General features: G+C 45.0%; 4 long non-coding RNA genes across 4 annotated transcripts; 2 read left to right on the top strand and 2 right to left on the bottom strand.

Annotated features, from left to right (window-relative positions):
- Positions 1-16,295: 16,295 nt before the first annotated feature.
- LOC135900490 (uncharacterized) lies at positions 16,296-20,450 on the top strand. Its single transcript, XR_010563890.2, has 3 exons — positions 16,296-16,646; positions 16,716-16,884; positions 20,279-20,450. It is a non-coding gene; the product is annotated as an uncharacterized lncRNA (long non-coding RNA).
- Positions 20,451-31,979: 11,529 nt separating this feature from the next.
- LOC139053012 (uncharacterized) lies at positions 31,980-37,585 on the bottom strand. Its single transcript, XR_011510165.1, has 2 exons — positions 37,336-37,585; positions 31,980-35,777 (listed from the first exon to the last, which is right to left on the bottom strand). It is a non-coding gene; the product is annotated as an uncharacterized lncRNA (long non-coding RNA).
- Positions 37,586-39,475: 1,890 nt separating this feature from the next.
- LOC139056113 (uncharacterized) lies at positions 39,476-42,191 on the bottom strand. Its single transcript, XR_011512165.1, has 4 exons — positions 42,108-42,191; positions 40,918-40,952; positions 39,922-39,996; positions 39,476-39,857 (listed from the first exon to the last, which is right to left on the bottom strand). It is a non-coding gene; the product is annotated as an uncharacterized lncRNA (long non-coding RNA).
- Positions 42,192-59,383: 17,192 nt separating this feature from the next.
- LOC139056112 (uncharacterized) lies at positions 59,384-60,783 on the top strand. The gene is made up of 3 exons (XR_011512164.1): positions 59,384-59,487; positions 60,325-60,436; positions 60,619-60,783. It is a non-coding gene; the product is annotated as an uncharacterized lncRNA (long non-coding RNA).
- Positions 60,784-63,782: the final 2,999 nt, after the last annotated feature.

Genomic DNA, 63,782 nt, shown 5'->3' with positions numbered 1-63,782 from the left:
TATCCTGTCCCATTTTATTACTTTTGTCGGCATCTGTCATGCAGTAGCTGCCATGAAGCTTCAACAACTTGCCCAATTTTTTATCGTATTTTCTATCGTATCGAGCATTAGAGTTACGGAATGGGTGCCATGGTATATATATATATATAATGTGTGTGTGTGTGTGTGTGTGTGTATGTGTGTGTGTGTGTGTATGTGTGTGTGTGTGTAAAGGTGAAATGGTGGTAAGGTGGGGTGGTAAAAGTAAAATGAAGAGATTTTCACATCATGACTGGTCCTTTTACCACATTTACCTACAAAATTAAACACTCTGTTCTTATTAAGCACCTTGTACATAGGTAATCATATTACTAATAATCTTTCAATGCAAATGCATATCAACTTTCTAAGTAATGCTAATAACTGAACACATGGCTTTTTGTGCTGCAAGTTTTCTTGGGACTCCTGCTTCCCTTAAACTTATACTGTATAATATGCTTGTAAGATCAAAACTGGAGTATGCTTCATCAATCCGGGATATACCTACAAAAAACACAACTCTCATATTTAGTTGAAGCCATACAAAACCAACCTGTACGTTTTATTGTAGCTGCTTATTCCCATGCCACAAGCATATCAACAATTAAAAGTTGCCTTGATTGGCTAGGCAACAAGAAAACTTGCCTGTTTATTTCACAAATTCTCAATTGAAACATGTTTTTATTACCTCCTTGTAGCTCATTGATATATATGTGTGTGTATGTGTGTGCGTGTGTGTGTTCTGAGGCTGCCTTTTACAGGGATAGTAAAGATTGGTTTGGCAAGTTGGCACCTGTACCTTGAGGTTGTAGTTCAGTCTCAATGAGATACAAGGAGGTAATAACATATGTTTCAATAGAGAATTTGTAAAATACATGGGTAGGTTTTTTTGTTGACAAGCCTGGCCAATCAAGGCAAGTTGTAATTGTTGATATGCTTGCGGTATGGGAATAAGCAACTACAATAAAATGTACAGGTTGGTTTTGTATGGCTTCAACTAAATATGAGAGTTGTGTGTTTTGTCGGTGTATCCCGGATTGATGAAGCATACTCCAGTTTTGATCTTGCAAGCATATTATACAGCATAAGTTTAAGGGAAGCAGGAGTCCAAGAAAACTTGCAGCAAAAAAAGCCATGTGTTCAGTTATTAGCATTAGTCAAAAAGTTGATATGCATTTAGACTGAAAGATCACTAGCGAAAAATCTGATAGGGCAACCTAATAAAAATTATATCAGTTTGTTTCTATTGCATCATGAAACGATACAACTGATACACTGATAAAATTACTTTTAGTTCTATTCTGGACGTATCTGTGCTATTCTGCTTGTACAAGTCTACTAGTGTATTCTTTTTATTAGTGTAATAGTGTATTCATATTAGTTTGCCAGATCTATAGTCTATCAGTATCCATGTGTGTTGTATAGGTGTAATGTGCCTCAAGGAGAAGCAAGCTTCCTCATTTGCCCAAAACATGAGTCAGAAATAATGCATTTATATTATCAGAAAAGACAATACATATAAATCAAATATGAAGCCCAGGATTCAGAAAGGAAAGATTGTTGGAACAAATATACACCATACAACAGCTTAAAAAGAATAAAAATGTGATCACATTTAAAAGAGAAAAGATGTTTAGATTGGTTCACAACAAAGTTTAGCCTCTTTAAACAGGAGGTTATTGGCAATCAAGCCACCGAATTGGTTCACACGTACACCACAAAGATTATTAGACTTCACAATCTGGAAAGCTAGTGAATGGAAGTGGTGGGTTCTTCATTATTCATTACCATGCCTTCATGGCTTTTTGCCAGATAAGTAAGTCAGGCATTCCAGTTTGCTTGTGGAGGGTGTCTATATACTTCTACTAGACACCGTCACTTCAGATGACCATAATGAGATCATCTGATCTTCTCTCGGAGTTTGTTGTGAGAGCACAGTCTTTGTTTGGATTGGGTGCAATGATCACATACAATGTACACCAAATCCTGCATCTTCCTAAAAGTGTGGCTAAACTAGGACCTCATTGGTCGCATTCTTCATTTGTATTTGAAGGCGGAAATGAACTTCTTGTGAAATTGGTCAGCAGAGCTAATGATGTTCCTTTACAAATATTGGAATGTTATGTACTTGCTCGAAAGTTACAGGCAGCTAAAGCTAGTTTAAATCTTTCACCAGAAGCAGTGAGTTTTTTTGGTGTACAGGAGAGGAGAGCTGGTCAGAAGACAGCTTTGTTAGGCACTGGAAAGCTGTGCCTGAACTTGGATGAAAGTGAAAAACAGGCTGTAGTCCACAACCGTGGCCGTGACTCAACAATTAAGTGTCACTGAATATTAGTGAATGATCATCAACCAACAAACATTCCACTCTCTCCAGTACACGAACTATTAAGACTAAATACAGTGAATTTGTCAGCTTCTCAGGTGCATTTTCTCTCATTTGTAGAATTCTTACTGGAGCGAATTCTTGTATAATACTGAAATGCAAGAAACTATTTCCTGTTGAAATTCTCCATGCAAAGCACCTTTCAGTCTGCGTCAGAAGAGAGGAGCCACTAGTTTACGTAACACCCAGCGAAGTTATGCGCCTTTATGTGTTTATAGAAATAGACAACAATATTTTTCAATGGACAATATGAAACCTTTATGAAAGAGACTAATTCCCATGCTCAAGACATGGCAATGATGAACAGTATGTCTTCAGCCATGGTACATGAATGTCTGGTAATAACAGGTTATAGCTTTAAAGAAAACAGTTGGTAACAGTGCACCACACTTTATGGAATTCTGTAATAATCAGCTTTTTGATGTTTGAATATATTAACCTAGCCAGAGCCATCGAAATTCTAGAGTGTTTATTTTTTCTTGCGTTAGCTTCTTGTTTTCCTAATGAACCAGCTAGCCCAATTTGCCACTCTTCATTATTGTTCTCTTGTTGATTAAGTGCTTGGGGAATTGCATGGTCTGCATGTTGGCAGTGGTGATGCAGCTGCTGATGAACAGCTGCAGTAGCCAAAAAATGACAATATTTTACAGGACTTATGCACAGTTACGGGTCGGTGTCCTTACATGTAGCGAAGGGCCCTACTAAACCACGTGACTGCCTTGAGTGGATGATCACAGTGAACAAACAGTGCTTCACTAGCAGACGGTGAAGAGGTAAAGCTTCTCAGACTGCATGCAGAGGCATGGAAAGCAGCTGAATGTTAAGTGAGCAGTTATGCTGCTTGATACAACAGCATCATTTTCACACCATGCATCTGTCTGCCTCACTTTATTTACTCCTTTGACTCAATGTAGCTGGTGCAAGTTTATCCATTAACTGTGGCAGCATTACTAAGACACTATCTTTTTTCTGAATGAAACAAGCAAACTCTGAAATTTCATTTGAACAGTGTATTATGGTGAATCAAAGACTCCAAACACTATATATGAAGCCTGTTCTGATAGTCTTCATTGCTTTCGCATGCTGAAGGCTACACAGGTTAAACCACTTTTACACATTTCGACGTGCGGTGGTTGAACTAGCACCCAGTGAAGAATTGTGTCTTCTGATTTTGCAATATGTGCATTGATGTTTAGCTGTTTTTGTTCATGATTATGTGGTTTTAAAAATGGTAAATCCATGTTCTTACTTGAATAAGTTCTCAGATCTGTACTCACTTTTGCTTAAATAATATTGCTGTATTGTCATGTTCTGATATATTGCTGTAGATCTTGTACCAATAGCGATGCTCGTCCTGTTTCCTTGCTTCCTGTCAGTGTGCCATGCCAGTTTGTTCTTTTTGCACAAGCTCACTTGTGTTCTGTCACATATCACGACACTTTTGGGATGAATGCAAAAATGCATAGTCTAGAGAAAATAGTTTCATATGAAGTTGTAATATTATAAAAGCATATGCCAATTAGACCTGGTGTTCTATACAGCATCTGTGAGCACAATTGGGCATAGTGAAGTTGGTACTTCAGTCTGTGTTTTTGCTCTTATGTGTTTGTTTAAATGTGGCTAAAGTTGCTTGCTTATTCTTTAGATAGTGGAGTGTAAAATAAACCCTAGTCATGTTTGTAGTCATGTTGCTTGTGTCTTGTCCTTGTTCCTTTGTGGATGGATGTATTATTGTTGTTATAATTTTCAAATCAAGTATGCACAAACTAACCCAGAAAGTAGCTTTATTGAAATCACGTTGGTAGTGTCTAATTTATGGCATTCACAAACTCAGCCAGACATGTTAGAGCTACAGTTAGTATCCACAGTCTTGAAAGTGCTTTGTTTTGCTTTTGTAAATAAACTTTATTACAACAGTAGGAAGATACCTATGAAGAAAGGAGTCAGACAAGTAGACACAATCTCTGCAGTGCTATTCACTGCGTGCTTGGAAGAAGTATTCAAGCTATTAAACTGGGAAGGTTTAGGAGTAGGGATCGACCGGGAACACCTCAGCAACATTCGGTTTTGCCGATGACATTGTTCTATTCAGGAACACTGTGGACGAGTTACAACAAATGATTGAGGACCTTAACAGGGAGAGTGTAAGAGTGGGGCTGAAGATTAATATGCTGAAGACAAAGATAATCATAAATAACCGGGCAAAGGAACAAGAGTTCAAGATCGCTAGTCAGCCTCTAGAGTCTGTGAAGGTGTACGTCTACCCAGGTCAACTAATCACAGGAAACCCTGACCATGAGAAGGAAATTCACAGAAGAATAAAAATGGGCTGGATCGCATACGGCAGACATTGTGAGCTCCTGACTGGGAGCTTACCATTATCATTGAAAAGGAAAGTATACAATCAGTGCATTTTATGGGTGCTGACATATGGCGCAGAGATTTGGAGACTGACAAAGAAGCTTGAGAACAAGTTAAGGGCTGTGCAAAGAGGGATGGAACGAAGAATGCTAAGTATAACTTTAAGAGACAGAAAGAGAGCAGTTTGGACAAGAGAGCAAACGGGTATAGATGATATTCTAATAGACATTAAGAGAAAAAAATGGCGCTGGGCAGGTCATGTAGTGCGCAGATTAGATAACCGTTGGACCATTAGGGTGACAGAATGGGTACCAAGAGAAGGGAAGTGCAGTAGAGGATGGCAGAAGACTAGGTGGTGCGCCAAAATTAGGAAATTTGTTGGTGCTAGTTGGAATCGGTTGGCGCAGGACAGGGGTAATTAGAGATTGCAGGGAGAGGCTTTCGTTCTGCAATGGACATAAATATAATAATGATGCTGCTGCTGCTGCTGATGATGATGACAGTAATCCTGTTTTGGATATGCATTAAATGTTGCACATCCATCTCGCAAAATTTGTAAATGTAATTTTGTATTAAGAACTGGAGCACGCCTGCTACAAAGATGGACTGATACTTTTCTCATGCAACTTCCCCAATGTAGTTTCATAGGCTAAGTAACGCTGCTGTGCTTTGAAAATGTGTGCGTTAATTTATGTTGAAGCATGTTTAGGATAATATATCTGCATACAAGCTGTAAAAAGTTTTGATAATTGCACTGTTTCCACACTTCATTTTTATTTGATACTCCAATATCCCAACTGTGTTTGTTAATCTGTTCACGTGCCAGGCAATGCATTCAGGGTTGTATATTCAGTTCATTTTAAAAACGTCTCTTCAGGCATGTGGGCACCGGCATGTGTGCTATTTCTAACATGCTTTATCAGTGCCTCAATCAGATTTCTGTATGTCATATGATGATCTCTATCTGGGTTTAAAAGACTGATATGTACATCATGCTATTTGGGCTTGTAGGCAGCACAGTGAGATCTATCTGCTGCCTGCCAGTCTGGTAAAGAGTTCTATGGGTCAGGTAGGAATATATATCACTCTTAGAAGGACCCGTACAACCTATACATATTCCTAAGAGAATATATAGAAATTTCTATCAGTTTTTTTTGCTAGGGTACTGATGTTAGGTTTTTAACTAGTGATGGCACTCCGGAGAGACATTACTGGAGACATTGCCCCACTGGGCACGTGCAGCAGCTAAGCCCAGTGGGGGTGAGATATGGACTTTGCGCCCGCTCGCGAGAGCAAGGATGACGTGGCATTGCGGCGGCGCCCTCTCCCCTCACGCAACACCTGGCGCGCTAGAGCGACGGCAGATGTACCCTTTCACCCGCTCTGCTCCGTAGAGGCACGCTCGCAACGTGGTCACAACCAATGGGATTTGAGGTTCCATTTCGCTGAGACGACAGACGCTGCCTTTTTTACTCAGTAGGCCACTTGTTTAGTCTGTTTGAACAGAAACGGACCTGCCAGAGTTTGGTTGTTTCACGACAAGACACACAGTCGACAGAAAGTTTAGTTTTCTACGTTAAGTTCTTTGCGAGATCTAAAATGAGAAAAATCAAGGGCCTAAACACTCAGCATTGTGGCATGCCAGGAGTGACAAAAGACAGATTTGTGAATTGGAGTTGTTAACATAAAAATTGTGTTTAGTCATGAAGAAAGCATTCAGTGAATTTTAGTAATTGCATGTGGATCAATATTAAGTTAGCTTATTCAGGAGAAGGAGGCAGTGGCACAAAGTAGCAGAATTTAAAACGTTAAAAGCATCCATTCAACGCAAGAACTAAGTTCAATGGAGGAGATCAAGTTAGTAAACATGACAATATAGTTGTGTTTTTCATGTGAGACAAGGTCTTATGGAAACCATGTTGACATTTGTTGTAGAAGTTTTGGGACACAATTTAGGATTATTATGGAGATTGAAATAAATGATGTTAATGGGAGGCTTGGCAATTGAGGCCAGCAATTGTTCCGCCCAAGTGTCTCTCATAACATTACTGCGGTAGATCACCACGTGCATTCTGTTCTAGAAGCTGAAAAGGTAATGCTAATCTGTGTAATGCATCTGTCGAATGCCGACAACAGTATGATGCTGATGTGGTGACAACGATGGCATGATCAACGATGGGATGACAATTCTAGAGTCATCACAATTGAGGCATAACGACTCTGGGATGATGAGTGCATGCATGGCAATGACTGCATATCTACTACACAGCGTGAAGGCGGCAGCATCTGACGGCGTGATATTACAACAAGTTTGAAATGACAATGCAATGATGACGACGGATTGAAGACTGTGAATGGTGAACAATGATGCGTCCACTTGGCAACTAAAGAAAAACATACGAGAACAGCTAAGCATGTTTTGTCTGAGTTGTGATTGCGAAAGCATTAATGCCCAATTGAACGCCGCTGAGCAGTCCGAGTTTTACGCTGCAAGTGATGCACCCTAGAGCTACATTGGGCCCGAGCTAGCAAGCAGCAGCAGCCTGCGGTGCCATCACCACATGCCACCGACGTGCTGCATGACCAGAGACCAGGAAACAGCAGTGGCCACCAAGGCCGGCAGGCACGCGCAGCAGTTAAGCCCAGTGGAGGGGGGAGATAGGGACCGGGCGGCGGCTTGCGAGAGCAAGGATGACGTGGCGTCGCGGCGACGCCCTCTCCCCTCACGCAACACCTGGTGCGCTATAGCGACAGCAGGTGTACCCTTTCACCCGCTCTGTTTTGTCGAGGTGCACTCGTGACGTGGTCGCAGCCAATGGGATTTGAGGTGCTGTTTCGCTGAGACGACAGACGCTGGCCTTTTTGCTCAATGGGCCATTTGACGCTTTCGCATAAATAATCGCTACAGAATAATGACGATGTGGTTATGTTGAGCTCGCGTTCACGCTTCATCTACACGGACCACCCTACCTGTGTACTTTTGGTACTGGGGCCAATTCTGTACCATGCAATACACTCAGCCATGGAGCACCCGCAACGATCACGCGATAGGCAAAAAACGCTGTGCTTTAAACATGCACCCATAGAGTGCCCCAATATTGCAACCAGCCGATCCGTGCATAGTGAAGTGTTCGCATGGCCGCGTTTGCCACGTGGCTGTGCTATGCGAGTGTGTGGCTGATATATCAATTGAGTAATCGAAAGACTGGTTCCGAATGCATTTACTAACCAATTTGAGTCCGCGGCACTTTTATGTGCTGCTTTGAATAACTGCGTGTGGTACCGCGGTTCCCGCAGTCGCCCAATGCATGTGGCGCATACTTTAGCAGCAGCGCTCGGCATGTTTCGACTTAAGCAATTTCATTTCAATTCTGCTCGCCACTCATGGCAGCTGTAGCTGCTTATAGTTATACAGTACTTTGGTTATAAAGTACAGTAAGTCTAGTTAATAAATTTTATTGGGATGTGAGGTTTTATTTTGTTAAATCGAGAACTTTGTCAAATTGAAACCACTTGATTAGATCCCGCAACATGCCATAAAATTGATGCAAGAGACAAAATTGTCGTTTTTGCCTACGTTCGCACTTGCTGTAGCAGTTGAGCATGTACTCTGCCTTAACAGAAGAAACGATTAAACATTCTTAAAAGCTATATGTCAGTGATACTAAAATCACCAGAACTCAATTAGGCCTACTATACCCACATTTTTCTTTTTTAATTATGGCAAATCAGGCAAGATATTATAGTTGATTCTAGGTTTTCAGTGCTCATGAATGTGACAGTGAAAGTATTGAACGTCATGTAGTGTAATGCAACGAAAACAAAGACACAAGAAAAAGCAAAACACAGACATAATTAGGCGCTTGTGTCTGTGTTTCATTTCTTCTTGTGTTCTTGTTTTTGCTGCGCTACACTACATGCTGTTCCATGATGATTAACGAACAAGCCCACATTGCCGCCCCCGTGTAGAGAACAGGAAATTTCGTTATACACTTAAACTTTGATATAACAAAGTAGGTAAAATCGGCAATTCGCTTCGCTATATAGAAATTTCCTTGTATTGAAATTCGATCTGTTATGCAAATGAGTACAGTCGCCGATCGATTTTTGTTGCACGGAAAGGGGCCATGCAATTTTCCGAATTACAATTTGGCAATAAAAAAAAGCAAGTTTGAATGAGAAAACATTTTATTTTGACGAATATAGGTGTCAGCGATGAATGATACGGCGGTTTCATGCCACGTTGATATATCTTCATATCAGTGGCACGAATTAAGTGACGCCATATGCTTTCGCGTGCACTCCGCCCCCAAAGCGTCGCCCGGTCGCACTGCGACGACGCTATCATGAAAAGCGCCGGCAGCTAGGAGCGAATGCTTCGCCTGCTTCTCGTTCCAACGGGTCATCAAAACTCGAGATTGCGCAACCTTCAATACTAAACGTGCGGGAAAACAGCTAGCTTACATGATGCCACGCCGTCTTGGCATGCCCGCTCTTTCCACACGCAGCAGATTACCTCTAGAGCAGGGTGCGCGGCTGCATCGCTCAGCCGCGTTTACAGCTACGCGCAGTCATGGCCGAGACGCGCGCCAACTTACCCCCCTACTCCGCCCCGTCGCGCGCGCTTGATCGCGTTACCGCGAGCTCGCTTTCCTTCCCCACTTTGCCATTGCTCGCGTGGGAAGGCCGCACTTATGAAGCCATCATCTTTCTTATCTCACCCTCGCACCTAAAGCACAAGTGCGCGGGGCGCGATAGGATCTGATCGCACTTGGACTTAATTTATACGGAACATGATGCGGCTCCAAGCTGTTGTTCTTGTCGCGCTGCACGCAGTTTGAGAGGTGCGTTTGCAAGCAGCGGCTTGTAATTCAATCATTTGACTATCTGCGTCCGCGGAAGTTACCATTGATTGTCTTGGCACTCCTCTGCGGCAGAAGCGAAATTTCGTTATATTGAAATTGCACACAAACACACTTCTTTACATTGAGGCTCTAAATGCATGGTGTTCAATGGAGAAGAGGTTATGAAAAGTTAAATACTTCGCTATATCGAGAATTTCGTTATACTGAGGCTTAACTGTATGAAGATTTGAATTTATATACCTTGTTGTGCAGCTCCTTGGGTCATGGTTTCTATGACTATGACTCATATGACTCTGTATCTGTTGCGTAGAAAATCTCTCTCGCCCTGTTTCCCTACCGTTCTCCTTTTGGAGGAGCCCCCTCTTGATGCTATCCTTGTTCCACTCTTGGCCCACATCATTTCATAATCGAGGCATGTAAGGCCACAGTTCCTTATGTGATGCAGCTCTGACATCATGCGTACCATACAGAATTGTGCGTGAGCCTGAGCCCATGCATAACCATTCTTCTGATCAAATGTTAATTTTTAGACTGACATCCTTTCCTCTTGCATGACAGTTATCTCTGCTGTATTGTTGCTGCTCTCTCATGTATGTATACCAATCAATTATCTTAGTCAATTTCTTGAACATTGAGTCCAGTCTTTGCCAACTTAAGTGTGTGTTGAATGTTAATTTTTTAAAACCTGCCTTCACAATCTGCCTCCACCTCAACCATTTTAGCATCCTCAATTCAGTCACTTCTCCATCCTGACTTCTAGGTGACTTTATTAAAATTGTTTAGGTTCCATACAGTATTGCTGGTCATGTATTGTCTTATAAGTTTATTAGACAGTGAAAATCTTCAACTTGACTGGAACCTGTGTAACATAGATATCATAATGCATCTTTTCAGTTTTTCCAAACTATGTCAATTCTGCTGATTCTGTGGGCTGTCCAAATTTTCCATGTTGGTGTTTTCAGTTATCATTGAACCAAGGTATCCGTCTTCTCTATGGTTTACCCTCAAGGCTTCCCTTTCATCTACTCTGAGAAATTGGCATGCGGCTACCAGATGTGGGCAGCTTGCCTCACAACACATGCACATGCTCAGCTACTTTTGCCAACCTTATATGTGTTAGATGTCAATCAGCATGAGCGAAGCAGCGAGAATGGGGAATTATGAAATTAAGGCAGAGGTTCGAGCATTAAGGGAAGTCATACTTATGAGGTGAGTACATGTGAAGAAAAGTATTCAGAAATGTTAGGAATTTGCAGTTTCCTGTTTATTGGTCTATTAAACACTCCCTAGCTATTTCAGTTATTTCATCATGTGTTGCAATTTTTAGTTGCAATATGTTCTTCTTAAGTGCTGCCACACTTAGTACTAGAAGTTTGAGAACTTATATTTCTTATTCACTTGGTTCATTCATACCTACAAGCAGCAGTCTTTTCACTTTACATCAGCTATTGAATGTAATGCCCAGATATGTTCTCAGTCTACTTCAGTGGGAGTCACTAACACAGTGAATGATCATGAAGCATGTGTGTTCTTAAAAAGTGCCTTCATGTGATGCAGCTGTAAGTTAAGGTAGGGGATGCTTTGGAAAGCATTTTATGTGGCTAACATGAGAATTATTTTATGCCAGAAAGCACACAAATATTTGTGTTTATTTCTGGTGTTCTTCTTCCTTAATTACTTTCTTGATTCAGCACATATATATGAAGCAAGAGATCTTGGCTTGTTCTTTCTTTACATTAGCAAATTACATTAATCATATAATAGCACACTTTACATAATTGAGCACATTAAAAGTCATTTGGCGAGCAAAACATGTATTTGTATTTTTGAATATCCCAGCTTAATGTTTTAGTGTGTGCAGTTTGGACGTGATTCTTGAGAAGCACTACATCTGCTTCATGTATATGAGGTATAATTGCTTTTGCTTAAAAATATTCCTAATCTTCTTTGATAGCTGACCTTTTTTTACTAGACAATATAAGCATGGTGCTTAATTCCATGATAAATATGCCTGCTGTTACTGTATGCATCAGTGTTTGACTATTCGTTACCTACTATTCCTATTAGAAAAATGTATTTGCCAACCTCCAATTATTTGCATTGAAGTAGTGAAGAGTTTGACGGCAGCCTGTCTGGTTTGGTCAAAAGAGGCACAGTAAGTAGTTTAAAATTAGATGCTAACCATAAAAATGAAAAATAAGAACTGGTTCAACTGAAGCTTTGTTCACAATCTTTGCGAACAAGGCTTTCAAGTGGGAGCCGAAGCATCTATCTTGTATGGCCGATCTTCATTTGCTTATTATTATTATTATTATTTGAATTCATCTAGCCCTAAAGAGGTGGCAATTTATTTCGAATACTACTCTTTGCATTTTGTTTCCATTGCTGAGTTCTTTTTTTTTAAATAACTTCATGCACCACACAAGTACAACTCAAACATTTTCATTCTTTCAAGGACGTCACACCTAGTGGAAGGTATTCTGCACTAACATAATTATTTTGAGATTTCCAGTAAATACGTAGTCCTCATAAAAAGTATCTAAACAATTTTGGCCTAAGCGGTTATACATTTACCATGTAGGCTTCATAAGCTTCTGACATCACTTGTTCTTGGCAAACTTGTGAGCTGACAAGTTTGAGCATGCAGTCACTTCCCTCCATATTTGTTTCGATGAAGGCTTGCCCTTTGGTGCTTCTCTGGATCCACCCTCGTTTCCTGTGATTACCACTAAGGGCTTCAAGGCACACACCCTCAGGAAGACTATTCATGCACAAACCTGGTTCTTTCACACTTTTACTAAGGCAGACATTGAAAGCAAGGATGGCATAGCAGGCATGTTGGTTACAGAAGTACTTTATTAAATAGCTTTGTAAGTATTCATCTTGTTGACATTTCCATATCCTCTTCTGCTGAATTAGCTCGGGGAGCATGTCTCCTTCTCATGCATACCCCAGCCCAGCAAATCAGAACTTCAGCAGCGGATGAAATGGACATTTCCACTAGGTGGACACGGAATACATCCCCTGTGCTCTGTCCTATCTTTCCACCCTTCTCCATGTATTTTACTCAGTAAACTACTGGCTCAGCATGTTGGCCACCTTAATCAACCTTCCAATATCAGCACTTAAAAGGTATACAATACAAATAAGGCACTGTAAATCCAAGCAGTTAGGCTGGCGATTGCTGCTGGTATGCACCATACAGGCAGACGCAATGGCTTCACTGTAGCTTTCGAAGTTAACTTTACTGAACTTTGAATTTAGAGAAGGCAGAATATAAACACAGACTAGCATCTTTCTTATGTGCTTCACGCCTCTGCTTTTTTGTGTTACTAAAATAAGTATGTTGAACCTAAATGAAGTAAAAGGAAATTGTCGCACTAATTTCATTTCACTGTCTTTTTAAAGGTATAGCAAGATTTTTTAATTGCATTACGAGTTGCTACTTCTTTCGATCTTAATGTTAATTTCTCATACTCCAATTGGACTACAACTGTTCCCTCACCCACAGCTATCAAGGCCTTATGGCAACTTTGGAAGCTCTCTGAACTGAGTAAATGCTATGCATTGCATTATTTCTTAATACATTTTCATGGCTGCCTTTAACCTCTATAGTTCCTCATTAAAGCCAGCATCTCTCTTGTGACCACATTTAAAGAGCTTGTGGTAATGTATGCCTAACAAGAAAGATGGGTACTTTGTAGTGCTAGTATGCTCCAAGTAAATTGTTTTATGCAAAAATTGCTGGCATAATTGTCTGACAAATACTGCATCATGTTTGCTATTTTGCCTTCTGTTTCAATTTCACTGCATCTATACATTTTACGAGTGCATGAGTAGGGTTCAAGGCTGTTCTTTAAAATTTTCATGAGCACTTATCATGATCAGTTCCCCATATAAGTGGTTTTGCTGATGAGAATACAGGAATACGAACAAAATTGACATGGAACCAACATATAGATAACGTCTGCATGACTGCTTATCAAGTTATATTTTCTGAGAAAAAAAAACTGGAACATGCATCACGTAATGTAAAACTTATTGCATACACCGCCTTTCATTAGGATGATACTAGAATATTCAGCCGTTGTTTGGAGTCCCCATCAAGTGACGCTTAAGAGGAAGTTGGAAAGGATACAGAGTCTGGCGGCACATTTTATTTGTTCGACATACCGAAGGAAGGAATCGGTCACGCTTATGTTACAGCGTTGCAACTTCTATCTTCTTGAGGTACGTAGGAAAAAAATATAGGCTGAAGGTGCTTTATCAAATAATGCAGGATCAACTTTAGATTGATAAGCTCAAATATCTACATGCTCCAGGCAAAAGATACCCGCGAACTAACCAAGACTACGTCATAAAGCCAGACCATACCAACAGTGATACATATCGATACTCATTTTTCCTGTATGCGATAGAAATGTGGAACCAATTGCCAAACGCTACTGTTAGCCTAAAAGATGTCACCGACTTTGAAAATGCTGCTGAGGCATATTTATGGGAGTTTTCGATTTAGTTTTGAAGTGCCAAGTGATATGTGCTACTTGATGTTCATTGTACGTATTTTGATAAATGTCAGAAGTGTGCTGAACAGCATTCAAGTGAACATCTTATTCACTGTGAATTGACAAGTGTTAAGCAACTTTACGTACATTGACATTGTCCATATTTGATTTATGTAGTTGTATTGTCCTCTCTGTTATGACCCTCTATGAGGGTTGACAGTGTTAATAAATAAATAAATAGACAACGAGGAATGTGGGTAAGTACACTTTATTTTCAGCACACGTTTTTTTAATGAACGGCTGTTATACTGCTAAAATCTGCACATTTAATAAAAGTACACTACTCTGCTTCATCACTACATGCTAAGTGCAAGTATCCTGTACCAGGAAGTCAAACCAAGACGTGGGATGTTCAGTCTGTGAAAATAAAAACGAGTTTGAAACATTAACGTGCAAAAACTAAAGCACACTCAAGAAAATAAACACAGCACAGGAACACATCCAATGAATCAGAATTACCTTTGAGAGCACACATATAGTTTCTATGGCACAGTGAAGAAACCTTATTCCTCCGGCTTTTTTTTGAGCGCGAGAAAATATGAAAGTGCATGCGTTCTCCCCAAATTGTGTATCTCTCACCTTTTCACACACAACAAAGTCGGAAGAAATCAACAGTTCAGAAAAAAAAATGGCCGTGTAAACATTACCTGGCTTACGAGGTCGACAAACCAACGGTTCAAAGCATCACAGCCACGTCCGAAATAGCGCTGAAGGCCGGCCAGTACACTTAGGCGCCTCGGCGCGCGTAATGTAATAGGAGACGGCAGGTGCACGCGTACACCATTAAGGAACACATATTATATATGTCGGTGAAAGCGGTCACTCTTCAGTTCTGACATGCTTCACCGCGTAACACTAGTCTACTGCGGCGAAGCTGACTTCAGGACGCCGATTTCTTCAACTCATCTAGCGAGGCAGGTCCGTTTATCACGCTTGGCAGCGTTTGACATTTTCTGCATTAATTTCGTTTGTTCTTTTTAATTTTATTATCACAGTGACCTTGTATCACGCAGTTGCAGAGCTAGTGCAGCGTCGTAGCTGCGTTAGGAAAGGTAAGCGTGTATGCATCAGGCACGGGGGCATTGGCTCTTGTTTGGAAACTTCAAGAGACGCTCTTCCGCGCAGCGATACCATTTGTATTATTAAAAGAATGCAGGTGATGATTAAATGAGCCGCAGCAAAGCTATAAAAAAGCAGTAGTAATGCTGTTCTAAAATCCTCTCGCTCGAGCGAGATGGTCTTAGAAAAAAAGCGCGATGTAACGCGATCTGACGGAACAGCTCGTCATGCCAGTCTTACGTCCTCGTTCTTACGCGCACCCTCCCCTGCATCAGACTACTGAATGGTTCTGTGCACGCACTGACGATCCTGATGGACTCTATAGGCAATACCACTCACATGAGCAGCTCCATATAAGATGCCACGGCCCATTCCACATGCCGGTGGCAATTTGACGCGGCTATGAGGCAAAATATGCGCACAAGGTACGTAATGGTAACGCATCAAACAGCTCACAGCCCCAATCCTTTATTACACGCATATAGCGTGGAAAGATGAATTACTCACGCTCTAAGTGGGCACGGAATACGAACCGTTTCGCAGCGCAGCCGGCTCCGAAAGACAGACGCCATGGAAATAACCGGATGTGACATCATGGGTTATAGCGGACGTGACGTCATAGGTGAACGTAGACATTTCGGGCACCTTTCGTCTGCTGTGCCCCGGGCACAGCAGACACTGCCCAAAAAAACAAAGATACGAAACCGAAATTCGCGTCATCCTTTATTGCATGAATGCATACATCGTGATTTATATTCGTCACGCCCTTAGCAAGCGCTTTCTGTAAACTTAATATTAACGCATCACCTTCATAAAGCGTCAGGTATGCGTTTTCAAATGACGAAGCATAAGGTGACTTGTTTTCAGCTCTTTCAATAGTAACTGCGCTGGCCACATTGACCAGTACCGCCCGCCATAGAGTTACTATACTGACTCTAGAGGACAGAAGCGTATCCCCGCAGGCCGGCTGTACCCGGTTTAGAGGCAAACCGGATGTGACGTGAGCCAGAGCCGTACTCCCTGCCCCCAGATAGGTACTTGTAAGCCTAGGGAAAGACGCTGCTAGGTGCTGCTGCTAAATCCCTGTGGTTTCTGCCGGCTCACGTAGGTTCGTTCGCGTGGTCTTGTTACGCCTCGCTGGATCGTGTTCACTCATGCCGTCCTTGCGCGGCGTCATTGTCGGCGAGTCAGGTTAAATTCTTTAATAGGTCGCGCCTGCGCCTAATTGAGTCTATTAAAGACTGTACATTCAGTTTTGCTGGCTACAATTCAGTGTGGCTGGCGTGGGCTGTATCCACGATGCGCTTCGAGCGTGTCGATTTCGCCGTTCTTTATGTTGGCGGAAATGACCGTGAAAGCAACATGGATCTACAAGAAACATGCAACAACATCAAGGTAAGTCTACTGAAATCACAAAATTTGAAACAATAAGCGCTAATAGTTGTGTTTTCTTTTAAATTTTAGGCCTTGATTGTTCAGCGAGACTGCGCCCGTCGTGCTGGTTTTCAAGGTGCTCTCTCGCTGGCTAGAAGATGCTGATGCGGAACAGAAAATGCAAAAACGTCGCTTGCTCAACCGCAAATTGACGGCTACGCTGAAGCGCATGCCGTGTCTGCGGAATTTGAACCCCGAGGTATGGACCCCTTTTTTCCAGCGGCATGCCGTTACATACCGTCAGGAACACGCTTGGCTTATTTCTGACTGGGTAAAAAAATGTTTCACTTTTCCTCGCTGCTGAAGAAATGCGTACCGTTTGTCGTAGTTGTCTCCATTACAGGGTGGCATTACTGCGGTGAACAAAGCAAGTGTTGCCGTACATACTGTGCGCACTTCACCCTTTGTTGGGCGGTCGGAAAATATTGGTCCCACTATTCAGGGCAACTTCGCTACTCTGTAGCGGTGAAGTGTAATTTCTACCATTGAACGTTCCTGTGTAGACATGTTTCTGAATCACGTTAAGCACATTTTTTCGTCAATTTCTTTGTCAAACACGCGATAGAGCGGTTGCGCAGATTGTTTACTTCCCTTTCTACAATGTTTGGTTTATTCTGTCGCCGTCCTTCAAACCACCACAGCGGCAAATGGACTCTTTTGATCGAAATTCCGCGTTTTCATAATAGCTGAATTTTGGTGCGGTTAGGTGTCTAAATTTCTCGTGCCCACAGCTACCAAAACAGGTGATCAAATTATTAGCATCGCGAATAAATCGCATTCCTACATATGCAAGCTGCTACATATTTTTGATTGATTGATTGAATAACTTTAATGAGCGGTTCTTAAAACGAAACCCTCTTTGCCTCTTCCTTGCTTAGTGGGTGGTGGCTGCTGCAGTCCTGCCAATATTGGTCACTGTGTATGGCACTGGATATGTGCTGCTTGGCATGTGTCCAAATGGCAACTTGGATTACCTGTTAAGTGCAGCTCAACATGTACCACTGGGTAGACACGTAGAACAAGAGGCAAGAAATTAAGTATACAACAGGAAATTTAAGAAGCCACATAACCTGACCTTTGATCTTCATTATGCTCACAGATTGAAGGGATGGAACTAAGTGCGTGTCTTTTAAATGCTTGATTTCAGCCAGTTAAATTTGCCAACACGGGGGATTCAAACCACTGGTGTCCATCTGCTGTTGGGCTGGATTCTCAATTTAGTGAGAATACTAACTACTGCGTTCATTGGTGCTGACAGATATCAAGTCAGTTGTAGCTCGGCATTTACTGTATTCCGTTTGTCACCAAAATGCTAGAGAAGCACTCGAGATCCTTCGATGTCAGCATCCTCATAGTCAGTGGGCACCTCATAAGAAAAATAGGTCAATTTTGGATGGTATCCTTGCAAGTGTGAGAAGGCTAGGCCACAGAAACTCTCGTTTCTGATTTGTGCACTATTCAGCCACGTTAAAATGTGAGGAGCCTAGACATCTAAAAGACGAGGAGCAAGCAAATTGAATGTAGCTACCAAGCAAAAAATGTGGAAGCGTAAGCTGTTGATTTTTTACTCTAAAGGCACGTTCATACTGAAGACGGAGCGGCTAAACCGGGCAAAGCTCTTGGCCAGGCGTATAAAAGCAGGCGTTAAACGAGGCAGCAAGCCCGATCGCTCGCGGACCACTTTTTTTCCTGCCCGCCAGAGCTGTCCGCTTTGCTGCAGCCAATTGGAACACCAGACGACGCTGGCGTGTGCACAATAAGGATGGACGACCGGTGCTACGAGACGGCGACAAGTGCACCACAAAAATGTAAGATACCCCGCCTCGGTGGTGCGGGCAGTCAGGCAAGCTGTCCAGTATACAGGGTGTTTCAGCTAACTTGTGCCGAGGCTTTAAAAGAGAAAGACCGAAAAAAACTAGGCCTGCAGTACTCAAATGCAATCAATTCAGTAAACTACCCTTTTGAGCAACTTCAGTACTTACGGCTCATTGAGAGACATCTGCTTTATTTTTTCAAGACAAAAGAAAGTGCACAAAATCGAAAAAAAGTACCATGCAACTATGCACTTTTTAGCAGTGATGAACAATGCAGCATGCAGACAGGATGTAAAAAATATGCAGTTCCGACACACTGTGAAAATTATGTAAGCAGCTTTCTTTGCTGCTTCTGTTCATTGATGACATTTGGCAGTGATGTGTTAAATGTTACCTTGCATGCACCACTTGTGTTTGTAGTACACAGAGCTCACAGGCAGACGTGCGCTCCGATGCTCAAGGTGGTGTTGTGCACCACCCATATCCTGTGAGAGTAGTGGCACTGTCATTCCCTCACATGGTGCATCGCATGGCGGGTGAGGTAGAGAAATCCGTTCATTGAATCCTTAGGAGAAATAGTTGCTGCCACGTCCTGTGCCCGACAGAGCAGTGCCTGCTGGCCACCCAGGCTTCTGTCACGCAGCATGGCCTCCCAGTGTTGCAGTGTAGGGACATTGAAGTTTTGATGCTGGACCACCACTTGCATACTGTCGTTTTGACGGCGTGGTGCTGTATTGCAGTTTTGCATCTGCACATCCTGTGTCAATTGTTGGCATGGACACACTTGCCGAGTTTATTTTTTTAGAAATAGCATAAACATGCCATACCACACCTTGAACTATCATTATATTTTAGTTTGCCCACAACTGTCACCATGTCTAGTTGTAGTGTTTTTCTTCTAAAGAGACTCCATACGAAAGATGCTTTCTGATGGCATCTTTACCTTCTCGTGTGATCATTCAGCGAGCACAAAGTACTGCAGCTTCTGCAATGCTTTTTTCTATTCCTTCCAGGCACACTACTCTCAATGTATCATTAGCGCTGAAATAGAATACCACCTGTTGCTCAAAGCAGCTTCAATATAGATTCTAATCGGAATAGGCAGACTTGTGGCAGTATACAACTTTCTATAGCCATAAAAGGCAAGCTAGCATAGTGGGGCATCTCAATGCTCGTAAAAGCATTCAACTGCATGTATCTCCAAATAACTAAGCTTAAGCAGACACTGTCAAAATCTGTGCTTGTCACGGTGAGTTGGTGCGGGAACTTGAAGGTGTCGCTTTTCCTTCATTTTTGTGTCTCTTATGTTTTTGCTAAGGCTCTTGCCACAGCAAAGTTGCTCTTGTGGTATTTTAGAAGGGTAATTTACTAATCACCTAGGCGATGTCATTTCCTACATTTGGTTGCACCGTGTGCATCAGTGCAATAAAATGGGTCAAACGGCTTAATACGAGATGTTGCCGGGCCTTTTTGGCACGACACTTGTGGATAACATTTTGGTGTGACTTGGGCGAGACCGAAAGAGAGAAATTTACACATACGAGCACAAAGGCCAGGCACTGTTCCCTTGTGGCCTGCACAACCACTAGAATAGCAGCTAGTCTTATCAATTCATACTGAGTATCACAAAGTGGAACATTGCAAGAACTGTAGCTTGGTTGAGACAACGCACTTACAGCTGCAGCTGAAACATGTGGTGTGATCATGTACAAGGTTACAATACTCTTCACCCTTTTTGTATTTAAGACTTTTTAAACTTTGCCCACAATTTGATTACAGCTTTCCAGAGTTCCTTGGAAAATCCTCCCATGCACCTGCCATGTACATTGCCCCCGCCCCCTCCTCGATGTGGCATGCAAGATGGCAGCAGCAGCTGTGGAACAGTTGAAGAGGGGAAGAAAGGTCCACATTATAATAGGTTGTATGTAAATAAAACTGATCGAACACAACTGATTCGGCTTCCACTTTTGTCAAGACAATTGTCAGCAAACAAATGGAGTAATTTCAGTAGGGCGATACTTATAGTGCATAGAAATTCTTGGAAGCCTCGACAGCTTTCTTGCTGTTAACGGGGTGTGTTGGTGAGGTGGTTTAGGCAGGGAATGCCAATTCATGAGGGATGGTCATGGCCACCATGTTCAATGTATGTGCAGCATCAATCAGTTCTCTAGACCGAGTGCACTAATATCATGGCAGGCCAGCACTTCGTCGCATGATATATTTTCAAACCTCGCATGCTTTCTTTGGGGCTCTGAGAAAATTAATGAAGCATGAAACTAAAATCGGCATGTTGCAGTTTTCAATACAACCATCACTGCATTTGTCCATTCTTGAAACAAATTTTATTGTACCAAATGCATACAGAATTGTGGAATATCCGAAGTACATTTTGCTTGTTTTGGTCAAGCAGCTGGCAGAACAAAACCACAAAGTTCCAAAGCAGGAAGGTAACACTTCTATTGAAGTACACAACGAGTGCAAAACTTGCCACCAATTAAAAAAAGAAGGGAGCTGCTACACACCATTTCTTGGTTCTTTGACCATTTATTTTTTCTTTTGTGGCTGATGTTTAAAAATCCTTGCTATAGCAAATGCAAAGACATCAAAAATCAACGCACGACAGATATTGGTACTATGGTGTAAAGTAATGAAGATATAATTTTGCATGCACATTATTTCGTCTGAAATAGAGGGATATAGCACAAACGTTGCTCTTCAATCCCAATAAAATATAAGGAACTCGTGGGCTACGGATGATTGTTGAGGGCCTCGGATTCTGTAATGTGCAGCTATACTTAAGTACACAAGCATTTTTGGAATCTGCCTCTACCTGGGTGCAGCTTTGTGACCTGGAATGAAAAGCCACAGCCATCGAGATCGAGCTGCTGCAGTGGCGACATCACAGTAAAAGGTAATAGCGAAAAATTAAAACAATAATATGGCCATGCAACTTGCAACAAATCAGATAGGTCACCTGAAGCTTCTATTTCCAATTTTTCTAGTGTTGCATAGAAGGGCAAAAATCTTGAAAAGTGATAGTGTACGACTTTCATGCATAAACAATTGTGCATATCTACTTTTTTTTAACCATGCAGATATTTAGCAAAAAGTTTTGAGCACGGAGAGCCCGGCGTTTTTGCAAAGGAGTTTCTAGGTGAGGTGGACACACTATGCTGCTAATAATGCGAGTTTCAGAAAATTAATTTTGAAAAATTCAGTCGCTTCTTTATTAGTAACTTGGCGGCAGCCTTCTAAATGGCATATTTGGAGGCAGTCGCATGTGAACGCACACCCTTTCTTTTTCTAAATCTCGAAAATTGCACTTATTTTGAGATATTCATTATAATCAAAACTTGGTGCATCCTCCTCCACATCAGGCGGCAGTGCCCTGTCAAGAAGTGTGGGACAAAGCTTAAATGATAGCCTGACATGGCACACTGACGCACATGCTTGCCAGGCAAAGTGTGTCGTATCAGCAGCTACAATGACTGGCCAAGATGTTTCCATCTGATGAGATAGCGGGACCTTCTTTTCTGCACTCCCAGCACACTCAGTTCCAATATTACCTCGATTTACCAGTGAAATTCAATGATGAATATCTTGAATTAGGTGCAACTTTCAAGATTTGTAAGAAATGAGAGTGCATTAGAGGAATTCCTCTGCAAGAATGCCACATTTTCCGCGCTCATAACTTGAAAACAAGAAAATCTGTATGGTAATAAAAGACACCCTATACGTATACAGTGTGTATTGGCGCATTTCATGCAACCAATATTCAAGCACCTTCTGTCTACAAAGAATTCATAAAGCAAATTTATGCATTAATACTTGAATCAGTTACGAGCACTGGAAATGCAAACACTGTTACGAACCCTGGTCACATGCCAGGCATTGTGTTGCTGCTCTCTGCGCAGGGCCTATGAATAAAAACCACCTTCAACATCGCACAGTAAGCTACTAATTGCTATGTATAGGAAGACTTACAGTTCTTCAAATGCAATTATGACCTAGACATTCTAAAGCTTTTCTAATAATGTACTTTTAGTGAACAAGTCCCCAAAACTTGGAACAACTCTGAAGCTATAATGCCATTATTATCTGAAAGATGCACTACACATTTTTTTAACGCAGTAAGGAAACATTCATAATCGACAATGCCACCATAGACATGAGAGTCATATAATATTGCACTGCGTGCAGCAAGGATAGCACAATCTCGCACAAAAGATTAGTCTCTCCCGCAGTCTTTGAAGCCCCCTTTATTATGTCTCGCTTATGATGCCGTAACATAGTACGAAACCATGATGACGTAACTTATGATCGTGAGTTACTCTTGAAAGAAAGCTTGTGCACACATGCATATTCCTGCATTGTAACTCTGGAGTGCACTTACAGTAAGGACACTGTGAAAAGAAGAAAAATAAGGCCAACAGCAAGAACCTGGCAGTGCAGTGCTATTTGCACCTTCTCGGCTGTTGTCGGTTTAAGTCACCTTTGCTGCAGCAGAGTCGTGTTATGCGGCGAAGCATATTTATTATCATGCAGTGAAGCATATCTGAAGTTAAAGGAGACACTGTCACGGGGCCCCTGCGGGTGCTTATGGTTACCCGACACTAGCTTAAGTACCTATACTGTGACCTCTTCATGCATTTGGACAACACCAATCGCCATGTGAAAACCTCTGTGTTCACTGCTAATCTCGCCAAGAGCCTAAATTGTTCGAAACTACAAATTTCACCAAGTGGCAAACTTGGCAATGCTTCTGGAACCTCATTCTAAAGTACTTTAATACAACCAGGATGCTTCAATGTCAAACTGGATTAACAACCTGGGATGAAATTGCGCCAGCTTCTAACTTTCTGAATGTTTGCTTCACCTCCTACATCAGTGAGTAGGCAGTGTTCAATTGGCGCTCCCACTTCACCAAGCAGACGACCGCTGACGAAAGCACAGTGAAGGCGAATAATGAGAGCGCAAGCAAACATTCAGAATGCGAGATCTCGCCCTTGGATTTAGAGAAAGGAAGGGTAATTTCATCACCAAGGAACCGAAGTATGCATTCAACAACAAAAGCTTCTGAACGGGCCACTTCCACATCAGCACTGTGGAAAGACTCTGATGAGCTTATCAACCAGCAGAAATTTTCACTCGTGGCAGAAATTTTCACTACCACAATCGCAGGTTCAAAGATATTTGCATGATGACATTTTGGTCCAAAAAGAAGATCCGTTTGAGCGATGGTGTAAGCGTGGTGCCCACTGTTGGCTCGGCTTGCGAAGAGCGACCTGCTGATACCAGACACTTAAGCAGCTCTTTTTGATGTCTGAATCGATGGTGACATGCACTAGGTGTCATTGCTCTTCGAACATGTTGAGCTGTTGTCCTTGCTTCATGAAACATTAAGTAACTACAATTATGACATTGTCAAACAAAAGTGTTGTATTAGAGAATTTTGTTAACCACGAAACATAATATCCCTGTACATTATTTGCTATGCAGTCTATATATAACTATTTTGCACCTCTGGTTGGTGAAAAGAAATGGATTTTTGCAATACCAATAGTATTCATATTCGAAAAATATTCGCTTTGCACTTAGGTTTCATTATTCGAATTAGCTTTGAAATTAAAAAAATTGATATTTCCACACCCATAGTTTTTACTCAAATACCTGGAGCATAAGTCATTTGAGGACGTAACTTCAGGAATAGCAACAGTATGCCACCAAAGAGTCAACACAGTTCAAATTTTTTTTACATTCTTTTGCAATTGTTTCCTAATGTACATTCATTAAAACCATCTTAAGCCTCAATAATTGACTAAACTAAGCTTTGATAACAGCTGCACGCTTGGAATGAACGGTGCATGTTCCAGCCACTCTAGGGTAGCAGTTTAGGGTAAAAAATATCTGTTACTTAGGAATGCCACTTGGTGACCTTGTGCAGAGAAACCCCAGCTGGGCTTTGCCATCTGAAGCTGCTGCGCATAATGGCTAATCACTGGCTTCTTTGGTCTTCTCGATGGCATCTACTTGCTTGAGAAGCTCGACCTCAATGACGTCTGACCACTGGCAGCACATATTTCTGTTTATCACAGATAAAAATTGCCTATGAGCTCTTATTTCGCCCAAAACAAAGACTTTTGCCACATTTAAGAAAGTGGCACTCTCCAAGTCAGTGTGGTCAGCATGTCTGGCATGCACTTTCATCTCCTGCGTCAGAGTGGAGTTACTATCCTAAATTAATGTGCTACAGAGATGACAGAGAGGTTGGCAAAGAAGTTATGTGCCCAGACAGAAAGAATGATAATATTTATGTCTACTGCAATTCAAAGCCATCTATTTGAGCACCTTGCACCACCAGAGAAATCCTAATGGCTTCCTTTTCTTCCATCTCATAATGTGGGCGGTAACACCCCATTAAATGGTCCCTAAGATGGTTTTTGTCAACCCTGAGGAAATCTCTCACAGAAAACTTGTAGACAGTCTTGATAAGTGTTGTCAGATTACCTTTCAATGTGTCCTTTATCATCACTGTGGTGATCGTAATTTCAATTCACGTGCAGCACTCACACAGTGTGCACTCCTTGCGGACATCTGTAACTAGTGGCAGTTTACCAGCATACTTGAAGGGAGGAAAAAAGAGCATGTCCACACCTGCGTTTGTCTGTCTGTCTGCGTTTGTTGACGCCGCATGGATTAATGGTAAAAATGCTTATTCGGTGGTGGTAGTAGATGGCAAAGGGAGCGTTAGAAATGCTGCTTCCATTTATACCAAAGATCCGGGGGTTGCTGAACAGGTGGCTATTGCTCTAGCACTAATTGATTCTAGAAGAGTTTTGGTGTTTAGCGACTCGCGATCTGCGATTACAGCCTTCTCGAGAGGACTTGTTGCGGAACCGGCTAACAGACTGCTGCAGGGTAGGGATGTCACTTCGCATACCGTTGCTTGGTTCCCGGCGCACATGGGGACAGTGGAGGGAGCCCCGCGTAACCTCAACAAGGTGGCGCACAGGGAGGCACGAGGATTAGTGTGCTGTGTACTCCCTGAAGGGGCTGGATCTCCCGCTCCTGAGTACAGGGACCAACTGTTAACCTACAACGAAATCACCAAGCACTATTACTTAGGGCGCAGGGCATTCCCGTTGCCACATCCTAAATTAAATAGGCCGCAGGCGGTTACATTAAGGCTTCTGCAGACACGGACGTACCCTAACCCTGTCATCATGAATAAAATTAATCCGGACTGCGGGGTTTCAGTCTATTGTAGTAAGTGTGGGGGTTTGCTCGATTTACAACACATGCTGTGGCGCTGCTTGGCGTTGGCCGGTGATGGTTCTCGAGGTGAACAGTGGTGGCAGCGAATGCTGCACAGTGAAGTGCTGGCGGACCAACTCAGGGCTGTCCAGAGGGCCCGTGTGATAGCAGAGGGGCTCGGCCTCTCTGTACCGACGTGGGAGTGGCCCGCATCAGTCCCAGACTGATCCCTCAGGAGCTAAATAAAGTTCTTCATACCCATACCAACCACATCACAGCATGTGCATACATCAGATGACATTGTGGAACCTAATTCTATGTCAGCAGGAAATGCATGGCTGCTGTCGCTATTTCGAGTGCAAATATTTGTCCCATGGGTACAGAGAAGTCATTATGGCAACCACATAATCCAGGCAGCTTAGTGCTGGGCAACTGCAATATTTATGAAGCAGCACACTGCATTCAAAGCCAGGCACTGTCACACTTGTCTGGGAAAATCGGTGCTTGTATACACAGGGGCTGGACCATTTCAAACCACAGTCACATTGGAACTCTGTCCACTCTCGTAGGGTGCATTTTCTGTGTAGTGACTGCCACTGCAGGAATAATTTTCTTCGAACTGCACAAACAGAAAATTGTAGCACTGTGCTCTGCAGTGCTTGGTGCAAAGGCAGAACAGCCATGAGCCTTCTCCCATCCACAATTCAGAAATCCGCCAATACATAGATGGCTTACAGTGGCATCTCTACAGGCAGCACACACCACCTATATGCTGCCACTTAGATTGCAACACACTGAGGGTCTCCATGCCTTTATGTAAATGCTCAAATATACTACAGGACAGGATCTTTAGGGAATAAAGGTTGTTTCACGGTCCTCATATCTATGCTATGACAAAGCCAACTCCAACTGCACAGGTAGAAATTGCTGTGGAAAATTAAATTTTACAGTTCCAAGTACCATATTTTCCATACTGTACTATAGTCTGCAGGATCTAATTTGGGCTGAAAAGCCCCTCTCATTAAGCACCATGGCAAATTTTAGTTATAGGTACATTGGAAGTTGTAAGATGCCGTCAAGGGAGCATTTCCTCAAACAAATATTTCTAATTAGTTCATTATTAAAGGAAATGGAAGAAATTGAAATGTTGCATTTTCACGCTGCCAGGAGGCGAGTGCTAAAAGTGACGGCACTCAACCCCTTTGCCTCCAAGTGATCTTCCTTCTTCATCTTCCCCCATGACGGAGCCAAGGGTTCACGTCACACTCACATGACGAGCCGTCTTTTCTTTCCTTTTTTTCTTCTCTTCCTTTTTTGCTGTGGGGCACACATCCAGGGATGGCATTTAACATTGGTTGGCTTACGAAAGTCACGTGCCATGGTTGGTGATATTGCAGGCAGCACGTTTTACATAGAGACATTTGTGCATGTAACCTTGACTCTGGCTGAAGCAGGGCTTCGTTGAGACCATGATGGCTTTTGTTTAAAATTTCAGTTGTTTTCCCACTGTGCATAATTTTGATAATTTGGAGACAGGATTGTTAGTGTGTGATCTATGCACTGCACTTGTCGGTTTGCAACTTCCAATCTTGGTGAGACGCCTTTTCATATAACAAAGTGCAACTGAACTTCCTGAAGGCATTTGCCTCCTATGTTCAAGGGAAGCAGCCCACATCCGCATACCTTATTCACAGATGTCAATTCTTTTTTTGCTGCTGCTCCGTATTAAAGATGGGAACCCAAGACTGTGGAAGTAGCGTGGGCTTGGTGGTCTGGAGCTTACCATTGGTTGTCGGATCGTGCCGCTGACTGCATTTTGCAGTGGCTCATGAGTGCCGAGGGGGCCAGGCAGGAGATACGGCAACAATTCAACGAGTAGCAATGAATGTTTACTTCACATTGTTACGGAGTGGTCAACTCTGCAAGTTTCCCGATGGTGAGCGACAGACATGCTAGTTTGCTCAAAAACTGAAGGCTGAAGTCCATTAGCGAAGACATCCTTTATAGTGTTTGGAATACCCTCGCTCAAGAAAAGGAGAGAGAAAACACTCTGCACGCTGGCAGCTGCCGCTCGATACATGCAAGTGTTCAACGAATTTTCTAACCCCCACTGGCTCAGTAGAAGGAAAGGCACTGACATGCGCACACGCACACAACGCTGGCATCTTCCCTGCCGAGGACGCAGAGAAAGAACGAATGCACACACAAAGCTTAATCGTCCGACTTGCTGAAGGGAGACAACACTGTGGAGACTAAGCAGACATCAGGGTGTTGTGAAAGCCGTGGGTAAGCTGGCGAAAATGCCTGCACAAATGATAAGGTCTTATTGCTATTGGGGCCTCCTAGGCGTTTTCCAACGGTTGCAGGCGGCTCGGCATATCTAAAGGGTCCAGCCTTTCGCTGTTGCTTTGGTGGCGCGACACAAATCGTTGACCACACAGGCCAGTCATAACATCAGTTAGACTAGTTCTTGTGCACGCTCAAGGACACTGAGCTTGAACGACGCCATGAATGCTCTGTCTTTTCAGTGCTATTAGAACTGTTCTTGTATTTTCTGTGTATACGAAGTCGATTATAAATCTCTTGTGCATTTTGCAACGTGGCCTTAAATATCCAAGCACTGAAACGCAGCCACATGATCAGAGTAAGCAGCATTCACTTGCATATCGTGAGTTGCCAGAACAAATTGAAAATATTGTGCTGCGACTATCATTACTGCATCATGAAGCAACCAGAAATGACAGTACCATGCTTCACAATGAGACTTTCATTTCTCCCCTGGTGCGCTTGTACTTCTCTGGTCCCCTTTCCACTGTGTAGAGCTCCCAGAAAAGCTTTTCTCAGGACAGGGGACCATACTGTGCGCTCAACCAGGTGGCACCCATCACCACAACATTGCCCCAATCAGTCTCACCTTGTCATCTCTCGTCCTGTCCAGTGACGTTCTTCACATTTCAAGGATGAAGGTTTAGCACTGTGCTTCCGATGACTTTTTAGAGCTCTGGGACAGTGCTTCCGCTGCCAGGGATAATGCTACAGAACAGCGAGTCCACTGACGCAGGTACGCGATGTTTGAAGAGACAAAGATAAAACCTTGTGCAGGCTGTCCGACATGCATATACATCTTTTTCTGCGCCTCTTTCTAAGCAACAATGCTTTCACTGGTGAACAGGAAGGCAGCCTTTGTTTCTTTTTTTCATTATCGTTTCTCAGTTTTACAAGGCCATAAAAAAAATAAGGAAAACAGAAAAGATTGCGAACCAGCCCTGCAATTTTCTTGTATTGGAAACGAATATGTGCGAACAGAGGATGCCAAATGAAATGAACAGCCAGGTGCAACAACAAGTGACATCATTCAGGTGGTGCAGGCGGTTTGGGAGGCCCATAAAATGCCTTAATAATGGGATTTATTTGAGCGTGAACATGGCGAGAAGGCTGCTTCTGCCTTGCAGTGGTGTAAAGACTGCTGCATGTCTGGAGGTTAAATGCTCATCATTCTATCATACATGGAAGTATTCCGACTATTTAGTGGAGGCATGGGAAAGCCACTCAAGCCTACATTAGCAAAATGTGTGGTACTGATTACAGCGAACGCACTCCCTCCATGTTCATGCAACCGAATGTAAACATACTGAAAGCTGAGGTGTGCCTGACGAGTGTAGCATTGTGATGCTTGCCAACAGCCCATAGGACAGGAAAGGCAAATCCCTGTGCACGCATAGTGAATTCGTCACTACTGTGCATGCTCATTTCGGCAAACTGGCATAACAGATGTATTGCGAGTGCAATATGTGACTGTAAAGCATGTGGCGCGTCTTTGTCACCATAGCTTGAGCTTGGTGAGAATCAAGTGGTTTGATAAATGTACAACAGAGTCAGCAATGGTGGGACAGTTCTTAGAAACTTTACAGCATGCCCGTCTGCCTCTACAATGTAAAAAAAAAATTGGCTTTGATCCAAGAGCCAGATCTTTCTGATCGGGCAACATTCATGCACCAGCTTTGTCAGTTTTTTTATGCTCCCAGTACTTGTGCTGAGGTTGTGAGAAAGGCCTGGAGAGAGTATACAATTAGGGAATCATGTACCTCTTACATTGTGGATGTCCTGGAATTGTGCTAACGCATGAACACCACCACGTCTCAAAATGATCGAATGCGACATATTAAAGGCACAAGCACTGTTACCTTATATGCCCTTGGTATGCAGAACCCCAGCACCTTCACCACTTCTAAAGAACCGCTTTATTCTTGCCGAGCTAGAGCTATGGCGAGGAAGAAGCGACACACTACGTACGGACGAGGAAGATGAAGGAAAGCCACATAGTTCTCACAATATCGCTAACGTGGTAGTTTCCCAAAGGAAGCGGTCACACCACTGCGTATAAAGTGTATGCACAGGGATACTCATGTCTTCCCTGTCCAAGGGATTGGTGGCAAGCACCACAGAGCAGCACTGGTCAGGTGCATTCCAGTTAAATTCTTAAGAATTGAGAAAAGGCCGATTCCACACAAAGCAACGACCTGACACCCTTGCCAACAAATATGTTGAACTGGCATTGAGTTTCAGGTATTTGCGGCCACACATAGGTAAACCAATGGGCAAGGTTCTGACTGGTGTTGTAGAAGTCGCGGGGCGCTTTTTTCGTTGCGACGATAGATCGGATTCATTTACAAGTACTGCTCCAGGAGGGCACATGTAACCGGCAAACAGAGGCCTCAGGAGAGCATTAGATTATAATCAAGGAGGCGGCAGGGTACCCAAAGGGTAGCGGAGGGATCGAAACTGGAAGCAGGTTATGTTGCCCCAACCCACGGACCACCCTGACTCCTGCTTTTTTGTCCGCGAAAGCGGACAGCTGATCTTAAAATGCGTCAGTAAATTCGGGAAGTACGACTTACACACAGCCTACGGGCATCATAGATATACTACTAGCACGCGCAGGCCTCGGCGAGCCCCAACCCATGGACCAGTCCGGGTTCTAGCTCTGGTGTCACCGTTACCGATTTGGTGTCCTGGAGACGCCGCCAATAATATGAAATAGTGACACGTTGTTACTAGTAAAAACACACGATTTAAGCCGCTAACGCTACGTTCAGCACTGCCGCGCCCAACAACTTCTGCAACGCCTGTGAGAACTTCGCCAATCAATGGTTGTTCTTGGCAATACTTCGAACTTGTGAATTTTGTGTACCGTTCATGCTTAACTTTGTAGTGCACTGTGGCTTAATGAAGCACTACGCTTGCGTGTAGCATACGTACACATCTTACCTGATAGACGGTGAACGGGGTCTTGTACATATATCCGCTGAAGAAGAAAAGACTACACCTTCACATGTGTTAAAACACATGCCAAACTAGAAAAAACAGACGTACAATGAACCTCCACACGTTAAAATAGCAAAAGAATCACTTAAAAGGCGAAAACTATTGAAAACTTCGCAAGCGCCACGACAAGCGCAAATCCGCCATTGCTGCTGATATTGATGTTGATCAGGCTGTCCCCTTGCGATCGAGTCGGCAAGCGCGCGTTTCTTTATTCTATGGAAGCGCAATTGGCGCAATGTAGCCAAAATAAGTAAATAAAAAAAACTGCATCAACTCCAAATACACACACGCAAAAGAAAATAGTCGGGATTCTCTATAGCGACGTTTCCAACCCCTTGACTGATATTTCATACAGCTCGTTGCATTAATTAAAATACCTGCAGTGCATTGTTTTCATAACGCGCAAAAAAAAAAATTGTGCGCTTAAGTTTACCCGCACAAACACGCGGCGCAAATTCGTAGAACGCCACCAGTGCAGCCCCCACCCTCCAAGAATATATATAAAAGACTAGTCAATAATAATAGCATATAATTATAACGTGAGCGTCGGTGCAATCAATGGAGAATTCGATTTTATTTGTTATAGAAAATCAAATGCAATGCAGTAAACAATGGATAGAATTCAGCATACGGCTTCCTGGAGTCTAAAAAAAAATCTGCCTTGAAACTTGACATGGTGACGAGGCAAATTGTGGGTATACGATTGAAAATAATTGCTATAATGTGTTCGCGTATGAGTAAGCTTCTCAAAAGGAGTTTCAAGTGTTTCCATGGTACGGCAAGCTTATATCTTGATTCATAAAGTTTTTTTTTATTCATATTGGTCAATTATGTTTAAAAAGAGAATTGCAAATTTCAATGGTTTTGTTTTTTACCGGGGGAACACAGAGTTGAGCCACTGTTTTGAAACAAACTTTTATTTAAAGGCAGTTACAAGTAACGCCGACACCCTCACTCATGACAAAACAACTTTCACTTGCTGTGTCCAGACACTTGGTTCAAGTTGCATGTAATGCTTCATCTCCAAGCTTTGCGTGGTTTCTTAAAGGCATTGTGAAATCTACACGGTGTTTTTATTTTGCACCTCCTCATCTCACAGCACAAGATCTGAAATGCGTGATTAAGAAGAATCAGGCCAGCACATATTCACAGAAACGAACTCTTCACAGTGCAGTTGACAAGTGCAAAAATTACAGCAGAAACTGTCAGTCACATGATATGAGCAAAACATAACTGTTCTTTTTGCGGGAAAGCCTCAGTCCCATGCCGACATTAACCCATATGGTGGTCATCACTGGCAATGTTTGAAAGATTTTCATAAATTAGAGACTGAATGTCTGGAGTGTTTATCATAAGGGAAGTAGAAACTCACACGTCTTCTAAACAGCACTTTGCAGTGCTAAATGTATGCTGGCTATTGATAGTAATAAATAGTATGACTGTTACAACTGTTAAACAAGACAAAAGCTCACAGGAATATGAAGGCTTGAAGTGATAAACAGTGTTTGGAGGGGGAATGTAGCTGTAATGAACCTTTTGACAAAGATTTGTCTTCGTCAGTGCTGCAATTAAGTTCTGCACAGCAATCTTTATGCACGCTTAGCTCACTTTCCCACACCGTCAATGTAGGATGAAGAGGAGAATAAGATAGTGCGTAGAATGAAGTTGAAGTGTAGAAAAGAAATGGGGAGACAGTGAAAGAGAAGGTAGGAGCATTGTTGTAGATTATTCTTCCAAGGTTGCTCTTCCAAAAGAAAAAAAGAAAAATATTAAATGTGTAAGGAAGCATCGCCAATTATTATTCTGTCACCATAAGCACCATAAGGGATGCAATATAAAACTGATCTGATATGTAGAGTGGCCTAAAGCTTTCTGCATAGTCTTTACTATCATTATGACACTGTCTGCTGCAGCCAAATATGCAGAAGTTTTCATTGAGTGCACATGACCAGAGCAACTTATCCAGACTGCACACAACACCACTGCATATACCCTCTATTTTGGTAATCTGAAAAAATAAAAGTTTATTCAAATGGGCAATAAAGAACATCACATGGAACACAACATCTAGATCGAATTATGAGGCATGCCACAGTGCGGGACTCAGTATTATTTTGACCACCTTGGGTTCTGTGATGTGCACTTGAATTCAACTACACGCTTTTTTTTTTTTTTTCATTTCACCACCACTGAAATGCAGCCACCTTTGCTGGGATTGAACCCGCAGGCTTGAGCTCAGCAGTGCAACATCATGACTACTGTGCTACTGAGTGTTTACACAAATTTATAAGTAGCAAAACACATTGGAGGCTTTTGCACACTGAAACACTACACACCGTCCAATGCGCTTCCTATGTACAGACATACTTACCAGCGGCTCATATGACAAGCATGGAGGCGTGCTCTAACACACTACAATCCAACAGCTGCCACATACCAGAGATAACCACTGGGTCTGTACCTATTTTCACAGAACACTTACCAGCAGCTCATACAACAAGCATGGAGGCATCTCTCGTGCTCTAACACACATACCATCCAGCTGTGACATATGGCTGCACACCACAGACAAAAACAGACGGGCTAATCATCAGAGACCACATGTCATGATTTGTTTATATGCGAGCCCTCAACCTGCTTCTATAAGGCATGACAGCACAGCACTACTGCACCACTTCTCTCTTCCTAACTGCACTGGAGGCTTGTTACCAGTAATCGTGCCCTGCTGACGTGGTTATCTCTTCAGTTTCTATGTTGCTGTCCCTAAGCTGTTATGATGGCTGCGACAATCTAGGGTTTTTTGTAGAGTGAAATCTTAACAGGTGCACAACTTTTTTGTTGGCTGGTTCATTTGAATGGTCTGGCATCTTTCTTTTTGGGTCACTTTCACTTTCCACAAGCATGAAAACTGGCTAAAACAAATTGTTTGCCTTCTCAGCCACACCCTCAGAGACTTCACCATCTGATATTGCCTGTCTGACTGAGTCCATTTTTGCTCTTAAGAGTGTTGAGCTTGACACTGCTTTGGCTGCTTCCAGCTTTGTTATACTCCGTACAATGTGCAATGCCCGACTTGCCTCACATGCTTCTTTGGGTGAGCTCTCGTGGGCCTTGTTGCTGCTAGTTGGATTAGCGATGACCACACAGTGACTGTGCTTGCACACACACTGCGCATTCCTTGCACCTCAAAGGACAGCAAGCACCATCTTTCACTTTTGACACTTTGTATGAGAGCCCTTTAATAGACTGAGATGGCACAGTCCATATGCCATCTTCATTTATTTTGGCACAAGCTGCCATTTCACTGCCAGACCTGTGGTTCTTCTAAATTGTTCTCCGCTCCTTACCCTTTGCACCTTTCATCATCTGGCTAGCCCTTTTCATTAAAAAATGATTTGTCAAGTCCATGAGGGCAGAAATTAGTTTGTCACCATGCTTATTCTGTTTTCTCTCCAGCATAGTATGCTTTAACGTCCTGTGCTTGCTCTCAAGGTGCATGTTAGTGTTGACAGCTGCTCTAGTCCTAAAGCGATAGGCCCACTCTTGCGGCCTAACTGCATAGTGGTCTTTGAAGTACTTCAGGAAGCCCCTCAGTTTTTCTTCCTCACTAGAAAGGAATTGCTTAAAATAATCTTCAAATGCCTTTTCCGCGAGGAACTCTAAGAGTAGCCACACACTATGGTAAACATGTGGCCTTAGCTGTCTCTCTACACACTCGAGTGTCTTCTTACGCCAATTGTTATCCACATGCTAGGCACAGAGAAGTTCCTGTTTTGCGGCACCCATGACCCTGGACCCTGCTTTGTAGAATTGCGAGGCACCATCAGATATCAATGTCTTAGCGGCCACTTTTTTGGCCATGGCCGACTCCAGATATTTGAAGAATGCTGTCAAAGTTTGCTCGTTCATCTGGTTGCAGATGAAATAAGCTATAGCTACAACTGATGCTACTTTATCTAGCACCAGAAGAGTGGTCAGCTCAAACAGGTACTCTGTAGTTCCATGTGTGGAGTCAAGACATACAGTCCCTGCAGGGCCCAATTTTTCTAGTAGCTCCTTCTGAGGCTCTGTCATCAGAACAAGAGCAAAGTCTGCTGAAGAAAATGTACCACTTGGGTCCACTGCACCTTGTGCCTTGTACAGGCAGACAAGTGTTTCACCTTTTTCTTTCATCACAAGCACCCACATGTCTACACTGACAGCGTCATTAGTGTGACAACGTTCAGGAGCAGCAAGGTTAAACTGCCGTTTGATGTTATGCAGGGTTGAGCACTCTGCCAAGTGCACTGGCCTCAGCTTGGATGCCACAGATGTTCTTATTCGCTTTAGAATGGTTTTCATGGGCACACCCCTTTCTAGGTTCTCTGCTACGCTGGCCTTTTCCTTGTCACTCATTCCCAAGTGCTGAATTTCTGGTTTATGACCATAATGGTTTCTTTGATACCTGACTTTTATGGTGGTGCTTTCAGGTGTCGGACTCTGAGTGTTGTCCATTGTGATGGTAATAAATGAAAGACAAATCTTACCAGACCTACAGCTCCCCTGACTTTTCTCCCGACGGTCACCACGACCTTCCTTTTTCCTTGCCTCGCCTGATCTATTACAGTAATAGTGGATCCTTGTCTCTCCACTGGCCAGTTTTTTGGGGTCCCTGGGCAAAATGAACCAGCAGTTTTGGCTGCTTTCCATTCATGAAATTCTGTAATAAAAGCACAAAATAGCATTAGATGGTGACAAGTACTTTGGGGAGAGAGATGCAAACAAAAATAATCACTTTGAAGGCTTTGGACACGGGCTAACGTAGCATTTATTTTACTCCCTCACCTTCAACTCGACTGTGTCATGAGGTCACCCTTGATATTGCTCAAATTTCTATTAAAATTGAATTTCAAATATGCAATGCGCCATAACTTCAAAAAATTTATCATATTAGTTTTGTTTTAATAAGAAACAAGTATGAAACTTAAGCATGATCTATGCTCACTCCTTCCTCAATATTGAATCAGACTGTACATTCACAGCAATGCTGTTACGATAAGACAAAGACGAACTGAGAGCACGTGGTGCAAGCTACGCCCCAGAACAGTGTGAATCCCTTCCCTCAGTTTCTTCTTGAAAAGCTCCTTCTTTTCAAGAAGAGCTTGAATTTTTACTGTAGATAGGGGCTTGGCGAGGGAGTGTTCCATGGTCACGCGGTTATGATCTGGCTTGGGCACGCACCTGGTTCGAAGAGGCAGCATTATGTGCGATTTCAATAAACCAGTTGCTAGTCTGCGTTCGTCCTGTCTTCTTCTACGTTGGTGTCTTTTCCCAAGCGCAGTTTAAGTTCACAAAAAGATGTCTTACTAAGTAGCCTCCTAACACACTCTTCTTAAAGAAAAAAGGATTGCGCGTGCGTCAAATTTGGCTCTATTTTATGAAATCTACAACCAGAGTCCTTCAATTGAAGGACTGTGGTACTACTAAAGAATTTTCCCAAAGTACGCCGGGAGATCAAGCCGCTGACAGCCGCAATTGCAAGTGTATTGCGGTCGGCACTGAGGCGAAGACTGTACCACGCACGCAAGTAGCGCAAAGCAACGTGAGAACGCAGAGCAAATCCCTCCTCTCGTTTAAGAAAAAAAAAAAAAGAAGGGGGGGAGGGTGCGGGAGCGTCACATTTCGCTCTATTCTATGAAATGTACTACTAAAGAGTTTGCCAACAATACGCTGGGAAACGATCCCGGCGACATCCGCATGCAAATTCAAGAATGGTCCTGGTTCTGCGTCTCTGCCGCATTTCAACGTGCATTGAGGCGAAGACTAGGCCACGCACGCATGTGGCACAGAGCAACGTCAGAACGCAGAACAGCTTACTCCTGTCGCTTAAAAAAAAAGAAAAAAAGATGTGCAAACGTCAAATTTCACTCCACTTGCTGGGCAGGAAAGCAGACCATGCCAAACGTATGTCATGTAGCGCATCGCTGGGAGCGCGCACACATGACTATACTATATATAGATGGATAAACAAACAAATTATATTTAACGAGGATACAAACTTCAACATACCCCAAGGAAATAAATTAGGCACGTGCGCAAAATATACTCTTCGCGAAACAGATGGAGAAAGAAAAAACAAAGGCCCGCAAGGTATAAACAACTGCTTTTGGAGGCACACTGCGCAACAAGAAATTAAAAAAAGTCCGACATATAATATTGCGTTTAAACGTCATTTGCTTACGATGACTGAGAATAAACTTAATAAAACTGTTCCTCACCCTTATTGTTCCGGAACACAGGTGCACGTAGTCAGCCTCGAAGTTGTGCGCAGCGATCTGGTGCACCGAATACTTCTCCATTGTAGGCAGGGAAGTGCCACATACGTCGCATTTCATCAATTTCTTGACATCCACGGCCATTCTGTGAACGTTCCTGATGTGTTACAGCATGTTCTTCCTCTGTATGAATAGTTTGCTGCAAAATTCGCAGCGACGATCGTCATCACCGATGGCAGCTCGATCACAGACGTGCGCCATTCCGAAGCGGAGAGACGGCGTTTAGAATCACGTGGTTTCTGCTGCATATTCCGGCAGTAATACAGGGAAGAAACCTCCCCAATCACGTGACACACTAGGTATTCAGTAGCCTCATAGGGACAGTTGGAAACCAACTTAGGGAACCAACATCCGGGAACGCAGGGTCACGTTGATGCTGCCTTCTATTGTTCACCGGCCTCAGCCGGCCTGCGGGGAAACGCATGTTAGAGGACAAGCTACCCATAGGGCCCATGCATTAAAATCGGGAACCTCAAGAGCGCCGCCATGTTGCTACGCGCCGAGGTTGCCAGCTCCTGAGACGCTTGCTAGACTTGGTGATAGTAGTCAGTTTTAATCCGGCAACAGTTTTAATCCGGCAATAGTTATCTTGGGGGGGGGGGGAGTAAAAACTAGGTTGAGAAAAAAAAGAGAATATAAAGATAGAAAAAAAAAGAATAATAATAAAATAGGAGGGGGGGAGCAAAAGGCTAGGTGGCGCCAGCCGCCGCCCGTTACAAAGGGTATAGCCGCCATCCATCCATCCATCCATCCATCCGTCTCGCTTGAAGCATAAATTTCTTTCTCTATGCTTGAAGTGTTGTGATGTGTGCGTGCAGCCGTGTGTTTGGGCTTCATAAGTCGGTTCTTTATTCTATGTTGCGGGATGGTGTGGGTGTGGTCCATGTTGGCCGTAGAGCTGGCAGTTATGCAACCGAGGGATGATCCTGTTCAAGCTTCTGGCGGTATGCGGTTTTCAGCGGTCACGCCTGTTGCAGGAGTGTCACTCGACGACGTTACGAGCTCGAAGCTGTGGTCAGATTCCTCGTTGGCGTTCCGTAATTATCTTCGCACGGGCGCGGTATGTTGCAAAAGCCGCTTTCGCGATCTATCGTCGTGACGATAGATCGGGTTTTTTTATTATTATAAGTAATGATCCAGCTGTAGGGCACATGCAACCGACAAACGGAAGTCTCAGGAGAGCACCTGAGATGGTAGTAGAGCTGGCGGCGCAGGAACTCCAGGGCACCCGAGGGACAGTGGGGGGATCAAAGCTCGAAGCAGAACGGTACGTAGGTTGGGGCCGCCAAGGCAGGTGTGTGCCAGGGAGTGTTCGCACGGACAGCTCCCCTGGCACGCGCAGCCGTGCCTCGCAAGGTCGAGATACTTTAAAGGCACCTGTGCCCATGGTCTTTCTTTTGCCTCGGCGCAGTGAGCACGATTAACGAGAATAATGTGGAGGGCATCCGGTGCAGTCGCGAATGCATCATGACAAATGTAGCTCGCGTCGCCTGGCGTCTGTAGTAATATCAGAGTTGGTTGTATGAACTTTATGCATAATACGTTTTGTTACGGTACCTCAACGGAATGGGTCTAGAGGACGGTGTTGGTACATTTTTTCGTACCGCCCTAATCCTATACACCCACTACAAACACACACATACCCGCTTTTTTTTATGTATACATACAATTCCTTGCCATGACGGATCATAGCCTCCTTTGTTTTTGAAAAATAGAGGAGACTATGGACCGATTGACCAGTTCAAGTCGTCAACTTGTCAGTAACTGTCATAGGAATCACTGTAATAAACATAATTCCACGATCGGATTGTTTACTTTCATTTTTTGTTGTAACACTGAGGACTACATAGAACTTTATTTTGTATATGTGAGAGAAGTATGTGGATATCACGAGCTTAAGCCAATATGCAATACACAGACAAAGCAGCTGCTACAACATGAACTGCATTGAGGGCCACACAACACATACGTAATTAAAGGTGCAAAATATAGGGGGAAGCTTCAAAATACGCTCTGTAGCACTGCAGAGTATAACATATATTGTATGTGTACAATAAATGTTCAAAAATACAATGCATCAATGTACCATTTGCCTTCAAGTTTATTATGAAGTTCAAGTTTACTGAAGTTTATTATGAGCATATGTACAACAGGGATCAACTAACACACCCGCAGTCGAGGTGGCTGTTCGAGGTGTGCTGGCTGCCTCAGTGTAAGAAAAAGAAATTGGGGAAATGTCGACACCAGTGCCACTGCTTCTTGCCTCTGACCTGCATGTGCCTCTGCGGCATCTTTGTGCACAAGTGTGCTGGCGTGGTGAGGCGTAGGAGTCATCCGAGAGAAAGAGTATTGTTTACATGGAGGAGTGGCTGTTCACATTGCCTGTCACTTTCCCTCAAATGTTTCCTTGGCGACTAGGGTGACACACCCGCAGTCAAGGTGGCTGTTCGAGGTGTGCTGGCTGCCTAAACGAAATAAAAAGAAATTAGATGAATGTCGATACCAGTGCTATTGCTTATTGCCTCTTACCTGCATTTGCCTCCACGGCCTCTTGGTTTGCGGAGTCTGTATGAGGGAGCTGCTGTGGCTAGGCGTAGGCATTGTCTAAGCAAAAAGAAAAGGCCATTTAAATGGGGAATTATGGAAATAAATGCAGTTATGTCTGCTTCTTGCACTCTTCTTGCCTAAAAGAGCACTTTGACTGCTTCTGCTTTTTACCTGCAGGTGTTGTTGCGAGATCCTTAGTATGGCTGCGTGCAGCATTGTAACACTTGGTGGAGGCATTTGAAGTGGTAGCCAAAAATATAAAGAATCATCCTTGTCTGCACGAATGCTTTCAATTTCTAAATGCAGTGGTAACTATCACTATTGGTGCAAGGCCCCCCCACATCTATGCGGCAAGTGCCATAGCTCGAAACTGAATTGTTCCTTTATGTTTCACAAGGCATCTGATATGTCCACATTAGATGTGATGTGTTTGTTTTTATTTATCCCAGTGTGGAGAGAGCATCATTAAATGGCTGAAGTACTATAGCGCCAAACAGACGACACAAGAAGAGACACGGACGAGCGCTTATGTCCGTGTCTCTTCTTCTTGTGTCGTCTGTTTGGCGCTATAGTACTTCAGTAATATGCACCAACTAGCCCAACAAAAAGTTCTGCTGAAATATCATTAAATGTTTTGTTTATTTTTGCGTGTCTTGTTTTTTGGTTTATTTCTGAATTTATCATGATGCTAAAGTGACTTATGTAATGGCAATCAGCTTTTGTTTTGCAGAAAAACAATGCATTTCCTGACCCATTGTTTGACATCCCCTCACTCGCATAATTTTGCAGAGTATTCTACCTATATTGACTTGCTTGACCTCCACTAAAGGGTCTTGCATTTTTAAATACGACTCTTTCCTTAAAATCATTCGACACTTCTCATAATTTCTGTACCTTGGGCTTCTGATACTCTGCATTCACTATTTTTGCTTGTTTCTGACTAGAAATGTCTTCTTTAATTTAGAGCTTAAATTTTACCTTTGGAACACACGGAAGGGCTTGCCATTGCATATCTGCATAAAAGGGAAACATGTTTCATTAAACATTTGCAAAATCCCATTGAAGATTGATGAATGCAGCTTGCAGTGTGATATGACTGAATGAGCCATAAAAGTAACTCATCTCACTTGGTAAATGAAAGCACATATTAGTGTGATGCACAAGATACGTTACACTAACCTGGTGGGTTATCTTGCTTATAAAGCAAAATAATCGGTGCGCGAGAAAAAAATTATTTTTGCATAACCCTTGTACACACTGACTTAAGGAAAATGAGCTGGAGCTGTCCACATGATGTACTTATTTTACCTGCGAGTATGGTCAACAAAAATGTGTCCCAGCTGCTTAGTGGTATTCCGGATTATGTCAGTATTGCATATGTGCCTGTTGTCGAAAATAATTGAATTTTGAAAGTGCTCGCAGGGATCTGATGTGCATATCTGCAGTTTATGGGTACATGTAAAAGACTCAGCATCAAGTGCAAGTGAACGGTCCCACAGGCCCGGAGTCGATCATGCAAATAGATACGCTGCACAAATTTGTGACCAGAAAAGATATGCCACATGAAATGGCATGCAAGGAAGTGTTGAAAATATTGCACAGTTAATAAAACGCCTAAGCTATTAATATGTGGCTTGATGCACTCGTTATGCAAAACGGAGGTGAGGCGTGCAGACAGGAAACAAGAGTAGAGTATTTACAAGCAAACAACACGCGCGCCGCCCACTTCTCTACTCTTGTGTCCTGTCTGCACGCCTCACCTCTGTTTTGCATAATGAATCCTTACGAACTAGCTCAGCTTTCTGTCGTTCTAAGTCTCGATGCACTCTATTTCGTCCGCATTAGGCACTCGCCTCTTGATTACTTCGTGGCACAGAAATACTCGGTCATCAGGCTGTTTTTCTGCTGTGGCCTTTGTAGAAGCATGATTGTTCAAAGTGCAACAATTAAACAGATTCTTTGAGTTGCTTGTGGCTTCGCCAGTACAATTCCGGTGCGCTGGTCCGCCTGTCCAGCAATTTCCTACTGAAGGGAAACCTGCAAATAAAAACAGCGCTCCGCATGCAGAAAAATGCTCTACTGTGACGCTTCTCGAACGATTGTGATGTACCACAAGAGCTGCCTACTCGCGTGATATTCTCAACAAGGAGATAAATTCGTTTACTTACATGTGAAGGTATATGCCAGACCACTTCGGGGCTTCGGTGGCACATAAGGCACGAGTGTGTCATAGCGTCCGATGTCGACGCGCGATCGCATGTCAAACGAAACTACTACGCATCCAAAAAACAGATTCGAAACCGAAATTCGCGTCATCCTTTATTGCATGAATGCGTACATCGTGATTTACATAAGTCGCGGACTTAGCGATCGCTTTCTGTAAACTTAATATTAACGTACCACCTTCATAAAGCCATCAGGTATGCGTTTTTAGGTGACAAAGCATAAGGTGACCTGTACTTGTTCTCAGCTCTTTCAATAGTAATTGCGCTGGCCACATTGACCAGTAGCAACAGGGCGGCGCCCTAGAGGTACAGTGAACTGTACTAGAGGTTCCCACTTTTCCGGCCCAGCTTTTCCTCTAGAGTTGTTCTACTAACTCTATGCCGCCCGCACGCTCCGTGCGCACGCCTAACGTAGCCACCATAGCGGCGCTCTAGCTCTACTAGCGGCATATATATATATATATATATATATATATATATATTATAGAGAGAGAGAGAGAGAGAGTTATTGTATGAAACCACAAAACTCTATGGCTAGCGGTTCCCATTTTTTCGGGCCAGCTGTTCCTCTAGAGCTGGTTAAATTAAATCTATGGTTCCTGCAGTGAAACAAAACAAACAATTAGTACAATTTCTGGTTAGAAACACTTTATTGAAGTTTTTATGTTATCACACACTCTTTACCAGTCTGCCTGAACAAACCGGTAACAAGAAAATAACGGCAAGTCTGAGCTATAGTTAAATGTCAAAAAATAAAAAAGAAAGGAAATTTAAAGACGAGTGACATTTGAAAGACCGCCTTTACAGGGCCAGTTTGGCTGAGGTCGGGCATGGCCGAGCCCCATAAGCCTCCTGACAAGCCCGTCCACGTCGACGATGGACCCCGGCGCAGGTGGGGTATGCTGATCCTGGGCGCCCAGAACTGGCTGATCTGGGGAGGCTGGGTTGGGGCGGCCCGGGGCTCAACGGCCCTGGTCTCGCCCAGTTGGGGTGCCAGGTCCCGTTCTCTCGCTGGGTCGTGGTCCCACTTTCCAATTCCGGAATGGGGTACTTAGGGCTTGTTTCGGCATGGGGGGCATTTCCATTTCTGGGTACTGCCCAGGCACGTATCTCTGTGCAGAAGGTCGATGACCGGTCTGGGCAGTCGGTGAGGTGCCTCTGGTAGTCCTCGGCGTTCGCGGTTCAGGTCCCTCGGTGCTACTTTGATCCCACTTTCCAGTCCCGGAATGGGGTACTTAGGGCTTGTTTCGGCATGGGGGGCATTTTCATTTCTGGGTACTGCCCAGGCACGTATCTCTGTGCAGAAGGTCGATGACCGGTCTGGGCAGTCGGTGAGGTGCCTCTGGTAGTCCTCGGCGTTCGCGGTTCAGGTCCCTCGGTGTTACTTTGATCCCACTTTCCAGTCCCGGAATGGGGTACTTCGGCCTTGTTTCGGCATGGGGGGCATTTTCATTTCTGGGTACTGCCCAGGCACGTATCGCTGTGCAGAAGGTCGATGACCGGTCTGGGCAGTTGGCGAGGTGCCTCTGGTAGTCCTCGGCGTTCGCGGGCGCCATGTGATCTGCAGTGGTGAAAGGGCATGGCTTAAGTCGGCACCGGGTGTGTTCTCTGCGGCACTTCGTGTTGTGTTGAGCCTTCCGCGCTTTTCATTTTGTAGGAAAGGTTATAGGGACACTTCACCAGGTCATGTAGCACGCCGTTATATGCCATGGCCATATCGGGCGACGCGAGCAGCAGCAGCGTTTTCACGGATTGAGGCGCGCAGGGGTCCTGTTAGGGTGGCTAGAATACCCTAGTCCTGTCCTGGGAACTGCATGTCATGGCCGCTTCCGGCGGACTCGCCAGATACGTTGGCCAATGACGTGCGGCCACTTATGCAAACCAGAGCGGCAAGAGTACAACCGCAGTAACGCACCAAAGCACGTTTCGAACTGATAGTGATACTAAACACTGGCAAAGAAAATAATTACGAGGTCAAATTTTATCCCATCTTTACAAGCTTAGCATTGCACTTGAACGTTCTTTCGATCAATACACCTCGCAAAGTTCATTTGCAACACGCATGCTGCCTGCATGATTCTTGAAAACGCTTCGCTCAATACTTTCCTGTCGAAAATGCGCTATGTCACGGTGATAAGGAGAAAACATAATTTTGTTACGCAAAAACTCAAAAGAAATCAATTTTTTCAGCGCTTCACCATTCATAGACCGGCCACGGCGTCCGCCATTTGCGCGCACCGGCACCCGAGGGTGTTGGGGGCCATGGAGGGGTGCGCCCGGTTCCTTGCAATACCTCCAGATGGCGCTCGCCTCCACCGCATCGCACCAAAACCGAAACTGCCGAAACTGCCATTTTCTACTGTTCCAGCGCGTGATCATGCTATGCGATCCGCTTTTTCTGCATCAGTATTCATGTAGCACTGAATTATACCGCTACTCATGTGTCCTTGTGCACAGCGCGCAAAATCTTTCGCTGCGCGAAACGATAACGGCTCGCGCGCAACGCCGCCAGCGGATAAACCAGCGGAAGTGCGCATAGCAGAAAAAGAAAAAGCGAGGAGAAAGAAAAAAAAAGTGAAGGTGGGGCTCGTGACATATGTGTCACGCGATCCTCGAGGTCCGGCATGGGAGCGAAGGCTAGACGGGGGAGTGGAGAGGGAGTCTTGATATAGTCGACCGCACGCCAAGTTTCGCCCGAGACGCCAGCGCTCGTTTCTCCCCTGGCGGAGCGATTTCATCTCCAACGGGGGTTTCCGTCGCCGCTTCCCTTCGCGGTCGCGCCCGCGTTCAGTTCGCGCTGCGCGGGGAACGTCTCTTGTTTGCGACGGCGCCTCTTCGGATGACCGGGAATTATTATTGTGTTGTTAACTGTCACGACAGCAATGTAAACATGAAAAGGTTGATGCCACCAGTGAAATTCTGCCGATTCACAAGAAAATGGTACGAAAGAAGCAGACGACAGACATGGATTACTGCGGTGCGCCGAGCGAAGTAAACATCTGGCAAACGAAGCGAGCTCGTTCATTGATCACTCCTGAGTGTATGACGGTTTCTATATGTAACCCACGTGAAATTAATAGTTACTCGGTACATAATCCTTTTATTCATATAAAAACTTTAAGTTCAACGAGCGCTTGTCCTGTCTTCTTTCTCGTGTTTCGTTTGTGTGTGCGCTGCCCAAGAATGGAAACCACGTCTGTTGTATGCGCTAGCAGTGGCCGAAGTTCATGCGTGCCGAGAAATTGAATATGTGCATGATGCATTGAACATGACCGGAGTTCATTCCCGCTTCACCACTGCACCGATCGATCGGGTTACTGGACGATACACACCCGCGTCTTGGTCGCGCCGGCATTGCTGAAGCAGGAATGATTAATAATACTTTCAACTTCCGTCTCTTGAGTACTGTTAAAAAATGGCCAAGCTGTCTACATTGCTGCCTCTATTCCATATTGTAGGGGACGTACTAGTTAAAGTTGTGTGCGCATGTCATACTTGTGCTATGCAGCGATATATCTTGTTTATTTCCGCACAGTGTCGATAGAAATCCGTTGTCGCCATCAGAGACAACATGGATTTGTAGCAAACATAATGTGAGAAACTGCAAAAATGACTTTAGCTCGTAGGTGCCGTATGTATGTGCCGCATCGTATGTGCTGACGATTTTTCCGGCGGCACATACGATGTCGTTTCCAATTACCTGCTCAGCGTCCCTTACATGGTCAAGCAGACGCTGCCCTTTCGCCGCATTGCAGCGACAAAAATAATCGTCAAGCGTACCGATCTTCTTAAAGGCAAATATAGCGTGTGCAGTTTGTTTCACACTAAGGGGAAAACTCGGAACGTATTGCGTCGCGATGCGGCAAGCAATGGAGTCGTGCGGCGGCAGCAGCTCGAGCAGGCGCACACGCTTGAGGGGCAGTGTCGTGATCTGCGTCGTCTGCTACGGCGGCGCGCGCTGGCCGCATTTTCGGGAAGCGTGGTACTGTCAGGGGCAGTGCACCTATTTCATCGGTACTGCGGGAACTGAGCTGATATTCTTTACTAAACGTTGTGCGTCGCCACACTCTGATCCTTCATTGGCGATAATGGAGTTCCACAAACTTCTTTTGACAACATGGTTCATTTGTTCTTTCGAAGGGCCGGAGTACTGAGCGTGTGCACGTATATTTCTTCACTGTGTGTGCTACCGTAATGAGCAGCGACAAAACGCACCATGATGTGCGCGCAACGTGCTCAGTCTTTGTTTGACTCGAAAGGAAAACAAAGCACTCAACAAAGGGAGTCGAACACGGTGAAACAAACGGACACGAATAAATGAACGTTTTAGGTTCAGACAATGAGCTGGAAGTGATTTTTCTCGATAATCATTCGCTACACCAGACAGACCCTGCCCGCCGGTGGGGAATTGGACACGTCACGCTCGGAACTTCAGTTAGTATCTCGTCATGTCCCCAGCGGCAGCGATGACAGCGCTCATCCTGCAAGGCAGTGAAGTGTAGGATGACTTGATCAGGGATGTGTTCATTCGCTGCACGTCTCAGTCACTGACGATGGTGGATCGAAGCCTATCCTCGGGCGACTGATAGAGGGGATGTTGCGCCAGCTATACTTTCAACGAGCCCCAGACATTTTAAATGATGTTGGCGCCCGGGGATTGAGGCGGCCGCTCCAAGAGAGTGACTGCGCGCTCTTCTAGCAGTTCTTGCACAGCACGAGCAGTGTGGATCGGCGTCCTATCGCGTTAGAATATATAGTCGCCTTCCAGAAACGGGCCGTCAAGAATGTATGGAATCAGTACGTCGTCTATGACTGCCATGCAGCGATGAACTTACATTCGAGGCGTATCAGTGGGCGTCGCGCAACGCTTAGCAAAGAATACCGGCTCATTTCACGCAGTAACGATGTGATCGGCGCCCTGCACCTGACAGTAGAACGTTTCTCGACAATGCGGCCAGCGCGCGCCGCCGTAGCAGACGACGCCGTTCAAGATCCCGCCCCTCGAGCATCTGCGCGAGCTGCTGCCGCCGCCTGACTCAAGCGCTCGCCGCATCGCGATGCAATGCGCTTCGAGTTTTCCCCTAAATGTGAAACAGACTGTACACCGCCCTTCGAAGGAAATGTCCACGCGCACACACCGCGCGCGGCACGAAACGTGCCCAAACACGCGCAGTGCAGGAGGCAATCAAGGCGGCGCGAACGAGAGATGGGAGACGTGTACCACCGGCTAATAGAATTTTGCTCCGCATGCGGCGCTCTCAACGCCGGCGCAGCAGCGCCGCTCTCGGTGCCGTTCTTGTCTATGCAGTGGAGCCCGCCTGCTGAAATATTTCTATCTGCTATTAATGAGCACACTTGAAAAAATTTTTGTGGCAGAATGCTCCCTAGAGGACACGTAACAACTTCCAGCGTATAACCAAAATTTGCTATGGGGTCTGGTGAGGGGCTCTTTAAAGGCGAAGCTTAAGCGTCCTCCATCTTTTTTTAAATTTTTCGTTCCGATTTTCGTTTCGGTTCGAAAACGGTCCAGTTCCGGTTCAACTCCGCAGTAATATGATAACGGTTCAAGCCTGTTCGAGCGCGTACCAATTCGAGTTATTTTGCATAACCGAATAATATTTATAAGAAAACAGCACAAATTTAGTTTGTACAAGAACACGACACTGCTGCTAAGCTGTACTGAAAGAACGCACCTGTTGTTCTTTAGGCCACACGTAATTACAAAATAATTATGCACATACAATACAAATCCAGGAATGTATGTTAGGCGAAGCTTTATTAAGGGAGAGAGAGGAGAATATATTGAACAAACGCAGAGTCCCAGCCATGCTGGGAAAATGAAAGAGCAGAAACATGGGGAACTCAGGATTAAGGATGAAGTTAATTCATTAACACTTTTTTCACTGAACAGCCTGTGGTTAAGCGGCGCTAACAAAATCATTGTCTGCCGTTGGCAATCATACTATAGGGACAAGCAAAAAGTACATCTGGTCCTCTGTCTCGGGTACTTTGTAAGCATCACAGTCTGGCGAGTCCGCACCAGACAGATTTGCCATGCAAATATTGTTGCGTTAACACAACACTCAGTCTGCCCTCCGACGCAATACAGTCAAATGCCGTTAATACTATCCTGACGGAAGGGACGAAATTGATATAATTAACCGGAGGGCCTAATTAAAGAAAACACAGAAAATGTGCCAAAACGCATTGGTTAATAATTTGCTCCCAAATACCAAATCATGCTCCCAAATCAAATATTCACTTATTATAGGTCAAAAGTAGAAAACTAGCGTAGAAATGACATAAAAGCTCCTAAATAAAGTAAAAATCTAACGCACACCTCATCTCTTAGCAACAAAAACGGCAGCCGCATTCCTAGTCAGTTTCGCCGTACGGTTTTTTATGTCAGCTTCGATGCAATACACTTGTGCTAAGTGGTAAAGCACACAAACATCGCGAAGGCGGTTTTGGTGTCGTGTTTGATGGCACCGCGCAGGCAATCTCCGGATCAATCTTCTTGAAAAATGAGGCACGTGATAGAATTAGGTAACTACTACAATCAGACAATGTAAGCTACTGTTATTGCTTGAAAATTCCTAAGGCAAGCTGAATATAGGCGTTTTCGACGGGATATGACGTGTTTACCCCTTTCAACATGTCCCCTAAGCTCCGCCATGATAGACGCTGCCACTAAAGGGGTCATTGGGGTGACCATAGGGGTCATGTGCGTGTGCGCTGACATGTCAAGTTCGAATGAACCGGCGAAAGTCAGTCTTAGGATTGAAATCACGAAAATGTGGGTGCATGGGTGCTGGCAGAGACCTCCGGCCGGGATCGACTTAACCGGAACCAAATTAACGGACGTCTACTGAACACTGAAAACCTTACTAACAGTGCTGCCGCTTTTAAGATCACGGGAAGATTGTGTGTGTCTACGAATGAAGTAGCATAGTTGAGCAACAAGTGTCTACCGGACGACAACTCTCTGTGGCAGCACTGCCAAAGCTGCGTGCACGCGTTCGCACGTGCGGGCAGTCTGCTCTTGTGTTACTGCGCCAAATGGTGCCGACGGTTTGCTGGCGACGTGGAGTTTCTCACTACGACACCTAGAGGAAATCTGGCACCACCGTCTATGGGAGTTCCCTAAGGGGCGCTGTGCCGTCATGGGAATGACGGTATATGTGTCTGCAAGGTTTGTATTGGCTGGTGTTGTAAGCGGCTTCATCTAAAACGTGGATATGGCTACGCAAATAATGCGTTCCTAAAGTAAAATCTTCACGAAAGGTTTTCATTCACCCATATTCCATCTTCCAATAAAGTTTACTCACCTACAGTGCATAACCAAATGAAGCAAAGCAAGAACAGACGACAAACTGTTCCAAAGCGAGTGTCAGTCTCGTTTCCGGTCCTCCAACTTCTGCGGCCCGCTGATACTTTCTACGTTTCATATAATTCCACATGCAATGACAAGTTCTCACAGTTAAACAAAACATGTCTTTGTGTAATAATAAAGCTAAGACACCATTTTACGTGAGGTTTTAGTAGAAAATTAATCATTGTGGCATACGGAACGGTGTTTGCCAGGCACATCTTCAAAATTTCCTGGCTCTCTGACAACGATGCCAATCCTAAGTCACAATTTACTGGCAATATCCCATGCATACTACAACGCAGCAGCACCAGATTTCTTTCTAGAAAACATAGTGAGGTACCCTATGACTGGCAGTTTACGAGACCAGGAAAACCGTACATGGACACCGGAAAACTAGGAACAGCAAAAACAGAAATACCTCTTCCTCAATAAGTTCTTATTTGTTATGAAATAAACATTGAAAAAAAAATGTAAAATAATAATTGGTACAGCTTGTTGCTACAGCTTGGTACAGCTTTTCCAGTTGCTTACATTCGTAGGCTACATGCAGACGTGCAGTAAAAAAAAAATGCGTGCTTTAGCTCTGTAGCGTTGGCTGCACGGCCACTGAAAGTTGTCGCTGGGTGTAGGCAGTGCCTGGATGGAAAGCTCAAGAAAAGGTGGCCAACCTGAACCAAGAAGTGTCATTCTTTTCTTTCGGTTTCGCTCGGGAGTGAAAACAAATGGCAGTGTTCTGCTTCGAGTTCTATTTCAGCAAAAATAACATTTTTGTTTCTCGTATTCGGTTTAGTTCCGGTTTATACCATGGCCTCAACACGTGCAACGCATTGCCACAAGAAATCACACATGTGCTCCCACCAGCTGGCAATACACTGGCACTGAGAGCCAAACACCCTTGCTGCTCTGCACACCTTGTTTTTCACATCTTTGCAGTAAAACACTCTGCTTATATGACCCACATTTGTTTACCAGAGGTCTAGTGAAAAGTATATGGCTGGGTGTGTGTGACACATTTCAAAAATATTTTTTCGTCAATGTTTTTGCTGCTGATCTTGGCATACACACTGGTGCACACAGCGCATGCAGGCGATCAAATGTGACACAAGACAAACTGTGATTTCATACGAAAGCATCTACAAAGAAAACATGTTTCATCCGACAATGTTATGCAGACATGCACATGGTTGTCTGCAATTTTCGCATTCAGATCTAGCTTTTTGAAAAACTTCTAATATCTTCTAATATAATCTACTTGCATTTGATCATTAATTTATACTGTCATATTTGAAAGATTGTTATCCACTGCTGGATATGAGCTGTTTCCTGCGCCTACTTCGAGTTCCCCAGGACCACATCGAATCGCAGCACAGCTAATTGAGGAATGCAGAAGCAGGAAAGCACATTCCAGAGGAGCGCCCGAGCAAACAAGTTGAAGGCCACAAGACAACTGCAAACAAGTTTGCAGCCCCCAGTTCGTACGCCGCCGGGATTAGAAGGGGCCCTTGGACAATAGAGCCCAATCGTCACCCCCCTTCGCCTTTGAAGAAGGCATTTGCTACCGCTGTGGGGCAGTAGCACCGGGAGCAGGTGGGCCTCGGACAATGGAGCATGAGCAGCCCTCCCCTTCTCCTCCTTTGAAGAAGCGCATTGCAACTCTGCGAGGCAAGACCGCAGGGGGATCAAGTGATCAAGCAAGGGGGCCCAAGCGGCGACTCTCTTCGCCGGGTATGACACCATCGCACGGGCGCCTACCATTGGCTGAAAGTGGCGTCATCTGAGCGGACTCTCCCATTGGTCGAACATGACGCGACTTCCAGTGCTCGAAGGGTTTATAAGAAGCCTTCCAGAGAGACCTGAGCATTCTGGAGCATTCCCTGATTCCCTGATTCACCTCTCTCGAACTTCTTGCCGCGGGCCGCAGCGTCCGAGTTGCTGCCGGCCCGTAATGACTGTACGACTGTTACTTGAGTCTCACCTCCCTGTACATAATGTAAAATAAACCCTCCCAAGTTTGGTTTTCATCCCGAAGTCAGTCCTTCAACCCCAACACCACCCGAACAACCGTTTCTCTTCGTGAACTTTCCTCCACCTCGTGGGCTTTAGCAGAACTGATTTGCCATGATGTCAAATTATGCCTCTTAGCCCGATTACAATAATTTTTCAGGCTTGGCTTAATTAAATAGCGTGCTACCAACCTGCGGTGCTGCAGAGTGACCTCTTCACAGTGTCTCACCTGGGTATACTTCGCATTGCTTTCATAGCAACAAAAATCATTTTCTGGCCACAAACAACTCTGGTCAGCCACTATAAATACACATGTGCAAGAAAAGAGATGCTACATACGAATGCATGCCAAGCTGAAGCACCCACTCTAAACTGAAACAATGCCCTTTTATTCAAAGAGTCACATGGCCTGCGCATGTTTGCACACAGATCGAAGTGACCCGGTTACAATGTACTAGCCCGACAGTTTCCTGTAAAATACCACAAATTGATAAATACAGTGTCTCGTTTGTGACCCTGCAATGTTACTGAGTTAGATACCAAAATATTCTGATTTAAGTGCAAGCTAGAGCTCGGGGCCAACTCCGATTTTCCTGTTGAAATACTTGTAAAGCGCAGAACTGTTTTTATGAGCCAACCAGTGTACTGATTTGAATTAAATTTATTGCATTTGAGAAAGAAGTTTAAGCTCTAGCAACTCTAGGAAGCAAAACTTTGATTTAAGATTCTGAATTGTTTACAAAAATGGCCAAAAATTGGTAAGTAAAAAAAACTACGAAGCGCAAAGTTTACAAATTCGTAGTTCTTCGCAGGAAACAGATATCATAGTTTTGCAAGCTGCATGATTTAGAGCACTTCAAGTGGACAAATTTTATTTGTTAATTTACAGCATATGTGAAATCTTTATAATGCTGGTGAGGGATTTATATATTACTCACAAATTAACGGTATACTTCAGTATGGTATATATAGTGCACTAGCTTTGTTCGGTTTAGATGTATTATGTGCGGTTGGCAAAATGTAACATAATTTTTTATCGATAAGCTAGTTACAGTTGTAAACATGATACTAGAAGTTTTCTGCAATTTCCATAAAATTTTCTAAAATATATATGGCACAAATTGAAAATACGCTTTCTACAGTTTCCAGAGTTTAACTTGTACTTTTAGTTGCGACAAACCTCATCAAAAGTGGAGCAGTGATTGCTGGGAAAAACAATTTCTCCATTCCCAGATATTTAGATGGTATTTACCAACCTAAAGTTTCTTATTCAGCAGAGAAAACGACATGTAGACTCTAGTAGCATGTTTGATACTCCGAAGTGAGTTCTCAGTAGTGGATAGGTTCAGTGAACAAAGTAATCATAAATCTGTTTCTTTAATAATTCCTTTAAAACAGAAATATTTCATTTATATTGTATAAATGTGCTCTTCCAAGGCTAGAAATAGAGACGAAGAAATCATCCTAGTTTTTCTTGATGTGAGACTGTTGGTGTGCATTACAGGATTAACAACTGATAATTTTACCTGCAACAAAATGTAAAAAAAACAATGCATCAATGTCCCATTTGCCTTCAAGTTTATAATCAAGTGCAAGTTTAGTGAAGTTTATTATGAGCATATGTACAACAGGAATCTGCTCACACAACCGCAGTCAAGGTGGCTGTTCGAAATGTGCTGGCTGCCTAAACGTAAGAAAAAGAAAGAAATTAGATGAATGTCAATACCGGTGCTATTGCTTCTTGCCTCTTACCTGCATTTGCCTCCACGGCCTCTTGGCTGGCAGAGTCTGCATGAGGGAGCTGCTGTGGCTAGGCGTAGGCATTGTCTAAGCAAAAAGAAAAGGCCATTCAAATGGGGAATTAAGGAAATAAATGCAGCTCTTACGTCTGCTTCTTGCGCTTTTCTTGCTCAGAAGTTTTCAAAGTGTCCAGAATACACCAGCACTTTGACTGCTTTTGCTTGTAGACGGCTACCCATTCGCGCCCGTTGCTAATAAATCTCTTAGCAAGTGGTGGACGTGCTGGGTTTCGACCACCCTGGAACTTCGGAGTCGCACTCTACCCCCCCATCATGCCCGACGACGCACGCACTCCTCCAGCTCCTCCAACGGCGCCGGTCACCTTGGTTTGTGCCGGTGCCTTCCGTCAGCGAGATCCCCCTATCTTCTCCGGCACAGATGACAAAGACGTTGAAGATTGGATCTCGTCCTATGAGCGAGTGAGTGCCCATAACCAGTGGAACGACGTTACCAAGTTGAGAAACGTCGCATTCTACCTTACGGACGTTGCGAAACTATGGTTTCTAAACCATGAAGTCGACCTCACTTCGTGGTTGGTCTTCAAGACCAACTTTACCCAAGTTTTCGGTCGGCCTGCAGTAAGAAAGCTTCGTGCAGAACAACGTTTGCGCACACGATCCCAAGAGGCCGGAGAAAACTTCACGAGCTACATTGAGGACATTGTCGACCTTTGCAAACGGGTGAATTCGTCGATGTCAGAGGAGGAGAAGATCAAACATATAATTAAGGGTATTCAGGAGGACGCATTTCAAATGTTATTATCGAAGAGTCCTCACACTGTCGCTGAAGTGATAGAATTGTGCCAGAGTTACGACGAGTTGGCAGGCAACGGCTTCACACCCGACGTCCCACCCCGCCCGCCGATTCTCTATCAAGCCTTGGAGTCGACGACAACCATGCTGCTCTCTTCGTAAAAATTCAGGAATTCGTTCGCGCAGAGGTCGCCCGCCAGCTATCTTTGATATCTTCTGTCCAGGAACCACCACCTGCTTTGCACCCTTCGATCCGCGACTTCATTCAAGAACAAGTATCTCAAGCCGTTCCTCCAGCCGTTGAGCAGACACCAGTCACGGCTCCTCTCACTTACGCTGAAGCAGTTTCCCAATCTCGTCCACAAACGCCCCTGCCGCCCTCTATGCATCGATCATCGACATTTTTGCGCCATCTATGCCGCTGCCCGACCGACAGCATTTTCCGAATCCTCAACCGCAACTCGGACCTTACCCCCACCAGTGGCGCACCTTCGATGACCGCCCAATATGTTATGCTTGCGGTGGTGCTGGTCACGTGGCGCGCAATTGTCGTCGTGGCATGCTTCCTCTTCAGAACATCCGGCGAGCGCCACCTTTCCCCGCTCCGTTTTCCTCTTCGCCTTCCAGCCTTCCTACCTCTTCCTTTTCCCCTGACCGTCCAACCGCCTCTACTCGCCGCTCACCATCTCCCCGTCGTCGCTCGCTTTCTCCGATGCGGCGCCGTCCCGTGTCCACCGAGCAGGAAAACTGATGTCCGCAGTTCCCGAGGCACGAACTGCGTCCACGTCGCAATGCCCAAGTCCTCGTCCCTCTCCAGCCAACGTAATTGAAGTCTCTGTCGAAGGAATCGCCGTCCTGGCACTTGTAGATACAGGAGCCGCCGTATCCGTAATTTCCGCCGAACTCTGCCGCACACTACGAAAGGTTTTAACGCCTCTCTCCGACTTCCCCCTTCGAACCGCGAACGCTCAAAATATGACGCCTCTCGCTGCCTGTACTGCTCGCGTCTTCATTCAAGGTCTACTGTATACTGTCGAATTCGTCGTGCTGCCCACGTGTTCCCATGACATCATATTAGGCTGGGACTTCCTTGCAAATAATAACACCGTTATTGACTGTTGTCACGCCGAACTCGAACTTTCTGCACTTCCCGACGTCGAGTCTATCGAAAACGACCCTTCCAGTGTTAAACTGTTTGTTTCCGAAGACAATTCCGTCCCTCCACGCTCTTCCCTGCTTGTGCCTGTGTCGTGCGCCGCTATTTCTGATGCTAAACACGATGCTTCGTAAGGCAACGAAACAAGCACTGGGCATGCCTATTTACTCGTCCACTCAAAAACTGCTAGACATGGGCGTCCACAACACGGTGGAGGAGCTCATCGAAGCCCACCTCTCAAATCAGAGAATCCGGCTCAGTCACACAGAACACGGACGAGCCGTCCTACGCAAAATAGGATGGCAGATCGAGCCAGTACCCATCAAGACGGCCCTTCCGGAAGACTGGAAAACGATCATTCAGACGAAACCCCTTCCCCGGAACATGACGCCGGGCAAGGACGACGAGAGGCGCACCGCGCGAGCTAAAGCACTAGCCCGGAAGCTGGAAGAGAACCCCAGGGTCCTCTACGCGGACGCCTCGCTCCAGAAACACAGTGACCGTGCAGAGGTGGTGGTTACATCAAAAGACAGGCTGATCGTCAGCGCGTCCCTGAAGACAACAGACCCCGCAGTAGCCGAAGAAGCGGCCGTGGCCCTCGCACTCGCACAGCCGAGCGTGAACACCGTAGTCACAGACTCAAAGACTGCCTACAGAAGCTTCCGCAGGGGGGTAATCTCCTCCGCGGCCCGAGCCATTCTAGACAAGCACAAGCCTCCGGGAAGAGCCATAGAGCTCGTGTGGGTCCCGGCTCACTCGCAGGTAGCAGGCAACACCATCGCCGACTACCATGCCCGAGAAATGTCAATCCGGGCCGAGCACGAGCCGGCAGAGCTACCGCACCCGGTTACCAGCTTTCGCGACATTACCCGGATGTACCGAGAGGAAAGGTGCAGACTGCCAGAACCGCACCCCAAACTAACCAGGCAACAACAGACGATCCTGCGTCGAGCGCAGGCGGGATCGCTTGCGCATCCCGTACTGATGAACCGCATGTACCCTGCGGAACACGATATGTTCTGTCCTTTTTGCAGAAGAGAAAAGGGCACCCTGCCGCACGTCTTGGCAGAGTGCACAGAACTCAAGACCCCCCCCTCCTCCCCTTCCCACCAACGCCCCCAATCCCCAACCCCTTGAGCGATGGGAGACCTTGTTATCCAGCCCCGCCCTACCGATTCAGCTCGCACTGACGGACAGGGGCCAGGAGCTGCTGGAAACATATGGGTCCCGTAACTAGGGAACCACCCCGTCTGGTGCCTGCGTGCACCACCGATTTATTTCGGGCCCAGCAAATGTTGCTTCATCATCATCTGATGCCACTGTTCACTTTACGCCGTCTGAGCTGTTCATTCGCCGCCGATGTTCTCCGCTGCCCTTTGCTCTCCTTACTCTTCGTAATGGCGTCACGAAAATGGTCGTCGACAATCCCACAGCCTACCCTTTAGCTTTATTTCATGGTGAATGCCTAGGCCTTGTTCAACCGGTAGACACCTTTTGCATCTTTGACGCTCCTGCCGTTTCTACTTCTGCGGGCCTTGGCGCACTTATTTGTGACTCTGGGGTTGATCAGTCACTCCTCGACGCTTTCCACTGCTCCATCGACGATGGCACGTCATCTTCAGAACGAAGCCAGCTTATTGCTCTCCTGCAGAAGTTCAGCGCTTCTTTCGACAGCCATGCTTCCGGTTTGGGCCGCACATCGACCATTTTTCACCAGATAGATACCGGCAGTCATGCACCTTTACGGCAGCGCCCTTACCGAGTATCCGCCTCTGAGCGCCGTGTCATTGACCACCAGGTTGCTGACATGCTCAAGCGTGGCGTTGTGTAGCCTTCCAACAGTCCCTGGGCATCACTGGTCTTCCTCGTTAAGAAAAAGTATGGCTCTATTCGATTCTGCGTTGACTACCGACGTCTGAACAAGATAACGCGCAAGGACGTTTACCCGTTAGGGCCGATTTACGCTCGAGCCGCCCATCGCCGCAAGCCGCACCGCACGCGTGCGGTCGCGCGAAAGATTGCACGTATCAAACACTTGTGCTTAAATTTCGGTTTACAATGTGTAAGGTATACACTGTACACACAGTGTAAATGGTAATTTCTGCACAAGTGCTGGATACGTGCAATATTTCGCGCGACCGCAAGCGTGCGGTGCGGCTTGCGGCGATGGGCGGCTCGAGCGTAAATCGGCCCTTACCGCGCATCGACGACGCCCTCGACTGTTTGCAGGGAGCTGAGTTCTTTTCTTCGCTGGATTTACGTTCCGGATACTGGCAAGTCCCCTTGGCACCATCTGATCGACCTAAAACAGCATTTGTAACATCTGACGGATTGTACGAATTCATCGTAATGCCTTTCGGCCTGTGCAACGCTCCAGCCACTTTTGAGAGAATGATGGATAATATTTTACGCGGCCTTAAATGGAACACATGTTTATGCTACCTGGATGACGTAGTTGTCTTTTCCGCTGATTTCCGAATCCATCTCAACCGTCTCGAGCAAGTTCTGAAATGCCTTACCGACGCGGGACTTCAACTTGACTTTAAAAAAATGTCGTTTCGGCGCCCGAAAGCTCACTATTATTGGCCATGTTGTATCACGAGACGGCGTCCTTCCGGATCCAGCCAAGCTCCGCGCTGTCACCGACTTTCCGCAACCAAAGAAATTAAAGGAGCTTCAAAGTTTCCTTGGTTTATGCTCATACTTCCGACGTTTCATTCGAAATTTCGCTTCCATAAGTGCACCCCTGACAGCCCTTCTAAGTGCCGACAAAGAACTTTCCGCTTGGTCGCCCGCCTGTGATGACGCTTTCACGAAATTACGCCGCCTGCTAACCTCGCCACCTATCCTCCGCCACTTCGATCCTGCAGCGCCCACAGAGGTCCACACCGATGCCAGCGGCGTCGGTCTTGGCGCCGTACTCGCGCAACGAAAAGCGGGGTTTGATGAATATGTCGTTGCCTACGCGAGCCGAACTCTGACAAAGGCCGAGGCTAATTACTCTGTTACAGAGAAAGAGTGTTTAGCCATTATTTGGGCCCTTGGAAAGTTCCGTCCTTATTTGTATGGTCACCCTTTCGATGTCGTTACTTACCATCACGCCCTTTGTTGGCTGTCTACCCTTAAGGACACATCTGGCCGACTTGCTCGCTGGGCCCTTAAGCTACAGGAGTACGACATCCGCGTTCTCTACCGTTCCGGCCGCTGTTACGTTTCGCCTACGACGCGCGGTAAAGCCAGCGCGGATGCAACGTACGCCGGAGCTTCGTTCAAAGCGGCGGACATTTTGGCCCGTTCGGAGCGGCCGCGACGCATCCCCGCCGAGCGCGTCCCGGCATGTTCAGTGCCACGTGTCTTTGTGTGTGCGTGTGTGTGTGTGTGCCCACGCTTGTCAAAGCGCGGCAGCCGGGGAGAGGAGTTCCCCCAGTGTGAAGCGAGGAGGTCTGACCGGCGCCGGCCCGGCTGATGCGTCACCTCCTTGTCCCAACGTGTCTCTCAATCCGTCCGTCGCCGCTGTCACGTGGTGTCATCTCGTGACCTTCCTTCTTGCCCGCGACGCCAAGAGTATAAGAGCAGCTGCCCCCGGACGCCAGGAGAGAGGCTCCGATTTCTTCTGTTGAGTTACGTGCTCTCCCGTCTCTCTACTTCGGTCGACCTGACCAGGCCCCGTACACTCTCAAGTTCAACTAATGGCCACAGAGGGCGAAAAAATCGACCGCGCGCCGCTGCTAACAAAGCCGACCTAGTAGCATCACCTCGGGATTCGTTCGTTAGTTCCAACATTTCCCGGTAGAGGCGTCGTAATAAGCGCAATTTTATCTTACAAACTTTCTCTTACAATTACCGAAGCATTTTCTTTTACATAAAAACAGGGCAAAATTATTATTGCTAATTAGATATTGTACTCTTTGTTAGTAAGTTTATTGTTTCTTCGCCATTATGAACGCAAATAGCGTTCAGCATCATCGATCTTTCACGTGACCTCTGGCCTGGATTTAAAATTTTTACCGGTATTTCCGAGTGCACGGCGGCACGGATTCATTCGTTCGTACACTCAAGACTGGTTGCTTCTTTGTTTCTAAAACTAGTTTCTTGCGCTTCTATGTAACTTGGGGTGAAGTTACGTGTTTGCAAGCGGACATGTAAGCCCGGCAGTTGGGTTTCGGTCGTGAGCCATTCGGAACAGGTCTGCATCGAAACGGGAGCTGGATTTTGCTGCGGCTGACAACGGCAATAACGGTGAGTCGTTTAACACCGCTGCTTCAATCGTTATATAATATCTGTCTCATTACCTTCCAGGCGGGCACAAGTTAACGAACTAGATCCTGCATTACATATGGGCAGTGAGGATCTCAGTTGCTGTTTCCTAAATAAACCTTTACTTGCGAGGCTGTCGTTTGGTTTACACACACAACCAGGAAAGAAAGAGCGATATCGGAACGCGCGTCTCATTTTTCATGTTATTGTAGCCGTGGTTGTAGGTGACTGAGTAGCCTTATCAATATACAGATTAAACTTTTTTTCGAGTCGGCCGGCAACGTCTTTCGTCCACAAAACCGAATAATCCTTTGGTAAAATGAAGTGAAAGTACAGAAGTTAATGTATTAAACAGTTGCAAGCATGATACCCATATTTCGTACTTGTTGGTTCCAAATGTTCTTGCTGTTCAGATTGGTTTACCGTAGGGCATTTATTTTTGCAGTAGTGAAGCGGTGCATCACGTTCGTGGAGAAAAATAATGCATCAGTTCTAATAGCTTCATGACTTTCATGCATTTGCTTGAGTAACTAGCAGTGTGATCACTTCTAGAGCATAAATGAACCCACAAATGTTCTCATTTGTGATCTTAATAGTACTTGCGCTGTTGACATGCATTGTAGTTAGGCAGACATCAATTTTATGGGCAATAGCAATATTTATTTAACATGCTGCTTAAGCACCCTAGAATAGACAGTGTACATTTGCATGTGTTCTGTAGTCGCAAATCATTACAACATATATGTCACACCTTTTTGCATTTCATATTGCAAAACTTTGCTTTTTCAATTTCTGATTCAGTCAAAATTTCTGTTCCAGACATGCAGTAATGAGGACGGCACCAGTATAAAGCAACACACTCCACGCACTAAACAGAAGCTGCTGCCTGCTACGACAAGGTCATTGTGTGGACATTGGCTACTACTACAAGGTAAACAACATATGGTTCAGAAATAAATATGTTTGATCTATGCTGTATTGGCTTGCCGTTTGCAGCAGATATGAATGTTTGTTCATATATATGGTTCAGTATAATTGGTTCGAACATATAAAACCCACATAAATTTGGCTAATCTGTGCTATATCTCACGTGTCACCGTTTTGCCCCAACAGAGTCTATGCCAAGCACATCTTGGTCATCACAGGAGCTCCTATCTGCACCAACAGGAAGGGGCTGGAGCCGAATTTGCAAGGCTTTTACACCAAGAACAAAGAAGCACATGCACAAGAATATGGATGAGATATCAAGTCTGCAAAGGACTGTGTTAAGACTGCAAAGAGCTTCAGCCACCATTCCACCAGCACGGACATTTGGCTGAGTCATCCAAGTAACTCAAAAAGGACTTTCTAGAAATTCTTCGTCTTCAGATGCACCTGCAACATCTGACCAAGCACGGACGACGCTGGCCAAAAGATTGAGTTTCATCAGTTCGTCCTTAATCAGCTTCCAAGCCATGTTAATTCCGTTTGTGCGAAGTGTAATTTTTCTTCTATAAATGCAAGCTTTCTCATTGCCCATTTTTGTTAGAGGTTATTCATCCTCATCCAAATATAAAGGTCAACCTTTATATTTGGATATTTCGCTGATACTTAATACCAGTCACTGTCTAGCAGCCTAACATATCTGTAGCAGTATCTTCTAGTGTATGTTGTCATGCGCAATTACTCTCCTGAAATAGCTGATGCAGCATCGGCATGCGTCTTGCATTAACCTATGCACATGTGCTATGCACCATTTTACTTTTCTTGGTGTTTTTAGCCTTCAATGCTTGCAGAGCAGAGTGGCTTCTCTCTTGAATGCAAGCTTTCTCATTTTCCATATTCCTAGTCTCGTTGATGATTGCTCCTCTTCCTTGATAGCCTGGGTCTTTGTGCAAGCTACAGTGAAGTGATTGATTGCAGAATCTGGTTTTGCTGCCACACTTGGTTGTGGTAACTGTGTTACAGATGTGGGGGCCTGGTCAGTTGCATTGGTAAGCAGTCCCTCGAGGTAAGCATTTGCTCCTGCAGTCCGCAAAGCGACATAGACTCCCAGTATACACACACCGTAACTGGTGCGCCCCGTTCGTTCTGGCCTGCTGCAGCCATGGGCAAATTGTGCTTGTGGCCTACCTCGGCCATGATTTGCTCAAAACGGAGACCAGCATATGTGCTTACATGGTTCGAAGTGTATGAAGTTGATAGCCGTATGGGTGGAAAGGCCCGCAAGAATGGCTGCCGAAGGTGATGCCCACAAAAGCGACTTGTCCACATTGCGACAAAGTGGGACACAAAGTGTGAGCCACACATAGCGGCCCCCGAAAGAAAATAAATGTGCAGGTTGGAAAGGAGTTAACGCTAAAATGCCGGGTAGTCCATGTCGCTGTGTTGGTTGCGGCAGCAGATGCCTGCGTCACCTGATTGCTTCGCAATGGAAGTTGCTCATCTTCAACGGCAACTGTTGGTTCAAACAGGTGCAAGGCTCTGTCCAATCTGTTTGTACCGCAGGTTGTCGCTCGTTACCAGACCACCACATGTGACAAAGGCAAGCATTATGCCTGTAAGATGGTTCGTAGCCAATGTATAATGTATTGTCAACCTCAAGCGGTGACTGATTGCCGTTTAATTTTGCTGTTATGTCACTTGGTTACGGTCGCAGTTTTATGTTTTTCGAATATTGCTGCCTGGTCGGTTGCACTGGGAAGCAGCCTCTCGAAGTAAGAATTTGATCCTCCAGTCTGCACAGCGACATAGACTCGCAATTTACGCACACCGTGATTCGTGCTCCCCGTTCACCCTTTCCTGCTGCAGCCATGGGCAAATTGTGCCTCTGGCCTTTCTCGGCCGCGATTAGGCATGAATGGAGACCAGCATAAGTGCTTACATGGTCGGACGTGTATGAAGTTGGGTGGAAAGGCCCGCAACAGTGGCCGATGAAGGTGATGCCCACGAAAGCGACTTGTCCATATTGAGACAATGTGGGACACCAAGTGTGAGCCACACATTAGCGGCCTCCAAAAGAAAAGAAACATGCAGGCTGGAAAGGAGTCAATGCTGAAATGATGGGTAGTCCATGTCGCTGTGTAGGCTGCGGCAGCAGATGCCTGCGTCACCCGACTGCTTTGCACTGCAAGTTGCTCATCTTTAACAGCGACTGTCGCCGCAAACAGGTGGGACACTCTGTCCAATCTGTTTCTGCTGCTGGTTGTTGCTCGTTAGTAGACCACCACGTGCGACGAAGTCGGGCACTACGCCTGTAGGTAGGCAGCTCAATGTACCCTAAGAGACCCGTGTATGTGAATGCTCACTGTTGCCATATGGTTCGTCGCCAATGTATGATGTATTGTCTGAACCTCATGCGGTGACTGATTGCTGTTTAATTTTGCTGTTATGTCACTTGATTATGGTCGCAGTGTTATGTTTTTCGAATATTGCGGCCTGGTCGGTTGAACTGGGAAGCAGCCTCTCGAAGTAAGAATTTGATCCTGCAGTCTGCACAGCGACATAGACTCCCAATTTACGCACACCGTGATTCGTGCTCCCCATTCACCCTTTCCTGCTGCAGCCATGGGCAAATTGTGCCTCTGGCCTTTCTCGGCCGCGATTAGGCATGAACGGAGACCAGCATAAGTGCTTACGTGGTCGGACCTGTATGAAGTTGGGTGGAAAGGCCCGCAAAAGTGGCTGATGAAGGTAATGCCCACGAAAGCGACTTGTCCATATTGAGACAATGTGGGACACCAAGTGTGAGCCACACATTAGCGGCCTCCAAAAGAAAGAAACATGCAGGCTGGAAAGGTGTCAATGCTAAAATGATGGGTAGTCCATGTCACTGTGTAGGCTGCGGCAGCAGATGCCTGCGTCACCCGACTGCTTTGCACTGCAAATTGCTCATCTTTAACAGCGACTGTCGCCGCAAACAGGTGGGACACTCTGTCCAATCTGTTTCTGCTGCTGGTTGTTGCTCGTTAGTAGACCACCACGTGCGACGAAGTCGGGCACTACGCCTGTAGGTAGGCAGCTCAATGTACCCTAAGAGACCCGTGTATGTGAATGCTCACTGTTGCCATATAGTTCGTCGCCAATGTATAACGTATTGTCTGAACCTCATGCGGTGACTGATTGCTGTTTAATTTTGCTGTTATGTCACTTGGTTATGGTCGCAGTGTTATGTTTTTAGAATATTGCGGCCTGGACGGTTGCACTGGGAAGCAGTCTCTCGAAGTAAGCATTCGCTCCTGCAGCCTGCACAGCGACATAGACTCCCAATTTTCATGCACCGTGATTCGTGCTCCCCG

This window comes from Dermacentor albipictus, chromosome 1 (genome assembly GCF_038994185.2).
Source record: "Dermacentor albipictus isolate Rhodes 1998 colony chromosome 1, USDA_Dalb.pri_finalv2, whole genome shotgun sequence".
Taxonomy (NCBI): Eukaryota; Metazoa; Arthropoda; class Arachnida; order Ixodida; family Ixodidae; genus Dermacentor; species Dermacentor albipictus.
This window is presented reverse-complemented; position numbering and strand designations above follow the sequence as displayed.